This window comes from Oryzias latipes, chromosome 23 (assembly GCF_002234675.1).
Source record: "Oryzias latipes chromosome 23, ASM223467v1".
In the NCBI taxonomy this organism is placed as follows: Eukaryota; Metazoa; Chordata; class Actinopteri; order Beloniformes; family Adrianichthyidae; genus Oryzias; species Oryzias latipes.
Genome location: NC_019881.2, coordinates 18,315,049 through 18,386,833, shown reverse-complemented (window position 1 = coordinate 18,386,833; position 71,785 = coordinate 18,315,049). Strand labels below are relative to the sequence as shown.

Here is a 71,785-nt window from a genome sequence, read left to right as displayed (position 1 = left end):
TGACTAGCCGATCATTTCCTGTTATTAATTTACGTCATAGATTTACAGCAGATACCTTCACATTTCTGTCTGTGTGTGTCTCATTACATTGCATTGAAGACACGGAGGATGTTTAGAGCAGTGTTTTTCAACCTTTTTTGAGCCACGGCACACTTTAACCTTGACAAAAATCCCGCGGCACACCAGCATCCCAAAAAAAGAAAAAAAAAAGCAGAAACTCATAGTCTGTTTTGATCTACAGCCCCCCCCCCCCCCCCCCCCCCCCCCCCCCCCGGCAATCTGACGTGCATTTTTGTGATAATTGTGGCAGAAAAAGCAGGAAGTTGCAGATGTTTTTCTAAAAGATGTAATAAAAGTTAAGTTACATACAAACTGTATGTTCGTTGTGTTTTCAAGACGCTGTCCCTTTAAGCCAATGCATCATGGGAGATGTAGTGTGTAAACTGCGAGAAAACGGCAGAAAGACTCGCGTCTCTGAGCTTCATGGTTTTGTTCACTTGTTCCACGGTCTGATACCGGATTCTGTGGAAAGCTACACCGCTAAAGACGAGCTTTAGCTGGTGTTTTTGTCGGAACTGACTGAGTTATGAGCTAAATTGGAACAAGGAAGTGAAGACTTTAACCACTTCTGATTGGTCAGATAGATGACATGTGATTAAGCCTTCAAGAATGATTGGTGGAGTCGTGGAGACAGTAAAAGCTGCGGGACTTTTCCTTACACAGTTATAGCTGCAGCTATTTCGCGTTACCGTCATTCTTATCAAAATGTCTTTAATAGAATCAAATAAACACAAAGAAAAAATTATTTTATTATCGTTTATAGTCCTAACTACTCAGTGTTTTATCAGGACCTGTTTGGATGAACAAAGAGCTGATTTCCTGGAGATGGGAAATGCTTTTAGATCAGTTAATGAGGGCAATTTTCCACGGCACACTTGACCATCTCCCACGGCACACTAGTGTGCCGCGGCACACTGGTTGAAAAACACTGGTTTAGAGAACAGATTTATTTATTTCAAAAAGCACAAAAGCATCCATCGTATTCACGTTCATTCACATGATGATGATCTGGTACGCCCTCAGTCATCTTAATGCAAAAGCCGCTTCCTGCCGCTACTTCCGTGTCTCTGTGAGCATTCAATAGGGGTAAAAATAAAAGCAAGAATGGTCGATCTGTTATTTTCTCGATGAAAATCTGAAAAATATCATATTAAGCTGGCCTCTTTCGCCTAAAGCACTTACCTTTAGCTTGTAGCATAACAACAACATCACCGTGTCCCTGTGACCAAGGTCTAACAACAAGACCAATGATTGGCCAGTGATTGGCAGCAAAGCATGCTGGGAAACGTGACGTACTGCTATTGTTGTTATGCTACAAGGTAAAGGTAAGTGCTTTAGGCGAAGCAGCCAGCTTAATATGATATTTTTCAGATTTTCATCGAGAAAATAACAGATCGACCATTCTTGCTTTTATTTTTACCCCTATTGAATGCTCACAGAGACACGGAAGTAGCGGCAGGAAGCGGCTTTTGCAGCAAGATGACTGAGGGCGTACCAGATCATCATATGAATGAACGTGAATACGATGGATGCTTTTGTGCTTTTTGAAATAAATAAATCTGTTCTCTAAACATCCTCAGTGTCTTCAATGCAATGTAATGAGACACACACAGACAGAAATGTGAAGGTATCTGCTGTAAATCTATGACGTAAATTAATAACAGGAAATGATCGGCTAGTCAGTTAGCATGTAGCCTAATAGCCTTCGAATGTAAAGATACTGACTGCTAAAGTTAATAAAAGACAAGTCCTGAATATTATTATTTCCTATTCGACCCTAAACTACAATATCAGCTGTCTGACAACAGACCAGCCAGTTGCCCAAATGCCGGCATACATCAGAGAGCTCTGCGGCGGCGCTAGTAGTAGCCTAGCAGGAGCTATCGTATGACCAAGCAGCCTAGTTATCATAAATCTTTTTATATTTTTGTTATATTCATTGAGACGGTAATAAAGTGATCATTTTTGTCTTTCATGTTCCTTTTTTGAACGAATATGGGTCACAGAGACACGGAAGTTACCGCTGAAAGCTATGAGGTTCCATTTGTGCCAAAAATCTGTTTTTGTGTCCACTGTCTATGTCTTTGGTCGTCTTACTTTGTCGTAAGGACTAAGCAAGCTTAGCAAGCGTTGCTACTGTCGATAGCTCCGGTCGTTAGCTACTGTCGATAGCTACTGTCGATAGCTACGGTGTTTGCTACTGTCGTTAGCTACTGTCGATAGCTCCGGTCGTTAGCTGCTGTCGATAGCTACTGTCGTTAGCTACGGTGTTTGCTACTGTCATTAGCTACGACGTTTCCCCGTGTTTTGTCGTTAGATGTTCTCGTTTTTCAAATTTTGCCAAAGTCGTCAGAAAAGTCCTTTGTACGGCCGGTAAATTTTTTCCGGTACTATTGCCATATTGCCAGAAAGGGTGGTGGTGGGGGGTGGGGGGGGGGGGCATGCATACAACGCTTGACACGAAAACAAAGTGGCGCATTACCGCCACCTTCTGATCTGGAGGCGAACTACTTCTATTTAACGCGGAGAATGACACATAATAAATATGAACATTTTACGAAGACTATTTATAAATGTGCTGTGTTCTGATCATGAAAAACGTGGCTGATTTATTAATAATAAAATTACAAACACATTGGTGTTGATTTAAAGTATTTGTTCAGAAATAAACCCTCAAGTCATTAGTCCATGGCAATATTTATTTTTTCGCCGCTGAACGATTTACGGGGGCCTTGCAAGGAGGCCTTTAAAATATCTTCGATGAGTTACCTTCTCAAATTTTAGTGGGTCGAGTCACTAATTATGAATATAACAGTCGAAAACTGACTGTTTTTTGAGCTTTTCTTTTTAATCTATTTATGTAACCATGAGATGGCGCACTCGGGACCAGTATAAGGCTATTATTAGCCCGTCTGATCCTCGTTTATCCATCAGATTTGTAACAACATATTTTATAAAGATCAGTCATTTTTCAAAATAATTTGAAATAATAGTTTCATCACAAGATTAAATTAAAGCCATACTCTAAATAACTTTAAACGGGAACGTGAAACCGTTGTACGCATGCACCCCCCCCCCCCCTCTTTCTGGGAGTGCGCGTTTGAAGGATTGTCAATAAAGGTTTTTTTTTTAAAGTGTTTTGTTCCGTGATAATACGGGAAACAATTTATCGACGGTACAAAAGACTTCTCTGACGAACATTGCAAAATTTGAAATACAACAAGATCTAAGGACACGACATGGTGAGAGAACGTAGCATACGACACTAGCAACGGTTGCTAAGGATCTTCCTGACGACACGGTGAGACGACGTAGCAAACGACACTAGCAACGGTTGCTAAGGATCTTCCTGACGACATGGTGAGACGACGAGGCAAACGACACTAGCAACGGTTGCTAAGGATCTTCCTGACGCCGTAGTTAGACGACATGGGATAAGGACAATGACAAATATAAAGTTTAAGGATAAAGCAAGCATATACATCACAAAGTTAATACAAAGTAATAATCAAAGAATCATGGGCATGCAGAAGATATTGCTTAGTAATACATAGACATGAACCAATGTAAAATGAACTCGTTCAATAGACATAGACAATGAGCCCAAAGCATAGACAGTGGACGCAAAAACACGATCAGTAGACATAGACAATGGACCAAAGACATAACAGTAGATGCAAAAACACATTTTGATATTTTTGGCACAAATGGAACCTCATAGAAAGCGGCTTAGTTTTGCCGGCGTACAGAGAGCATATCCGCGTGAATGACTTATGACGTGAATAATTATTGCGTTCGAACGGATTAATTATTGCGTTCGGACGACATGATTATTACGTTCGCACGAGTTAATCATTTCGAGGGAACAGAATAGTATTTTGAGGGAACGCAATAGTATCTTGTGGGAACGGAATAGTATCTTGTGGGAACGGAATAGTATTTCGTGCGAACGACATAATAACCTGTGGGAACAAGATATTAATCTGTGGGAACAAGATATATTTTTATATCTTAATGTCAGGACACGGGCTCCGTAGTTTTTGGCTAAAAATAGAAAAACCAAAAATGATCATGTTAGCCCCACTATTTAAAAAATTCCAATTCATTTAGATGAAAACATGAAAACTATTTTTAATAATTTTAACTATTTTTTTTTTCATTTCCTAAAGATCAGACAGTTCCATCTGTCTCTGCTAGTCCTGTCTAATTTACCATGATGTTTTGGGGGGGAAACTAGAGAATTATATGTAAAAAGCAAACTGTCATTCTAAATCTGCTTTTGTCAAAATACCTGTTTTCTATTCAAGTTGTTAGTCAGATGTTTCATTGTCTCCCATAAAAAACACTTTCTACGTGAGCAGTCATTAACTGCTGGAAGAATCTCCAGCGACAGCAGAAAATCAGCTAATTTTCTGTTTCACGACTCGGTCAAAAGGTCAGTCTGGGATCGACAGGAGGTCGGTAATAAACCGCGCTGACCCGTGACTGTTAATGAGGGCCCAATCGGACAATGATTATTGCTCACAACCAAAATCCTTTTAAAACCAGGAACACCCACAAAATATATATTAGCATCATTGAACTCGGCAGCAAATATCGAGTGACCCTGTCGCTCTGGGAGAAGAAAAATCTCCTCTCTGCTTGATTGAAATTCCTGCTGAAAGATCCAAATCTTCAGCGCTGATCCTCGGTGGCATTCCAATTGCAAGAAAAAGACAAATGAAAGTGATAGCATGATCAGCGTTCCCCACAAGCAGACTTTTCTCAGTCTATCCTGAGCCAGACCACCTTAAATCATGTAGATTATGACAAATGCTGCAAGGGTGGAATGTGATCGTGTTAACAGTCGGGGTCTTTTATTGCCTTTATGACCAAATGCTATCAAAGTCTGCACCTGCTGTGAAAATCTGCCCAAAGGCTGATTGTAAGTTTTAGAACAAGGTCACACTAACAAGCAAGGAGAGCTAACACTAAACAAAACACACATTTCTTTGTATGTTTCTAAACCTTCTTTAGGCTGGAGATGTTTGCAATGACAGCTCTGCAAAGAGTAATGAAGCTCAATAAAATGCAGCAGATGGCACTGAAAACAAATAGTGATTCATACAGCAGCTTAATGAGCTGACGATAACAATAGTAAATAAACGTTCTTAGTCTTTTGGCTGCTTCTTTTAAAGGTTGTCAGTGCAAATCATCCACCTGCGGCTGCATCTTTTTATTCACTGTTGTGCACTTTATTTCTATGTCAGAGTGGAGCCTTGTTGCTTTTTGTGGATCTTTGTGTGTCTTTTCTGGGTTGATTGTTTTCAGGTGTGCTGCTGGACAGGTGTGCCTGTTGATTGGAGCAGAGCTGATGGATGAAGCCTTGAGATTTACATGTGGTTGGTCAGTCTTTGAGAAGCTTTGCTGGAATGTGGGAAGAGTGGTGCATTTGCAGGTTTTAAACAGTGTTGGTGTACAATGTAGTGTGGTATATTGTGTATGATTTTGGTCATATTTTTTTTTGTTTGAGTTGAAAATGTCAATCTATGTGTGTGAACGTTAATCTCCTTTGATTTTTCTCCTCTTTTTAAGTCTTAAGAATGCAGTTTTTGGTAAATGGTAGTGATGGGCAAATGAAGCATTGAAGCCATTCATCCAGTGCAATGCTTCTTGAAGCTTCATTTGCTCTAGTAAGACATCTATTGGATGCTAAAATAAATTAGGAGTGTATGGCCTTTTGCAGAAAGCCTGTGAATAAAATTGTCAGCCATATAAAGAAAAATTACAAACATGTATGTAGTATACTGTGAGCATATATACATATATACATATTATAGGCCACTGGCTGTATGGAAAATGATCATTTACAATGCTGCGTGGTTGGGGTATGCCTCACTTAGAAATGGCTGGTAAGTATTATTTAAGAGACGCATCGTTGGTTTTCATTTTAAAAATATGAATTTCTCCTAAATATCCAAATTGTCACTGTCCACAACTCTCCATCAAACATCTACATTTTATAGTGGAGCCTGAGGCTTAGGTCGCAGTCAAAATACGCCGCAAAATTGGAACCACTTCCTAAGTCAGTCAAATGGTACCGCCAAGTAGCGAGGCTTCTGATCTTATCGTTTCAGCCCCTCCCCTAAAAACCTTGATATGTGCAACTCAGAAATGCTCCTTCTCCTGCTAGGGACATGCTTCAAACCCTTGAAACAAAACCTCATTCTAAGAGAGTGTATCAAAATACCGATATTTATCAAAAATGAACTAAAACAAACTTGTTGCAGAACGTAGACGTCTCAATAAAGATAAAGTATATGAAAATAACCCCATAGTTGCTATGAGTATTTATTTGTAAAAAGCTTTGAACCAGACTGTCATTGTGTTTACTTCTGTTGTCAGTGATGGGAAGATGAAGCGTCATGAAACATTGAGGCCTTCCGTCCAATTGGTTCACTCCAGCACGAAAAGCTTCTACACTGGTAAATTGACCAATGTAACAAACTATCTAGTAGTTATCTGGTGAATGACCTGGCTCCAGTTGATTCATATTTCTAAACTTTCTTCAAACAGGAAGTCATAAAAACTTTTTTTTCCAACTGTAATACATTCAAAAAACTCTGTTGCTTCAAAAATTCCTGAAAATACTTAGTTCAACCTCGAATTTGGTTGTTGGAAAACTTCATGCTTCTTCTCTCCAGAACTGTTTCTTGCTTTTTTATTGTTTTACACCAGAGACATCATGAAAGTACCTGTCCCAATGTGGAAAACTCTGTGTAATGTGAAAATTTACCAGCTGTACAACAATGATTCTTGGTCTGTAATGCAACCAAAGGAACCTGGCTCCAAGTATAATCAATGGAGACGTCTTTCTCTCCATAGCTGCTGTTAAACATGACATCATGTTTGCATAAAGGATGTGTTTCTGTCTGCAACAGCTGCTGCAAACGTCTCCTTCAGATGAGTGTTTGAGCCAACTTACAGTATAAATCTACTTTTAATTGAGTGCACGGCGTAGCATCGGTGCATCACTTCGGTTTAATGCAGAGCGTTTCTCTCCAGACGCGTTTGAGAAATGGAAGCATCCTTCAAAGTGGCAGGCAGCAATTGATTTCTGTGTCGCAGGCGGGATGGGAGGCTGGAGGAGCTCATTGTTAATCCTGCTCGCTACGTTTCCTCAATAATTTGTGTTGTGCGCTTATCTCTGTAATTAAACCTTCCTGTCCTCTCGGCTGCTTTTCAAAATTGGATTTCGCTTGAACTGCCATCGGTGGATGTCCTGATATTTTTTTTTTTTTTTTTTTTAATGGTGCGGCGTTCTCACTCTCCAGCGACTCCCTCATTCCAGGGAACATTTCCAGGACTCTCCTCCCAGCAGCTGTGGCCCACCAGAGTCCAACTGCTCCTTCCAAACTTTCAATCCCCTCAGTTGTTTTGTTCGTTTCCAGTCCCAAAGACATCCGCCTCACATAGACGTTGGATAAAATATCAAAATATGTGCTGTTTTCCATCTCTGCGCTCTGCTTTAAATCGTTTTCAGAAAGAAAGTTTCCCAGGTGTGTCCCCTTCAAACAAAACTACTGAAATGTTCCAACAAACCTCTGTAGCTCTTGTATCTCAAACTCAACCATAACTCCTTCATTTTTGTGGTTTTTACACAAACTTCATTGATGGATGAGCAATTTCTTTAATAAGATTACATTCCAACTTTTTGGTTCACTTTCTCCTCCTGACTAGCAGAGAAAAAAAATGGCCAGTTAAAATGTTTTTTAAATCCACCAAATCTGGATCTGTCTCATTCAGAGCAATCAGCTGATGGATCATGACCTCAGTCTTGATGGGGATGTTTGTCATCCTGGTGACTTTACTCTCAAACCTTCTCAGATCCAGCAGGAGGCATTGGCTGAGTGAAATAAACAGAACCACATCATCTGCAAAAAGTGGCGTCCTATGATTGGACCTAAAACTTAGTCTACAGATTTCAGGGACAGAATCTTTGAGAAAAAGCTCACCGGAGCACAAGCAGCCCCTGGGAGTGACTCTGGCTTTTTGGTGGCAGCATGAACTGAGCTGACTTTATACATTCTTTGTTTTGTGTGCGCTACGTAAACCTGCTACATATGATATGGAGCTCAGGTTACTGTGTTTGTGGAGTGCTAAACTTTATCCTGATAATTTCCATTGGAAGACGGACAAAGTTGAGTTTGTTTGTTGAATTTTTATGATTTGATCACATTTCCTCTTATTTAAAAATGGCTGGGTGACAACTTTCCATTGAATAGCTTAAGAAGGAACACAGTTCCGAGTCCTTGGAATGAGTTTACTAATGGTTTCCTTTCTTCACCTCTGCTGTCCCCCCTTTACCACACCATCCTATTGCTGCCAGATCCCACGTTTCATGTGCAGAGTGAGATCATGCCGGTGCCCATTTGTCATGGAAAGAAACAAACTCCAGGCCACCTCCACTTTCTTCTTTTTGCAGTGATGCATGGATTTTAACCAGGAAGGAGAGATTTTTCTAAATCTGCTCCGACACCGAGCGTGACTTCAGTAGAATTCTTTCTGTTTTTTCTGGGTGGCAATAAAGCTCACAGTTCCTTGAACAAACTCCTGGGCGTCTCTGTCTGTTTAGCATTTATCAGATTTGCCGTTTTTGTGCCTGACAGCTAATTACTGATCGCATTATTCACAGCTCTACCTTTTGGGTTTTGCTCCCTTTCATGGTCGTGTCATCCGTGGTTCACCAGCGGTGCAGAGGGAGTAAATCCAAACTCAAAGCAGCTGCTTCATATGACGAAAACATTGTTTTACTAAACGTCTAGGTTTTCCAATACCAGTAAATTTGTCAAGCTCAGGTCAAACTTCGACCAGTTAGGAACTCAAATTCTCTTTAAGTCACATATGTGCCAACCATTTGAAAATTGAAGTTTTTATCCATTCGGAATTCAATGACGCCAAGTCTTTCATTTACCAGAATAGCGCTTTGCACCTCTTTGATATTTGACACCAAGCCTCTTCCAATTGTAGGTGTCGGACATGTGCTAGTAAACAGTCCAAAAAGAAGAAGAAGCCCCTCCTTGCTTGTCCAGTGTGAACACCATGGGCTAAAAGTAACTAGGGTTTTAAATGTGCCTAGAAATTTGTTTGATACAAGTTGCTACTCAGTGATATTTGAATAATGTTAAGAAAAAATTCAACTCAAACCAAACAAATATAGCTTAAAAGAAAGGTTTCACATTAAACCCCAAAACATGTCCTGTTAATCCTTAAAGGGGGAACTGAATTCCCTTTGGCTGGGTTGTGCTATGGCAGCCCCATATCCCCATAATGGATAAAATGGGTCCAGAAGATGGATGGATGGATGGATGGATGGATGGATGAATTCCCTGTTTGTTAGATGATCAAGTTTCACAATGGTTTTGCAGTTTTAAGTCTTGCCTGCATGCCTCTGCCTCTCTGATGCATGCGTTTAAGACGGCGGGCAATTCGGGAGACTTCCCCTGACTCACGCTCGCCACGCTTTGGTGTGACAAATGCGTGCCATGTGCAGCGCTAACGAGGCGCAGCACGCTTGAAGGTTGCTGGTACAAACGGCCATGCAGCAGAAACAGCTTTTTCTGCTGCGCAGACACACCTGCAGCATGTGAGGGCGCAAACGAAGGATGAGTGACAAACAAATCTGGAAGTCCATGGTCTCTTAAAGAAAACTGCATGTAATCCTCCACATCAGGCCTTCCACTCTCATTCAGGTGATTTACTGCAGAGGCTCTTTTCATAGCAGGAAATAGTTTTTTTTTTAAATCTTTTTCAACCCTTTTAAAGAGGACTTAATTGAGTGTTCATGGACCAATGACAAACCCAGAAGGGGGGTAAATCTAGCCCCTTTTTGGAGGTCATTATTCTCTCCTTTCCTCCGTCTTGTTTAGATTTTTCTTCTATAAAAAGTGGTTTCTCCTCTCATGGTCAAACAAAAAACCTTTCCTCCTGATTTTGTGCTGAAGCAGCAACACAGGCATTCATAGCAGCACAGGTTTGGCTTGGTTTTGTTAGCCAGCAAAGCATTATAGCTTCCAGTGCTGAGCAAGCTTCCCTCCATGAGCTCATTTGACGCCTTCATGAAATCCCTGCAGTTTTCCTAAACAGCTGAGTGAGATAGTTCCCCCTTAAAAGCCAGATTTGAAACAAAACCGAATGTTGACCGCAGCAACTGGAGAACATGTTTTTATTTATGCGTATCTGTCCTGATCTAGAAAGGTCTGTTTTTTTCATTCAGGGGAAGGATGTAATAAATGGAGGAATGCTTCATTCACAGAGGTTCTGAAAGCAAAACATTTGTTTAGTTTCAAAAGTTTAAAACTCTTAAGACACCAACTTCTGACAGCAAACAGCTTGAAGATTTTTTATTAACTGCTCCAGGCACCAGGGTTGCCGCTAACAACTCAGAGGTGAATTTCTAATGAACTCCTGCCGCTCTGCAGAAACTATGTACTAGAAAACGACACAGGTTTTCTTCTTTTTGGCTAAAAATGGCCTAATCATAATTAAAAACCCACTAGGATCAAGAGATGATTAAAGTGGGACTTTACACCTTGATGTTGATGTGTCATGAGTGCAAATAAGGAAAATCAGGACATATTGTTGAGATTTTTAAGTGGTTGACTTGCTTAATTTCAGCAATACAAGCAGAGGTAAAGACAATAAAATCAAACTTCATGAATGTATGAAATCTATTTAAATTATTAATTCATAAATTGATTAAATGTTAAGGAAATATTGCTCCTAATCAGAAATACACAAAATAAAAAAATAAAAAGGTGAAGTGATTTTTGCCCCAACAGCACTTTGAGACAGTAATCTATGACTCATACCCCCCCTCCCCCCCCTGGATTACTGTAACTCACTTTTGTCAGCCAGTCGTCCCTTTCACGCCTGCAGCTGGTCCAGAACACAAACCAAATCACACCAGTTCTGGCTTCTGCCTGTTCATTTTGGAGTTCACTTTAAGAATCCTTTCTCCGTTGTTTTTCTTATTTTTTGAGTGGTCTCACCCCGACTTACCTAGCTGAGCTTCTCTCTCCCTACTCACTAGGTCAGCTGACCTGCCTCTCTTTGAGGCACAGAGGTCTGAAAGGAAGCCTAAGGGGAAACAAGCATTTTCTATCTGTGCTCCGAAGCTTTGGTACGCTTTGCTGCTAAATATTCGACAAGCGTCTTCATTTTTAAAACTCGACTGAACACTCATTTTTACAGCCAAGCATTTGGTAACTTAAGAGATTTTACTCTTTTTTTTTTTTTTTTTTTTTTACATTTTGAATTTTCATTGTTATTTTTCACTTTCAAGTTTTTATTCACTTATTTACCACTTATGGCGCAGTGGTTAGCGCTCTTGCCTCAGCAAGAAGGGCCTTGGTTCAAGTCCCGGCTGCGTGGAGTTTGCATGTTCTCCCCGTGCATGCGTGGGTTTTCTCCGGGGACTCCGGCTTCCTCCCACCGTCCAAAAACATCCTTCATAGGTTAATTGGTTAAACTAAATTATCCCTAGGTGTGAATGTGAGAGTGCGTGGGTGTGTGATTGTGGACACTCTCCCCTGCGACAGACTGGCGAGCTGTCCAGGGTGTCCCCTGCCTTCGCCCACAAGTGTCCGGGATAGGCTCCAGCAGCCCCGTGACCCCGAAAGGGAAAAACCGGAAGAAGATGAATGAATGTTTTGAAGTTTTTTATTTATCTAGTATTTTTTTCAATTTTAATTATTTTGCGCTTTATAAAAAAGATGATGATAATGATAATACTTGTGTTTTAAATAAAAAATGTTAGCTTAGTGCAAACTACAAAAATACATACAATTATTGTTGTTGTCATTGTTTTTGTTATCATTTAATAATAATAATAACAATAGTGTAAAAATGTTTGGTTCATTTAAATTAATTTGGTGCAAAACCTGTTGAGAACTGGTTCAAAATTTCATCAAAACCTTTTTTACTCTTTTTTCTTTTCAACAACAAAACCTTAAAATCTCTACTTTTTACCTCTTCTCAGGGTTGAAAAATGTTTAATTTGTACCTATTTATTCATTTTTCTGAACTAAAATTGTCAAAAATTCAGTAAAATCTGCAGTAGAGACTCTTTATCATAGTTTGATTCGAAGCCTGAGGCCCAGATGGAGTATTTTTAGAGCGGCCATTCGATCGGCCGCAGATTAAAAGCAGCAGAAGTGATGAATGCGTCTGACCTTTCTGCCGTCACCCCTCTCCCTGCGTGAGGCAGGAGTCCTCTCTGATGCTTGGAGCTGTTAAAGTGATCTGTTTGCTGTCTAGTTAACGGAGGGAGGGAGGGAGGACGGTGGTGGGGAGGAGGAGCAGGACGAGTGGAAGAAGGTGGAGGGGGCTCGGTGGAGAGCGTGTAATAGGACACCAGCCGTTCTCCTCCCTCTTTCCTCTTCTCTCTCCTCTCTCCTCTGCTCCGTCTCAGTCCTGCCTGTGAGCACCTCCATGGAATAGCTGCATTTTTTTTTCTCTGCCGAGGCTGCAGGAGTCCGGAGACCCCCGTGGGGGGGCTTGGAGAGGAACAAGTTTGGCGGATCTGTCTCCTTCAACTGGGATCATCTCTGGAGGAAGCTCGTGGAAGGTGAGTGCTGCCATGACCTCCTCTCTGAGGGCGGCGTCCTTTCAACGGATGCACGCAGAGGTCTGTGGGCCGAGTGCTAACAGGTGCAAAGCCCCCCCCCTCCTCACAAGTTAAAGTGAATCAGAAGAGCTAAAGCTTGGAGAGATTTCAAGTGTGACCAAAAAGTTTTAGAAGCTGACGTGACGAGATCCCTGCTTTTTTCTTGTTTCTATATCAGAGCTCCTGACTTACAGGGTGGGGTAAGAACACACGCCGTCCCACCTCGGCCACTTGTTTACTGATTTCAGTCCTCGGGTTGGGGATGAGTCTGAGGCTGATTTGTATTCACTGACTTCAACCATCCTCAACAAAACACTAATAACGGAAATGGGATTTCCTCAAACTGCAAGGGTTTGTTTTCTTTCTAAATTCGCTTTAGCAGAACCTCTGACATGACAAGATGGAAAAATTCATTGGTTCCTGGATCCACACCATCATCATCATGTCTGGAAACACGACTCAGTTCAGCCGCTGCTCTGACCTCCTTTATGGAACAACGTTTAATTGCTGCTGCAGAGAATCCTGCCAGACTGCAGGAGCCCAGGAATTTCTGGGCCAACGTGCCCGGCAGAGTTAATTGGAGAATTTATTATTTCTGTTCGTGCACCTCAAAGCCCCGTACAGGCAGAGGCAGTAAGAGCAGTGGGTTAGCTCATCCATTTTTATTGGGGATGAAGTGTCCAAACCTCATGAGACGAGAGCTCTGGAGATCTTCTGTCGATGGGTTTTGCAGCTGTGAGGCCAGTTCTGCTCCCTCTGAGACCCCGCAGCCTCCGAAGGAGCAGGGAAGGAAAGGTGTAGATGACAGTTGAGCAGTTCAAGAGGTCGCCAGGCCTTCAACGTGTTCAGATGTTCCTGACATTTTTGGAGGCTAGTTTAAAAAGCCTAAAATTGGTGACTTTTGCGTCAAACTGTCCAGAGCTGAAAGAGGAAGGGAGGCTGTTTGTGTCTGCGCATGGAGGATGCAGCAGCAGAGGGGCTGCAGCGTCTGCGCATGCCCCGTGCAGCGTCTCGCTCCTTCACAGTCGTCGTCCTTTCTTCAGACCTGGCCCAGCAAACAACAGCATGCAAGTTTGAACCTAAATCTGAAAATTTCATTGCATCGCGCTGCTTTCCTTTCTCTCCGACCATCAATTTTTCATCGCACATCAATAAGCAATAAGATTGTCTTTTTTGCATGTGAGTGGCTCACGCTGTCTGCAGCCGTTTTCTGCCTAACAGGTGGGGGCGCCTCTATGAGCGCTTAAGACAACTCTGTCCCCAGCAGGGGAGCTCCCCCAGGCAGAGCGGTACCTGTAGGAATCAATAATTCAGCTGTTCTTGTTCTGTTATTGAAAGATAACATGCAGGGGCTGAGAGGGAGGGACGGGGCTTCTATCAGAGTTATGTTGTGCAGATTTACTCCATCCATATTTAAATAAGAGGCATGTAAGGGTCTGCGCAAGGCAGGACTAGGACTTTCCTCTGACAGATGATTCAGGAGACAACCTGTATGTATACAAAAACACTCAGATGGTTATTATAACCAAGACCAAAGAACTCTTGATAAAACCTTCAATGATCCCAGCTCTTAGTGATCCTTCTCCATAAGTACTGAATGTTGACGTCACGCATAGAAAACGGCTAACTTCTGGCTCCCATCTATTCAAATTAATTCCGTCACCACTTTTTCCCGATACGGACGCCGCCATGTTGGAGCCAGACGTCGTAAGTCAGCAATGATTAGTCCAGAGTTGGTCTAAGTCAATGTTTCTATGGCAACCACTCATCAGTAGTGAGTTTGTTGGAAGTCCATACTCCCACCACTTGAAAGCAGGATACACGAAATTTTAAATGTTGGACTTGAGACAACATACTTTTGAGGCATCTGATTAGTCCATTTATAACTTGCACTACAGACAAAAATACCATTTAAAACAATTAGGTTTGGCAAAATAAAATAAAAATGGTAGAGCAAGAATGGTTATTCTGGCAAATACAAAGTTAATTTCTTAAAATGCGTCTATGGGATTTTGGCTTCTTGGAGTCAGCAGGTACTTGCTGTTTGAAACACAATTGGGTAGGCGTCACTCAGTCCAGTTTTTTATATACAGTCAATGGCTACTAGGTATGTCACTACCAACAATGCTACTTTCACAAGTGCAAAAAATGCCCCAAAACCCATTTTAACCCTACTTTCCTAGTCAATTCTGTCTTCATCTTTGTATTTTTCAAACGTATCCTGTCCTGCATTTAATCAAACAGATACGAGCTGATGGCCTCCAGTATTGGACAGGTTTTACTGTTACAGTAGGGGGTTGGACACATGAGGGGTATATTTGTATAAATGCCTTTTGTATAAGCTTTATTTATGTGAAATACATTTTCATACATTTCTGTTTTGGACCAGACGGAAAAGAGAAAAGACAGTGACACTTGTTATTTTCCTACTATTTATTAGTCTTTACCATTTAGTACTTTTCTATCTGTGTTTTTACAAGCTACTACTACCGTTGCATGCTAAAAGTACCTCTTGATTACCTTAAAAAGCACGAATGCTCTTCTCATCCCAAGTATTTCGTGGCATTTTGACTTTGTGTTACTAAACAAACAAACATATACCAGGACAAAGCAGATGATGTGCTTGATGCGTCCTGTTGGCTTCCAAGGTTCCAAGAAGTTTGTGCAGCTTTTTCTTCAAGAAATTCTCAAAAAAGGATCTTAATTACTAAATGCTCATTTAGCACCATATCAATGGTTGCTGCCACATTGATAGTGAATTATGATAAATTTATTTTGTTTCTTTAACTTAACTGAACAGAAATATGCTATTTGAATCTGATTCTTGTGCTTAGCATGCAGTTTTTTTCACTTGTTGTTATTGCTGAAAATTGCTCGAAAAAAAAACAAATCAATCAAATTAGTTTTGTTTGTTCAGAATGAAAATAGATGCTGACAGACTTAAAAATCTGAGCATCTTCCTGCTGCCAGATGTTTCCCAGATTCTGTTCAAAAAAAGTGAAAGCTTCTCGCTTTAGAGAGATCCTCTCTAATATGTGATGTTTGAATTAGAATTGCCTTGAAATGACTGCTAAACATCACTTCAGGGAAGTCTTTCCAACACGTGTTGTGAAAAATTATTTAAAAATCCTTTCCTTTTTTTCTTTATATTTAATGGCACCATTTTTCTTAATCCACTAGCTTTTAGTTTTTAGCAAAGGTAACCAGAGAAACTAAAATAATTTCTGAGATGATAATTGTACTTTTTTAAATAAAGAAAAAGATAGAATCCCCAGTTTTTTAAGGTTTTATTTTCCCACTGAACACCACAAACATAACGCTCTCTATGAATTAATGGTTATGCGAAACGGGTCCACAGCATGCGATAGACCTTTCCTGGTCTGCGGATTCCTTGACGGTGGTGAAAACCCAGCAACAGCTCCACTTCCTTTGGAAACAGATTTAGAGGAGAAGTTGGTTGTGATGCTCTGATTGTAAAGCTTCCAGAGTTGTTACTCCACACAAGGTTCACTAGATGAGTATTTTGAGAGACAGTTTCTTTCCAACAGCAATTATCACAGTAAACAAATTTAAAATGATCTGTAAATCGACCAGAGTTGTCCATATATGTGCAAAAAACAGTTTTATGCTATAAAAAAAAATCTTCTGTTTACATGATCCCTTCTGCACTAATGCTAATATTTACGTAACTCATTGAAAATGTCATTGTTTTTTAGGTAAGTGTGTTTATATTTGCACTACGGATATCTGTGGCTGTGTGTGCTTGGGGGGGGTGGGGGGGGTGGAGCTTGAGTGATGCTGGGGGTTATGCTGTGTGGTAGAGTTTTCCATGCCAGGATAGCTCCTTTTGAATGGACCATTTTGAATAGTCTTTCTTTAGTCCCTCCACCCCTAGAGGCACTACAAGAAGCCATTGCTGTGTCATGTCAGTCGTTGCCTCAACGCCCCAATTTATGGAAATGGACTCCAGTTTTTATTTTTAAAGAACTTTATTTGTTTATCACTGAGCCCCCTCGATCAGTCGTCCCATCATCAGTCAGTGACTGTACATGTAAACTGGACTAAGTGACCCATTCCAAACAGGAAGTACCCTCTGGCTCCAAGAAGCCAAAATCCCATAAGCTTCGATTGAGAAATAAACAGCTTTTAGTCAGTCATTATATTTTTCAGAATGACCTGCGACCTGTTTTTTTAACATGTTCTTGGTGGTGCCTGCTGGCCCACATGTCCAAACGTTTGACGTTTCATGTAGATTTTGTGGACTTCCAGCAAGCCCACCGCTGATTGGCCAGAGTTGTTGCCAGAACTCAGACCGACCATATCAATCTGTGGCTTTCTGATCTCATTTGGCTCCAACATGGCAGCGCCCATATTGCGAAAAAATGGTGACTTGGTATGACTTCTTTGGTTGGATTTTAAGGCGGCTCACAAAATAACATTGAAGTTTGCATGCAGCATATGCTAAGCTAACTATGGCAATTAGCTTACTGGTAGTATTGCAGACAAAACGGGAACTCGTCCTGCAAAATTAAAATACTGTTGGTCAACGTTGTAAAGTTTTAAACAACTCTTGAGTTTTTTTTTCAAAAAGGGAAGTTTGGGGTTTAGTGCTGACATTAAAAAGAGGACAGATTATTTGTCATCATTTACTTTGTCAAACTAAATGAAAATGTCAACTCTGAATTTGTGATTTTTCTCTGGCAGTGCTGACCGGCTGAGGGACCTACGTGGGGCGGTTATGGGCAGACCAGAGGGGTTGGCCAGACCACCTCTGGTATCAGCCATGACACTTTGCCTCCTTGCTCTGCTGGTGCTGCTGTGCTGCAGCGTCTCCAGCCTCCCTCCACCTCTGCCAAGAGTCTTCCTTTCCTTTGAAGGTAAGAAAAAGAAAAAAGCTCATAGATCAGCAGCTTCACGACTGTGTTTTCGCTCACTAAACATGCCGCTGCCACGACTAAACAAATGGCCAGTGATAAATCCCAGCCCCGGGGGGATATAATAATACTTTTAAATGGCGCATTAATGAGTAATCTCTTTTCTATCAAAGCCATGTTGTTCATTTCAGAATAAATACCCTGTGTTCGAGCTCTAGACTTCCTTTCCAGGAGATCCTTCTCCATCTTTGGTCCTGCTGAGTGTCGGCCAAAAGTCAGGCCTCTGCAGGAGGTGGCACTGCCTGTCAGAAAACCCTCAATCTGTTCCTTGTTAAACTTTAATTACAAAAAGCTCTGCACAGCTCCAGGCCCGTGGGCACAGCGGTTTCGTCTGCTTTTAAATATCTTCAAAAGTTCCTGACAAGATAATTTCACCATTTTTCGACAGAATTTTGGCCCTTTATCGGTGTGGGTTTAACTCTGGGTGGTGTGTGTGGTGGAGTAACCTCGTCCATGCAGCAGGACGGTGAGAAGGAGCTGGCCTCAGTGCAGCATGGAGCAGCTGAAGGTGTCAATCAGTCAGTTTTTAGTGCAGCAAAAACAACCGAATGCTTTTCTTTTTTACAGAGCGTTAAATTTAGCTGAGTTCAGTCTGTCACTTTCATTTTTGGTCTTTTTTTTTCTCCATTTCTGCAGCATTTCTGTATTTTATTGTCACAAGATGGAAACAAAAAAACATATGGCTAAGAAAATGTTTTGATTTACAAAATCAAACCTGTCATAGTATCTAAACTCAGACTCAAACATTTCAGAAAGAATTCCATTCTTGGTGGGGGGAAAAAGTGAGTAAAGCTTAACAGCAGATGTGGACGGACTCTTAAGGACAAAGGTGGAGGTTCATTTCTTATGCAAACACTGAAATCATGCCAAGAGAAGAAAATGGAGATGGTCAAAGGGTGGCGGAGAGAGTGAAGGAAGCCTCATGAAACGTGACTGGAAGAGGGGTGGACTAAGGTGCAGGTGGTTTGGCCGCCATAGTCTGCCTTCCGAGCTGGATTCTTTCCCTCCCAGAGGCAACCTGTTGAGTATAGTGGACTGACGCCAACACATCCAAGAAAATAAACCTGCACCGTAGATCACAGGAGACCAGAGTGCTCTTGTGTCGAAGCTGAAACCCAACCCGGGGGTGAAGCAGGTTCACGGGACTCCCGTTGTAGCCCCTCGTCCTGCGGAGAAGCCTCCGACATTCCTCTCCCTTCCCTTGTGCCTCCGTTCCTGCCGTGAACGCAGCCAAGCCACAATTAAAACTGCATTGTAAACAGCGTGAAATGCAGCTAACCTAAATAATAAACTCTCAAGTGGTGCTTTTCTCGTTCGACCCTAGCATAATAAACTCGAACCTTCCCTATTTATGTAGAATCGTGTGATAAAAGATAATTACCCCCCCTTCCAGTTGCTTTAAATGTCTCTCCAGCATTCCTGCTGACCTGGTTTGTGGTCGTTTGTGTTTTTACTGATGCTCAAACACTGCAATTTCATGAAGAAATGAACCAGCAAAGCTTTAAAACACCTAAAAAAGATCAAATTTCACTTATAAAAGCTTATTTTCAAACTTTTTTGGAAGTGGCTTAGTAGACCTTTGAGTCTATATTCCCACACAATGCTTCTTAAACTGTTTAATCCAAATTTAGACCCATTGCATATCCATTAAAATTCAATTATTTGCACGATTGATGGCAAATTGATGACTGGAGACTGACAAACATTTGAGGTTTTAGACCAGAAGCCATTGACGGATAATTGATGACTGGAAGTCGCCAACATGTGAACTGTGAGGTAATTTAACTCTTCATTAATTCTAGCCTTAGACAAAAATTTCACATATTTCTCTTTCAGTTGGGGTTGTGCTGTTTGTCTTGTGGATACAAAAACACATTTTATCAGGACAAAAATGGTTTTAATCATTCTAGAAATAGACTGTGATCCACTGTTAGTAAAATATTGATTATAAGCTTATAGATCAGGATCCAGGCATGAGATATGTTAGTTATTGCTGGTGAGCATTAAATCATGATTATTAGCAGCTGATGTCCTTCTTTGCAAGAATTGAACGTGTCGCAGTGATCATTTAAATAAATGTTTTGTATTTCTGTCTTAGCGGACAAATCTGATGTGTTGTTAGTTAGTTTTTATTTGTTTTTATCAAACTTATTTTAATACTTGTGATTTATCAATTTGTTTTCTATTTAACTTCTATATTTTTAGGTTACATTAGCTGGAGGCTTCAAATAAGCTTTTTAGATTTTTTAGCCTCTTCCTGCACATAATTCCTTTTTAATGCTGTTTTAAATCTGCAAAAACAATTTAACTTTTTTTAAAACCTATTACAAAAAAAGTGTTTTGGGTGTTTTTACCATGTTTTTACCATGTTCTTACCATGTTCTTGTGGTATTTTTCTGATGATGGAGGGGCTGGAAGCAAACGGTAGAGCGTATAAAAAAAATTGGTGTTGGGAAGTGGGGGCGGGGTTGGTCAACACCAATGGTCCTGCTCACAACTCAGAGGCAAATTTTTAAACAAACACTGCTGCTCTGCAGAAGCTGTCCTATAGAACAACAAGTTTTTGGATTATGGCGAAAACGGCATAAATAAAAGAGCACTGGGAACGCTTTGAAAATGGATCAAAAGATGATCGGAGCGGGACTTTTAGTGGCGGGGTGTCACTAAAATTATTGAATTAGACAGAAAAGCCACAAAAACCAGAAACTGTGGCATCCTGGACTCTTACGGCCCGTACACACCGGGACGAATATTCGCCAGGTGTTATTCGCCAGCGTTTTTCGCCACGTTTTTTGTGTTCACACCCAGGCGATTTTCCCTGACAATGAGCCGAGCGAACATGCAATATCATTCCCTGACATTAGATGGCGCTTAATGTAAACAGAAATACTCCTGTACACAAGGTGGCGCTGCGCAACTTTACGCTTCTTAAAGTCGCTTTTCACGCTTTTCACAAGAAGAGAGCAAGTATTTACGCGCTTGTCAGAATCATACAAAGAAAACATGAATATTTCAAGCACCAGTAGCTCCAACTGGTGCTTGGTTCGGGGATATTTTAGAATGTCCGTCATTATTTCTTTGCGGCAGTGTAGACCAGAGGTAGGCACTGAGGGCCGCATTCCTGCATGTTTTTCAGCATACCCTGCTCTGGCATGTTCTAATTGGCTGGATACACCTGAACCAGGTAATCAGCCATGAGTAGGGCAAGACTATCTGGAAATCCTGCAGACACACCGGCCCTCGAGGCCTGGAATTGCCCACCCCTGGTGTAGACGCTACTTGGCATCTATCTTCTTCGCTGGTATGTGTGCTCAGAAAGGCAGTTTTGTGTTTGAGCGTCCCCAAGTTGTGTTTTACTGTAACTTCAGAAGCTCCAGATACGTGTGCAAAAGCGCCATTCTCATTGGTTGAATAGATTTCGATGCGGCGCGTCAAAAAAAAAACGAACCCGAGGCATTTTTTAAAAAGTGACACTTTGACGCGTGGCGTTTTTTCGCGTCGGTGTGCACACTCACATTGGTGCCATTTGTTTAGTCACGAGGCGTTAAACGTCGGCGAAAATCGTGGGCGAAATTCGTCCCGATGTGAACAGGCCTTTAGACTCATAAAGAAGAAAAAAAATACAGAACATTTTTGGTTACAATCCCATTGAATCCATTTTGTCTAAACGTTGCACAGACTTCTGGGTAAATATAAATTACAACTGACCTGGGATTCACAAACGTCTGGTAAATTTGCACAGAAGTAAGTCTCCATGTGTAGTTTTTGTGTCCCGTAATAATTTTTCACTCTTCGTTGCTCATAAAAACTGTTTTTACATTCTTGCAGACATTCTTTGTCAACAGTTTTGTTGACAAACCCCAAATTTTAGCGACTCAAAAGTTTGGCTTCCTGACTCAGGAGAATCAGTAAAAAAATGAGAAAAAAACTTTATTTTATTGTTGGAAAAAGAAATTCCTCAGTGTACTAAAACACTAGAATTTTTAAAACTCACACAAACATAATAATTAATCCATAAAAATGGGAAAACTTAAATAACTTATCCTTTGTTTTTTAAAGAAGAAAAACCTCAAGTATAGTTTGTTTTCCATCTACTTGAGTAAAAGTTGCTCAAACTGCTGCTGCTTTTGTCACTTGATGAAAGTAATTTTTTTTACCCGTCGGTGTAAAAGAAAAAGCCTGAATTGGTCTCCTGGACTGATAAATGCCGGAGTGCTCTGCGTCTCAGATCCGGATCATTTAACCTCATCAACAGTCTCACTCTCTTCTGGCAAACCTCCACTTTCAATCCAAATTAAGCTTATAAATATATACAGTTGGGATGTCGCGACATGACGGATGTTGGAGTAGGAAAAGGCCCACGGAGGGCTTTTGTGTGGTTTGTGTAGATTTTTACGCTCTGGGCTTGTCAGAGAGATTGATTGAAAGGATTTCTGCCCCTTCCCTTCAGCACCAGGAGAACCCAGGGTGGAAATCAGGAACCGGACGTCAAAGACACTCCTTCCCTTTCATGACTCATTGCTACTGCTAATCATTCCCTATAATTCTCCACGGAGCGACGCTTCATTCATTCAGACTTGAAGGGATGTTTAGGCTTTTGTGGGAATGTGTGTTTTTTGGTCGTGATTGGGTTTGAGTGGTAAAAATTTTCATTGCTTGTTAGTAAACGAGATAGTTTTTTCCTTTCTTTTTAACCCGCCTGAGGCACACAAAGCTCTTGGCTTTATCTTTTCTACCAGATTTAACTTCCATTTCGGGGATTATGGGAGAAAAAGTCATAGTTACATGTAGCCAGAGGCATTTTTTACTAAAGCCTTGGTCACAACTGCCCTTATGGATGGATACGGACGGTCTGTGGGTGAAGAATTGGCAAACCTGTACAGAGCAGCAGGTGGGCCACAAAAAACATCAAGGCCATTGACCACATAGACGGAAAATGTGCACATTTTTTTATTCTATCTACTAGCGTGTGGCATTAGGACAATGTAGACAGCATCAGCCGTACGTCATAAGTGCCTTCAACTGACATTATCCTTACAAATACTTCACAATACACTTACTACACAACAATTGTACGCTCCATTTCAGTGACATCCTTCAAAGTTGCCATTTCTAGCCTCAAGGAAACTAAGAGACATACCTGCGATCCCCTTAAAACTTTAACATCCCCCCATACAGCAATTAATTTGCTGGGTTTTGGGTCGTCCAGATCTGTGGAGGGTCACAGACAGGGACTGTCACATCTTAAAGGTCAGTAAGTGCAGGTGCATCTCATATTTCCCTAGAGGCTCATACGGCGCCCTTAAGGGACGTCATGAAAATGGAACGTGCCACTGTCATGCATGCGGGAAAAGAATTGTATTGTATGGGTGTACTGGTCCCTTATTGACCACAAATGTTTCACTGTAAAAACGCCTATAGGATGCCCACAAACTATGCTCTGACAGTCTAGTTTCTTCATTTCTAACAGTCAGTCTGCTGGTATGAAGCAGGCACTGATCATGTGAACAGCACGAACAGGCTCCTTGCGCAGTACGTAAAAAGGAATAATCCATACAATGTGCCTGCATCTCACATACTTCACCCTTTCTTACCCTTACGTGTTGTATAACCTGTCGTCTGAAAAAAGATAAGATAGAATATTCTTTATTCATCCCGCGTTGGGGAAATTCAGTTGCTACAGCAGATCAGTGCAAAAAAAGAAGAACAACAGCAATGTGCAAAAAAGAATGAAAGGGTATTTAAAATTTGCAAAAATACAAAAAGTAATTACATTTAACAAAAAGAAGAATCTACACCTATATACACCTAACATATGTTCTACCATGGTCCAGGTGAATACTTGATTCTGATTGGATGCTGGGTGTGCATTAAAAAGTGATATACCACAGGATAACTGCACGGTGAAAAGTTCCGGTTACCTAGCTTAAATGCTTTGTATCACTGCGCCGGCTCCTTTAAAACAACCTTTTACTTCATCATTTGGACAAAAACAAGCGGTAAGAGGTGAACTTTCTCTCTGAACTGATGCTTTATTCAACCCATCGGAAAGATCAGCATATATATCTCTTTATATCACCGAATCTTGACTGCAGCGGTGGTGCGGTGCGGCGCGACATAACAAATAGTCGATCCAAATTGGAAAAAAACAAGAATTAAGGACTAAATACGGGTTGACCATGTATAAGCGGGTTAATGGCCGACGAAGAATGCATTATCACTTTTTCACGCACGCCGTGGAAGCCTGAACCGTCTGACCGCGTCCTCTATAAGCAGGATCTGGAAGCTCCACCTGGATGTGCTTTTCTCTCTCTGTCTCTGGTTGTAAAATCCTCTCCTGGAAGCCTCGCCTCGCAGTGACAGTGTTCAAGAGCCTCCCTGACAGTAAAATCCTGAAGATTTACTGTCTGCTGGCAGAGCGTGGAGCCAGAGGCTCCTGATGCGTTCAGGTGAGAGGTCAACCCTTCAACTGTCGGTGGCGTGTAAAAGGAAAGCCAGGTGCTAATTGGGGCTCTTGAAAACGAGCCGGCTGCGCGATGCCGTTTGTCAGCTTGAGTTTCAAATCTTCCTGGGAATATTAACCATCATCTTAGCATGTCAGCCATGCTGTGAAACCTGCTGCCGGTGCCGGACTGCAACACAGTGCACGCACAGATGACCAAGCAGGGGAAAGTCAGCCCGTCTCATGTGTCTTGTTTGGATTCGGCGCCTGATCTCGGAAACTCGGACAGCAGAAGCAGAGCGCCTCGTGCAGCTGTGTGACAACGATGAAAGATGTCTAATTGGCAGCAGATGAAAACTGGAAAAATTAACTGCATTCAGGAGATTAAGAAATTCTTCCCTTGTGTGAGCCAACGCTGGCTCCTGTCCACGAGTAGTAGCTGCGGTGCATTAATGCACGCTGTTTGCAGTTTAAGTGCTGGGAGCAGCTTCTCTGGGAATGTCGAATATGTTGGTTGGACAGACAATCGGACGACTCTGTCAACCAAAACCGCTTTGGGTGGTCCTCTTCTTCCTTTAGATTGGCACCTTAACTGCCTACTGCCACAGATTCCTGCTGCTTGCACTTCTGAAGTCCTATCATTGCTTTCTGTGGTCGTATGGTTATCTAATCCCAGGATCTCCAGTCTTGATGTTTCACAGAGGATGGACAGCGTTTTGAGCTGTGAGCTTTGAAATCATAAGTCATCAGTTAGTGACGGGGAAAATCTCTTTTAATTGCCTCTAACCACTACAAAATAGGTTCTTCTTAAGCAAAAAGAGGAAATGGCCTCATTGTCTTAGAGGTAATTGAGACTGCGTCCCATCCTGAGCCTAGAGAACCTGGAAATTTGTAAATTGTCAAATTAACATAAGAAGCCCAGAAAAAAAATTTGTTCTTGGGTTCTCCTTGATTAATTGAGTTTAACTCCAGTGTTGACATTCTTTTGACAACCTTAACTCTGCAACTGTTTATGCAACGAACATAAGTCCAGTGGATTCTGAAGAAGGTGAAAAGCAGCTTTGTGCTAATATGCAACTCTTTAAGCTTTGCCTTAGTCACATGCAGCCACACGGGGGTTGGCTTTTACAAGTGCTGCAGGTTTTGGGGTTTTTCAGGCTTGTGGAGAGTTCTAGAGAGGAGCGACTGGTGTCTTGCAGCCCTTCATTCTCGTATGACCACCTTAGTGGCCGTCATGAAAACGAAACATAGGATTTGGTGTGTGTGTGTGAGGTAAGCTAATCGTGAAGTATTTGTCAGAATAAAGTAATTGACACACACTTATGATGTATGGATGACGCTGTCATATGGTGCGCTTACTTCACTTTCTAGTCAGTAATAATAATAATAATGGATTAGATTTATCTGCGCTTTTCCAGATGCTCAAAGCGCTTACATTGTGTCCATTATTCATTCACTCCTCATTCATACTTGGTGACGGTAAGCTATGGTTGTAGCCACAGCTGCCCTGGAGCAGACTGACAGAGGCGTGGCTGCCATTTCGCGCCTACAGCCCCTCTGACCATCACCGGGATCATTCATGCACATTCACACACCAGTGGAGCCACACTGGAGGCAAGGAGGGTGAAGTGTCTTGCCCAAGGACACAACAAAAGTTGGCTGAGGTGAGCGGGGATCGAACCGCCGACCCTTCGATCATTGGACAACCTGCTCAACCGCCTGAGCCACTGCCGCCCATTGGGAAGGTCTGAGGACTCGCTCCCTTACTGACCACGCACAAATGCTGCACGAATGGGTGTGCAGGTGATCCGTAAGTGCCTGAACACCTCTGATTGTACAATTTCCTAATTTCCACACTCCAAAAAACATATTTTGTAGATTTACTTAAAAGCCTTGTGTCAAGCGGTTGCACGCAAACACACTAATTGTTGTAATTGTTCTAAAGCATTCTTATGTAGTATAAGCTACGGAACCCCACCAGGGTAAATATTCTAGTATTCTATTCAAGAGTGTTGTGTAATCCTTTGCCTAAATTGTTGAGTAATGCAAAATATTAAATGTATTTAGTAATATTTACTCAAGATAAAATAAAAATTGAAAACATGAACTCTAGTAAAAGTAAAAGCAGCTACAGTTCATGTGTAAGAGGCTGGATGCGAGGAGCAAGCCTTTATACATTGAACAGCACTAAAAGACTTTGGGGATGTTGAAAAAATTCAACAATCTGAATCTCACCTTTACTTTACTTAACCTTTACTTTCCCCTCTGTGTTTTTTGAGTGTCCACTGCAACGTGTGGCCTGCAGCATGCCTATAGAAAAAAAATATGCATAAACATTGCTGTACAGGCTCACCAAGAGGTCTGAGATCTTCAAATTTTTGCCTAATCCTAACCCTAACCCTAACCCGCAGACAGCCTTTAAATAAGGGCAGTTGTGACAATGTGTAATGTGTTGCATGTTACTACAAAGCCAGTATGCTTTCCTCTGTTTCAGAATCAACGGAATCTCGTTAATCGCATAAATGATTACGGTATGTTAAAGGGCGTGTATTATTTTGATGTCCCCAGAGACATGTTTGGTGTTAAAGGGTTAAATCAATCAATCCAGACATTCAGTTAATTTTCAAAGACAAAGCCTGTGTTCTAACAAAAGAACCAAATATGAGGATTTCATCAGACAAAACATGCAAAGGTCCATCTTAAAATGTTGATAAACTTGCTCAAAGTTTAAATTGTACAGTAAATATTAGTGTTTGTGTTTTATATTGTAAAGAAGAAAGTTCACTCTGAAGTTGATGTGTGAAGCTAAAATAAATAGGGAAATATTTCAGCACTGTTTTCCATTTATCACCAAAACCTGAATTGTAATTTGAAAAAGTCGCTGTTTTGGGCAGCTTAAAGATCCCACATGTTTTCCAGACACTATGAATCTGATTTTTTCTTCTTTTCCTCACTGCGGTATGACAACAATCCTCTCACTGTTCTGACATTCCAAGCCAGAACCATGGCAGCGTTGTTTACTGCAGGAGCCATCACCATAAAACTGGGTTATTCGATTATGCAAGCATTTTTTTTTTTTTTTTTTTTTTGGAGGGGGGCAGCTTTGTCAGAGATTGAAACCTCGAGAAGAGCCACAAATGTGGCTGTTTGCATTTCCTTCTGAGCATGTCCTGCATAATCAGAAAAGAAAAAACAGATGTGGGCTCATCTGGGTCTTGATTGGTGCCATTATAAACATTGGCGCACATTGACAAGTCTCTTCCTGTTACTCACAGTTTGTGGGGAGGCTTTTGTTCTGTTTTTGTGGTTCCTGCTGGATTTCACCACAGTCACGACACAGACATGTTTTTTAACTCGTTACGCCTTCTTAATTACCACTCTGAGTTTATTGGTTACATTGAATTTGCATTATTATGCAAGATGCATCAGAAGCTTCATGTGCCTTAAGCTATGTATGCAATGGGCATTAATTAGCCCTACGGTCCTGGTGTTCACACTGGACAAGCAAGGATGGGCTTCCTCTTTCTGTCCACCACCTACAGTTGGAAGAGGCTTGGTGCGAAATGTCAAAGCAGTGCAAATATCACAAATGTCCTCCAGGCCTTTTATTTCACGCTTCTGATCTGAGATAAGAAAGAGTGTGTCATGTAATTCCGTCCGTGAAACAAGCCACAATGATTAATTTGTTCTTAATGTTCAATTTTCAAACCTTTGGCATTTCTGGGAAAGGACGCCATCCATAAGTCACTACCAAATCTGAGTCTCTGATTGGTCGCAGTTCAACTGGTCTAACTTTCAATGTGCGTTGAACAGCCACATGTTTTGTACATTGAGCTTGTAAAACAGTTGTTAAAAATTACGTAGCTATGCTTGAACGACTGAGCCCCAAACGTGCATTTACATTGACCTTCGACTGAAAGTGGCCGCTTGAACGTGCGTTGCTGATGGTTGTGTGAATGTAGCTATAAATTTCCATTATGTAATAACAAACACCCTCAAATTTACTTTAAGATATTTAGAAGCCCAAGCATTCAACATGCTTATGCAGGATTTAGCTAACAGTGAAGCCAATGTCTTGGCAAAAATTTGTTTCAGTTACCACCAAACTGTAAATATTGCATAAAATAAAGAAAACTCATCAAAGATTTGGATAAAAATGTCATTAAAAACGAAAAAAGATTTGAAAACCAAAACGAATTTCCAGAAAACAAAATGAAATGTTAAAAAAATGAAACAACCAGAACTATGGGACATCGCTGATTGGATGATGACGTTTGTCCATCATGTCTGCCGTACGTTTTTTTGGTGTTGTTGGACCTTTATTTATCCAAGTAGATCAATTGACAACACGTTCTTATTTATAACGACAACCTGAGTTTGCAGCAGCAAAACAAAAACAAAACGAAAGTGGAATATAGTTTACATACACAGAAAATATAACATTTTCAACATCGATATTTACAATAGAAAGTCTACAAGAGGCACTAAGTTAAAAAACAGAAAGAAGCCCATAAAACCATTTATGCGGCATGAAGCCATACTGGAAATGCTCCGTACTTATCATAAACTTTCATTAGTATGCAGATATTAAAGACATATTAAAGTGATGTCCCATACTACCTACCTTTTATGGTATCTTAATGTTTTTCGTTTTTAAACATTTCATTTAGATTTCTTGAAATTACTTTTGTGTCCATTTTTATTTCGTTTCATTTTTTTTGTGTGTTTTGGTTTCTGAAATGTAAAGTTTTTTTTTATTATACGTTTTGCTTTTTTAATTGATCTGTAAAATGTTTTTTTTTTTTTTTTAATAATTTGTTGGTGTGATTTGGACTTCAGGGCCACCGTAACCAGGGGTTAAGAGGCGTTCAAAGAGCAGATCCCATTGTAAAACAACAACAGAATACTGTGTATAATGCAAGAGTAGAAAAAAAATCCACCATACTATAATTAAATACAATTTACTACAAAAAATGACTCCATGTGGCGCTTTAAACTCCTAGTTTGATCAAAGGGCTGACAGCACGCTCTCCAGACAAGAACACATGGCTCAGGGGTTTATGAATGCACGTCTGTGCGTGCTCCTGTTTTTGGAGGCCCATATATTAAAACCTAATAGGTTCCTCCTTTGCAGATGCCTGACTGACAATCTGACGGCTCGCTTGCGCAGCCATCTTATTTTGAAAAAGTCAAGAACCATCTGTGGCAGAAGTTCATCCTCAGAACTTTCCTTGCACGAGACACGAGTCGGGCGCCATCTGGATTCGCAAAAGTTAAATTTAATCAACAAACGCTCAGCGTTTCCATCTGGATCCCTGTAAAGATTTCCTGCTTAATCCTATTAATCTCTGTTTTTGAAATCAAAAATAAAAGATTGAGCTGAGCAGAGGAGGAATAAACACTTAAATGAAGCAAAGTTTTTGTGGCTGCTGCCTTTTGTATTTATAGATTGCAGAATAAAACAGACGGACATTAATCCATTTATGTCTAGGAAAGCTGGAAATATAGTAAAAGTCTGGCTTGATCCAAAAGAATCCTGTGGAGTAAATTTGGAGAACTTCTCCCTATTTGCTCTTTTTATCAGCGTACTAAAACCGACGAAAAACACAGAATATCTAGATCAGTGAGATGTTATTGTTGTCTTTTTATAATTTTCTTTATCTTATTTTATGTTGACCAGATAACATATTTATAGTGAAAGAGAAGCTGTAGCTGTTGCTAGCAATTAGGTATTTGCCATCCAAGATTAAAAATCCTTAAATTCCACAAGTTTTTCCCCCGTCACTTACTCAAAAAATCATCAACATTTGCATGCACTTCGTACTCGGTGAAAATAAATATTGGGCACAGTAAATGCTCCCCCCAAAAATAAATAAAAATAATGATAAAGTTGAGTCGCTGGTTCAAGCAACCTTCACAAAAATTTGGCCAAATTTTAAGTCTACCACCATCACAGAAATGTTGTTGATCTTTGACCTCAGATAGAGGCAGTCATCTTGATCTTTAGTACCTTCTATAATTTCAACTCCTAATCTCCTATTTCCTCGATCCTTAGCTACTTTTGGGGGGGGGCTTTGGCTCTAAAGTTTCTAGATTTCAAACGGAGGTTGTGTGGCGAGCTCGCAAATGTGTCTTTTTCCTTTTCCTCTGGTGTTTTTTACCGGAATATTGGGAAAATGTAACACGCGAATCCTTACACGAACAAAACAATATGACATACAATGTAAACAACTAAGGAATGTGGGTGTCGTTAACAAAAAACCTCAGTTGCTAAGGAAATCCCAAAAATTTACTTTTTTTTTTTTTTTTTTTTTTTTTTTTTTTTTTTTTTTTTTAACTTGTCCTGTCCAACAGCTAGGCAAACAGATGAGAGCTGAGGGCCTCTTGTGTTGGACATATTTTATTCTAACAAGAGGGGTTATTCATCTTCAGACAAACCAAAGGTATGTCTGAATAAACCCCTTTTGTAATTGAGGCCAAACTTTATTAATTTCAATCATGTTTGAAAATCTTTGGTGTTGGACCGGACGGAAAAGGAAAGAGGGGAACAAGAGAGAGGGGGGGGTAGGAGGGTGATAATAGGAGGGGAAGGGGGGTAAGACCATGAAGCAGCATAGAGCAGACAGGTTTACTGGTTGTTTATCGTTACGGTACGGTTCAAATGTAGTACAAAAAGGGCGGGGCCTGTTCACACACACTCAAATATTATCAACACACCTGCTAGCCGCAGAAATGTCCACATGTCAACATGCACACAAAACAGATAGTGTTCACGAACGCATACCTATGCCTTTAAACCAACTAGTGTGAAATCTTTCATTCATTCAATCATGCAAACTATTAGTGCAAAGGTGAGCTAACACCTGTGCTCAGGTGAGTGTTTATGTTCTTCTAAAATGGATGGTGGAATGTGAAAAGAAGGAGGAGGAGCGCCCAGCCACCCCCACACCCATACCCCCGCCGCAGCAGCAGCGGCAGCCGGAATTCCCCCAGCGCCACCGGGAACAGGCAGGGAACAACCGCCCCCCGGGCGACCAAGACCGCCACCCAGGCCAGGGCCAGCAGGACCGCCGCGAGGCCCCCAGAGCCAGAGAGCAGGGAGGCGCAGAGGGAAAGAGAGCGCCGCCCCAGCCCAGCCAGGAAAGCAGCCCCCCGCCGCGCCGGAAGAGCCCAACGCAGGGCCCCACCGGAGAGGGACGCCCACAGCCCCAGACGAGCACCCCACCACCACCCAGGAGTTCCGGGCATCCCCCCGCCCCGACCCCAGGTACGAGCCAGGACCCCCCAAGGGAGACCCGCTCCGCACTCCAGGCAGCCACCCACCCGGCCCACGGTTGGTCCAGGTAGGAGCAAGGCAGGGGCCCGCCGCCCCCGCCCAGGAGGGGGGAACCCCGGGGAAAAAAGGGCGGCAAAAATTTACTTTTGCAGATTCTTCTAAAAATTACATCGATCTGTTCGTCAGGTCCAGGCGACCAAAAGATAAAATGGTTGCTATGGAGATAAATCGAACAGAAAAGCCACCATCTTGAAAAGTGTTTACTTCATAAATTTGTCACGTGTAGCTCTGATCAGGGTGGCGGGGATAGGGGGTGCAGCCGTTCTACTAGTGGGGGGTGGGTTAAATTTTAATTTAATTTACGTTGTTTTTGATAAATAAATGTCATTTTTACATTTTTTCTTTTTATCTGCAAGTTAGGTTCTGCTTCTTCCCCCACATGAGTTTGATGTGAGGCCCGTCCAGCAGTTTAATATTGAATGACCTCTGCGCTTCCTTTTGCTCAACAAAAAGCCGTTTTTGTTCTTCCGTCAGGTCACTTCACTTCAAAGAGAGAGACTCTTGAGGCTCCTCTCGCCGCTTTCCTACTAATTCCAGCACCCATTGAATCCATTGGGAGGGGGGTCATTTCACAAGCAAACTGCCATCCATGTGAAAGGGGGGGTACCGGGGTTCAAAGGCACGGCACAGGAGACTGCGGTGATCTCCACAGGGACGTACAAGGGCCACCTGCCCACATCAATTATAGAAGGCCCTCCAGATGTCAGGTTCTTGCCCTGTCCTCTCAACTCGAAGCGTCATTGGACAATCATGAGAAGAATTTTCCCTTAAAAGTCAAAACAACATGTTTTTCCTTTTTATTGGCCCCCATGTCTTTCGGTACAGACGGCATTCAACCTCTGTTCCATAAAAACCACAACGGCGCCTCTTCCATGATGCTCAGCTCGACACTTCCAGCTCAAAGTGCTGCGTGATCTTAGCAGTGAGGAACGCACATAAACACTACTAACTACATACACACAGTGAACTGAGTCTATTTTGGGTTATCCAGGCCGTATATCCAAACAAAAAGCTTGTCTCTGCCTTTTATTTGTTTTGATACGACGGCAGGCGTCATAGTTTGGCGTTTAGCGAGGCGCTGCCAACGGAAACGGGCTGGGTTTGGCTTTGGCGTGTGGACAGATTAGCGTCCTTCTTCCTGGGTTTATGAGTTGGCTCAGACGCTGTAAACATTTGGTCTCACGGTGCGCGCTAAACGACAGACAAAAGACAGAGCCCCACACTTTGCTGTTAGTTAGCAGGTGCACCATCTGGCTCCTCCATGTTGGTGTTTGTTGGAGATCCCATGTTGTTTCATCGCCCAGAAGATACCGGATCCGGTGGAATGTGGACTCCAGGGGGTTTCGGTTTGTGTCTCGCTGAATGAGCTGGATCCATGGGACGCCAGCTCAGCACCGGGCTGAACCGGGCCTCCACCCTCACATAAAGTCTTCCATCCCCCACCCCCCACCCCCACCCCTGCAATAATATTTCAAAGTTCACCAGAATATCATGCCGATTTTCCCTCCACCACACCCTTCAGAGCAATTTGTTTCTCTGCTTTTGTAAAACGTCACATTGCAGAATCAAGAGGAGTTTTTTCCAGTTTGGAAATGAAATTGAACACCGCAAAGAATGACTTCAATAAATAAACAGTTTAACAAGGTCTGAAAAAGAATTTGTTCTACTTTTTTTTATTCTAAACTTGTATTTTATTGCTAAAATAATAGATTTTGTTCTCTTTTTGTTTTGAGTTTTGCATGTTGATGAATGAAACCTTCTGTTTAACAATTTACCATTTCGTACTTTAGCATCACATCAACGAATCTTTTTTTTTATTTTTATTTGGGAATAAATTCCGCCATGAAGGGGTTAACATGTCCGGCATAGTAGTGAAGGAACAATCTGATGTTCGTGGAGTTCCTCAGGGCCAGAAAACTGCAGTTTCCTTCAAGGTGAGGGCGGAGCCTAAACCGCGGCGTGAGGAGTCGTGGGAACCCGCCTGAAGTGGTTACCTTGTCTTAATTCAATCAACCACTCCAGACCATAGCAGCAGCTGAGGATAAGAGTGTGTGTTGGGGGGTCAGAACCACTTCTCTCTGCCATTGAAGGCTTCAAAAGCGAAAACGCCACTCAGTCGTCCAAACGTGACTTTAGGCACTGCAGCAAAGTGCAGCTACCTGTTTGTTAATCAGAAGAGGGGGATACAAAGACAGCTCTTCATGCACACCCCCGCCCCCCACCCACCCCCCACAGCTTCCACGTCCCCCCTGCTGACTGAATATGTGATAAATATGCATGAACTAGAACAGAGGCGACCTCTGACACAAAGTGAACCCCCACCCCCATTCCCAGCGTCCCAAACAGGAAGTACCTGCTGGCTCTACAGAGAAATAAATAGCTATTAGTCATTCATTTTTCATAATACCCATTGTTGCTCTGATATCTACGTTCTTAGTAATTCAAATTTTTTGTCATTATACTTCTTTTTGTAAGTCATTTAAGTTATAAACTGAGCACTAAGATGCCTCAAATTAAATAAGTGGTTTCAATCAAACATTTGAAAGCTTTTGATTGAAAGGTTCTCTCAAGTTTAAGTGGTAGGGGTGTGGACTTCCAACAAGATCACACCTGATTGGAGCTCGGACCAATCGCTGCTTACTGATGCCATCTCCCTCCAACATTGCAGCATTTTTGTATTAGTGCTGTGACATTTTTCTTATGATTGTTCAATGGTGCTCCGAGTATATAGGAAAGGGTAAAATGATGGAGGATTTTCACAATTTTAAGAATTGACCTCACCAATTAATTTTTCTTTTCATTTATGTTTTATAAAAAGAACATTAAGCTCAAAATTGCATTTCTGTGTATTTTTCTTCAAATTGCTGTGAATTAGGAGCAATTCCTTCTTCTCCTCTGCAGAGCTCAGGTGTCATTTTCTCACCCGCTGTTTGAACTCGTAGAAACGTTTTGACACACGCCTCCTTTTTTCTTATGAGAAAGTCCCACAGGTTCTGTTTTATTTTATTTTTTTTGTCCGAAGTTCAGCGTGAACTTTTCACCCTTTAAATTAAATCAAGCGGTATCTTCTAACAAAATATTTGAGCTGAAGATAAAAGGCTTTTAATTTCCCTGCAACACTTGAAGTGGACTAAAGCTTGCAGACCTAAGGGACGGCGGTGTTGACTCTCACCACAAGAACCTCCGGGATCCTTGAATTTTCGCCTCCCCTTCTGGCTGCTCCCCTGATGAATCGGCTTTGAGTCTGTTTGCTCTCAGCCTCCAGCTAATCTGCAAACTCCATCTCTTAGTCTAGAAATTGCCATAAGTGGTCATGACTGCAGCTCAGAGAATCCTCTTTGGTGGACAGAAAAGATTGCAGCTCAGATTTGACTGAAGGTGATGAGTTGGTGTTGTTAGTGAGCCTTCAGTCCGCTTATTGCAGAGAGATTCTGTGCAAACGGCTGCAGCTGAGCCTTCAAATCCTCATAGTCACAACGTTTTCAGATCTGGAGATTTGAGCCTCCATTGTTAATCTATGTGTTTGGGGTTTGATTGACTTGAAATGAATAAAATGTAAATTTGTAAAGTTGATAGACATATTGTTAATTTGAAAAAATATATATTTAAAATTTAAAGAAATACTGAAAACTTGTATTTCACACAAAAACATTTTAACAAATGAAAAAAAAATCGTCTTTTTTATTACAGCTGCTATTCTGTTTTTTTCACTTGTTTATTTTTCGTTCTCTCCCTCTTTGCTTTCAGTCCCCATTTTACAGTTTCAGAGTTTGGCCCATTTTGACGTGAGGGCGAGGCTTTGAATGCGATTGGCTACAGGCATATGATTGACATCTTGTTACAGAAGTTACGATGATGTAATTTCCGCTCCAGAACAGCTTCTGTTGTTGGCGCTGCCTGTGTCATCCCTCCTCAGACTGTACACGAGAACTGGACTGAGTGCCTCCTCCCCCTTTGCGTTCCAAACAGGAAGTGTCCACCGACTCCAAGAAGCCAAAATCCTATAGACTTCTATTGAAAAATAAACAGCTGTTACGCTATTGGTCAGAATAGACATTCTTGGTTTGAAGACTTAATGACGTGTTCTCGATCATTCCTTTTTTCTCTAGTGCAAATTATAAACTGACCAATCAGATGCCTCAATATGAGTAGGCACTGCCTGCTGGCCCCCACATCAGATGTTTTAACCTTTGACAGATTTACTGTCCCCCGCTTTCGAGTGGAAGGGACTTCCAACAAGCTCACTCACAATAGGCGAGAGTGGTCGCCATAGAAACTCAGGCGGACTTGGACCAATCACTGCTTACGGACAATTTCTGGGTCCAACATGGCGCGAAAAAATGTCTACTGAATTTACTTCCATATGTTGGAGTAAACCATCTTCTATGGGTGACGTCACACTCACGCCGTCCAGTTCTCTCATATGAGAGGTTTGGTACATCGGGGACACGCGCCAACAACAGACTGTTTTGGAGTGGAAACGACATCATCGTAACCTCTGGCACCCAACGTCATTACCAATCAATCGCTTTATTTATACAGCACTTTTCGTCAACATGGAGTCGAAAACAAGGTGCTTAACAAAAAAGACATAACATTGGGCAACAACAATAAAAAAGTCATAAGACGCCAGAATAAAAGCAACCACAAAAAAAAAATAGATGGAAAAAGCAAGGAAACACTGTGATGAAAACTATGTCCCAGTAGCCAATGGGCTCAAAGCCCCACCCCCACATAAAATTAGCATCAACCGCCAAAGCTAAAGGATGAGAGAAATGAAAAAACTAAAGATGAAAATACAAAACAGCAGCTGTTACAAAAAACATTTTTGTATATTTGGTAAAAATTTCCGGTTTATAGGTTTATTTTAGTCACTTTTTGGGCATTTTTTTAAATGTAAAACATTTTTTATCAAATTTTTTGTATTTCTTTCATGTGTCCTTTTTAGTCAAAAACTGTTTTTCAAATTTACAATTTGGTTTTCATTCACGTTAATCTGATCCTGATTTGACCCCGTACAGGTGGGTCAAACGGAACGGACGTCTTTCACCATTCAGTGTGAACTTAATCTAACTTCTGTGGGGGCTTTTTTCTATCCTCGTAGAGCTTCAGGCCTCTCAGGCCTTTGAACACTATCGAATATCTGACAAGCCCATGGACTACAGGATCCTGCACATGGACGAGGACCAGGATAGGATGTATGTGGGCTGCAAGGACCACGTCCTCTCCATGGACATCAATAACATCACCCATGGCTCGCTGAAGGTCAGCAGATGCTTCTGGTTAAGGTTTCTTTCTCCTTATGAAAGTTCATGCATCGTCGTAGACTTTTTAGTTTTGTAATTCATGATATGTAAACGACCCAACATTTAGCAGCATTTAGCCTGATTCAAAAAGCTCTCCACCAGTTCTGAATGCTCCATTTCAATGAAAGGCTTGAAAGGGTACAAACAGATGGGAAAGCATTCAGGCTTTTTACCCCCAGAGAGCTGCACTGCAGCTATTTATTTCCCCATAAATGGCATAATATATTCACAGACCTTTAAACTGACCCCTCCCAGTTTTAAAAACACGTTTTGCTCCCCACCACTGAGCTGTTTTTGTTCATTTTCCACAATTGTTGGTATGCAAATGAATTTTATTGCCTTTTTTTCACGTTGTGCTGCTCACCTGTGCGTTTAAATTCTGCCACCAGGTGTTCTGGCCGGCGTCTGCCAGCAAAATAGAAGAGTGTCAAATGGCAGGAAAGGACCCAACAGTAAGTACAACATATTCATCATTCTTTTGAATAAAATGCAACATGAAAACACACATTTTAGGTCAAAATCATTAAATATTACTAATAACTTGTAAAAAATGAAACCCACCAATAATGTCCAAACTTCGAAACTAAACAAAAAAAAAGCTTTTCTCTTTCAGTGTCAACTTATCTTAGTAAATTCTCTCCACCATCCTGCTTAAATCTTTTATATATATTTATCTTAACCAGATTAAAATATATATTATGTATAGGATGAAAAAAAACTGTCTCAAACACGATGGTAGCTGGGGTTTTCTGCAACAAGACATAAGACAAACTAAAAGCAAAATAATGCTTTTTTAATTGGAAATTTTGATTATGTTTCTGTTTTTCAACTTAAAATCATTTAATTTTGCACAAATTCTTCTGATTTAGTTGAAAATTCTTGACAAAACATAGCAAATAAACCCATGCCAGGTTTTTTTTGATTGGGTCAAACATTTTTGACTCAAGACTTTAGCAGTTGAATGGATTGAGTGGAAACTTTGCTATTTTGTGAAGAAGAAAAAAAAGTCCAGTCCACTGTTCCAACTCCCAGGGTCACAGCTGGATGGGTCATAAGTCAAAGGCGGCAGAACCCGAACATGACAGGCAGAGGAAGCTATCATGTGTCCGCCACCAGATTCTCGAGGACGCAGGTAGACAAAAATCCTCAAGTGACTCCAAAAAGACCGACCCCGCCTGCAGGAACTGAGGTCTCAGTTTGCACAGACAGAAATCTTAACGTTTTCACTTACAGGCTCAAAAACATGTAGAAAAGGCACAGGAGCATCGTTTCCACATCGCCATGGTTTCAAAAAAGGTTTAAATTGCTGCATGATCGAAACCCCTAAAAAAATAAAGAAGCAAACATAAGAAGTTTTTGAAAGTTTTGAGTTTCTTTTCTTTAAAAGATTACAAGTGGGGGTCTGTCAGAAGCTTTAATCTTCATTTTCTGCACATTTGTTAAAAATATAACAGCTTAACATCACTTATTTGGGGTTTGTACTATAAAAAAAGGAGCATTTAGGTCAAAGTTAAAGATATTTAAAAAGCGTTTTAATGTTGAACGGCTCACAATTTTTGTTAGTCATATCATTTTTGTTTTAAATCAAAATTTAACAGTAGTCATACAATTACAAGAAAAAAGTTATAGCTCTATATTTTATTTAATTATAATAAAAAAAGTCAACTTGTCCTCAATTTAACAAGGAAAAAGTTGTACAGTAAAAGAAAACAATTTGATATTTTTACTAGAATTAAATCGTTCAATTGTACTGTCATGATTTAAAAATGTAAAATTTTACAAATTGTACCATTATGAGAAAAACTTCATGCAAATATAGTTGTGCAATTATGTGGAAAAAGTCAAAGCTTTTACGATAACAAAATTTATCGTAACATTTTCTAACCGCTTTACTTTTTTACTTCATGAAATAGCAATTTTAATTTCAATAAAGTCTGAGTTTTTTTCCCTGCGAAATTACAATTGTGTATTTATTCTTGTAAAATTTGATATTTTTTCTCATAATTTTATGACTTTCATCTCATAAAAGCAATGGTTGTTTATTTTCTGTTATGGTTGCCCTTAAACTTTTTCATAGATTTCCTAAAAAATAGTCATTTGAACTATAAAAGCCTAGAATAACATTCTGAGCTTCACTTAATGAATCCTGCTAGATCTGATGAAGCTGAACAACAAAAGTGATCCTGCATCTGCTTTTTTAATTTTAATCGACGCGTCCTGACACTAACTTTCTGGTTTTAAGGGGGAAGCTTAAACACGTCACTAATTTTTAACGTGCCACACGATACAGGATTCCACTTAATTTAACATCAACTTAAACAGCAAAAACATTAATATGTTTCACGGGGTTAAAGGCCTAAACCTCCTCTCTGCTGCGTGCCCTCCACCTATCCATCCTCTGACTCATGCAGAGAACCAGGGTTTAGTTCCAGAAATAGAGACGCTGCTTCCAGTAAACGGAGTGACTGCTGCTGCTGCTCTAAGGTATCCTGCGCCTGCTGCAGACACGCTTCCTCAAATATTTGGGCGAGCCGGAGCTGCTGTGGGGCCTCTCCTACCCATCATCCACTTTGAGGAGCCAGCTTTCTCAGCTGTTGTTATTTAACTTTTTTGTTGTTATCATTTCTGCTCACATTCTTGACTCTGATGAAATGTGTGCTTCAGTGGAGCACCAGAGGGGGGCGCCAGTGCAAAAACATGTAGGTCAGTGATAAAGGGAGCTCTGCTTAAGCCTCAGAGAAACAAAAGGAGGATGATGCTCTCAGACATCAGGAGGGAGTGTTCACAAAGGGAACGGCGCAGAAATAAGATAAAGGTGTGATAGCAGAGATGAGACGCTCACACACTCTGCTGATAAACCCTCAGAGGGGCAGCAGCTGGCAGGCGGCTGACCGCTCTCCTCCTGTCCTGTCAGTTTTCAGAGCTTGTGTGATTCCTCAAGGCCACATCAATGTCATAAGATATAGTGAGGACGAAGACGGCGAGGATTTGGCTTCATCCTGGGATCAAATTGAAGTTTATTTATAAAGCACTTGTCGTACAAATGTAACACAAAGTGCTTTACAAATCAGTGATGACTGACGTCATCCGGTTCCAACATGTCAGCAGTTGTATTGAGATAAAGTGGCGACTGGCTTAACTTTACACTTCACGTCGTTGAAGCAGGAAGTAAACCATTGTCATTTATTGTTTGTTTGTTTGTTATTGAGCCTGTTTACAGTCACTGCAACAACCAAATTACATAGCTGGGATCAATAAAGTGTCTTTATCTTATCTTATTTTCTATGGATGACGTCATACACTCACTCGGTCCAGTTCTCATACCAGGCCTCATGCTGTGAAATCCTTTGAGATGGCAGCCCAAGACCATAAAAACATTAATAAACAAACAAAACTAAAAAAAACAACCTTCAAATCAATACTGAATCACACAGAGAGCCAAGCAGAGATTTTAAAAGTTTTTCCCGCCCCCTCATCATCGTCGGCATCTGGCTGAGCTCTGTAGTAGTTGAAGGTTTGAAGATTTGTATCAAAGTTTAAGATATAAGAGAACATGATTGTTTTTTTTTATGTGATACAAAATGCCGTTAACATTTTCCCAAAGTCGTGATCACAGGAACCTTCCTCCCTTTTGTGTCTCCAGCACGGCTGTGGGAACTTCATCCGGGTGGTGCAGCCGTACAACAGAACCCATATGTTCATGTGCGGCAGCGGCGCCTACAGTCCCGTCTGCGTGTTCATCAACCGCGGACGCAGACCTGAGGTGTGTTTGGCAGGATGGATTCAGCTTGTTAGAGCTGAAGGTTCACCAAAGAAATGAATCTTTTGTGTCTCTGATTTCACCCACGCTGCTGCCTCCACAGCAGGATAGGAGCTCTATCTGCCAGTAGAAAGGCCGGGAAATGGCGCATCCTTTCCTACATGAAACATGAAGGAGGCACTTACTGTCTGGGGGGTTTCATTTATACTACAGAGCTTTGGAGAACCAACACAGATGCAGTTTTGAGGCGGTTTCACACTAGAACCATAAGCATCACTGGAGTTTGTTTCTTTTATGCGACTTTGTCTCTAATATTCTTTTCCTCCTTTTTACTTCTCAATTTTTCTCTTTTAATTTAATTCTCCAGATGGCAAAACATTGAATAAATTGTTATTATCACAACACGGCTCGTTTCGATTATCACACTGTTAAGTGTCAACATATGGTGTTAAAAGTATGAAACCTGATCGGCGTCGAGTGTCAAGGAAGGCAGTTTGATTAGAATATAAGGGTGAAACAAAGAGTGGAGAGCTGCTTCTGCGCTACAGAAGAAGAAGAAGAGAAGAATCTTCACCTGCAGAAGGCTGCTAACCACTCCAAAGTGCAGAAAAGCAGGCGCTCTCCTTACTGGAGAGCTTTTTGTCATTCGGGGTTTTTGTTTGAAAGGCAGCCGGCTCTATTTGCAGCTTTAACCATGTCGGAGGAGATCTGTGAAGTGTAAAAAGATGTTCTGGAGAGGAGACAGCAGGCTTAGAGAGGACCTTTGCTCTTAGTAAGTGATATGGATATGTTTGAGAAGAGAAAAACACTGGAGCTTTTAGATATATTTTTGAATTTTGTCTCAGTAAATGAGTTTAACATTTTAGATCAACAATAATGTCACCAGAGAATTTCAGACACCTCCTCTGATCTTCCTGGCAGCTCCATCAGAGCTGAAGAAATGTAGATTCATCCCCAGCTTTGCCACATGGAGAGGTTGAAACTTGGCAGCTTCTCCACCTGAAGCTGACAGATGGTGCATCTATGGAACACATCAGCAGAAAAAATCCTCTTTCTGCAGACTGGAATGTTTCATTAAGAGCCCATATGATCCATGGAGGCTCGTTGTATCCAAAGGAAAGGCTACTTCTACATTTTGGGGGGTTTTGTTCAAGCAGTTAGTTATGATGTTCTGTATTTCACTGAATGGATTTATTTATTGTATTTGTCCTTCTGTCTGTGACAGGAACAAGTGTTCTTCATTGACTCCCGGAGTGAACCGGGAAAAGGGAGATGTTCCTTCAATCCTCAAGTGAATACAGTCTCTGTCATGATCAGTAAGTCCCTTCGTCTAACTCCACAGCTCTTTTTTTGGTGTGAATTCACTACATCTTTATTTCAGATCTGATGGTAATCGCATGTTTCAGCTTTCATTTTCCTTTAACTTTGGTAGAAGGCAGAGAAAAAGTCCAACTTCACAGGATTTAGCTGTCCTTTCTGTACTTTCACGATAATTTAAGTTTTTTATCAAGTAAAGGACTAAAAGGCAAAGAGAAAGGTGGATGATTAAACGATTTTTTTAAAACAAGTAGCCAACAGGGTGCTGCTGAATAAATCAATATGTTAGCTATATATTTCTTCTAAATAAAACTGTATCAATACTTTTAGGGGATTCTGTGTGGTAAATAAAAGCATTACTTAAAACTAGAGCTGTGGTACAAATTCATACACACTGTTGACCTATTGTAAATCTTCGACTGCCTACGCAATTAGTGTAGTTCCAATATTTGTTTGTTTTTTTACTTGTCCCACCAAGCAGGTGAACAAACAGATAAGAGATGAAGACTCTTGTGTTGAACAGATTTAACTGTTTAAAAAGGGGCTTAAAAATCTTCTGACACACGAGGTGTATATTTGTATAAACCCCTTTTGGATTTTAGGTTAAACTATTTATATTAAATATGTTCCATTGGATTCTGACGCAGCTTTTTCTCAGAGTGAGATTGCTTTAGCTGCAGTAACACTTCGCTACTGTAAAGTATTGCATAATGCCTCAAAGCTACTTTTCTCCAAATCAGAATCTCTTGGAATTGCATTATTTGGAGTTATTTTTACTGATTCCGAATTCTAGGACTTTTTTTAATTTAGCCCTGCGTCGTTCAAAATGGCAAAAAAATTAATATCCTCTAAGAACCTTTTTTCTTTTTTTTATTAATGTATTAAACATGTTATTCCTGAACTCTGAATGAATATGTTTTGTTTTTTATGTTGCATTAATAAAATGTATTATTAGTCACTTCAGTTAGCACCACATTCAGACAAATAAACCTCACTTTGCAGCAGTTCAGAAAAGTCATCTGCTGTGAAGAGATGGTGTGGTTTTTTTTTCTTTGCACATTGTAAACACAGGAGGCGGCGTCTCCTTCAGGCCAAACCTCTGATCCCTTCTCAGATAACAGGTGTAGAGTTACTCCGCTCCCCGACACCTGAGCATCGCCGCATCAGCAGCAGCTCATCAGAGGAAGAGCGAGGGCTCTGCCGGATCCAGGGAAGATCAAGTTCTGCCGGCGTGGTGATGCAGCACTCTGAGTCTCTGAGGACGCTCCCTGGGAGTTTAGGGACTCAATTAAAACTTTGTTTCTGCTTTTCGTTCACTTGATTTGGCCCCTCTGAGACTGTCTGGGACCTGTCAACACTTTGTGGGAATACAAAATGACTACACAACTCCCAAAGCACACAGTTGGTAGCAAATAGATGATGAACTGATAGGGCAGAGGAAATGACATGAGGCAGTTAACAGCAGCAGGAGATAAACGACTATTTCAATCAGCTCTGATCGTCTGACCGCGGTTAGTGTTTAGGATGAGAACCTGTCAAACCAACTTGTTTGTGTGCACACAGACCAGGAGCTGTTCTCAGGCGTGTACATCGACTTCATGGGGACGGATGCTGCCATCTTCAGGAGCCTGACCAAGAGGAACCCAGTGCGAACAGATCAGCACAACTCCAAATGGCTCAGCGGTGAGCACCCTTCACCGGCCTAATAAACTGGTGAATTAACTCAAAGCAAGCCTGTCTCCTCTTTTCTGTTTCTGTCAGAGCCTTTCTTTATCGATGCCCACCTCCTTCCGGACGGAACAGACCCGAACGATGCAAAACTCTACTTCTTTTTCCGGGAAAGGCTGACAGACAACAGCGGGAACACTAAAAATATCCACACCATGGTTGCCAGAGTGTGTCCAGTAGGTGCCCTTGCTTCAGCGGGATCGATCAATCCTCCCGTGTGTTCGGTATTGAGTTCCTACCTACAGCTTATGTCTGCAGAACGACATCGGTGGACAGCGCAGCCTCGTGAACAAGTGGACCACCTTCCTCAAAGCAAGGATGGTGTGCTCCGTGCTGGAGGAGGACGGCACAGAGACCCACTTTGATGAACTTGGTGTGTCAAAACGGACTCCCTACAGTTGTTTTTCTTTCTGGTCACTTGCCCCATGGAAGATGATTGAGCAAAATTTGTAGTTTCAAACATGTCTGAGAAAAAATCTTCCTCACTTTGAGTGGCTGCTTTCTCCATAAACAGTCCTGTGTTTTGTCTGGATTGGGATTTAAGCCCGTTGACTCATTTCAAAGCAGCTGCCATGTTGCTTTCGGTGACTTTAAGTTCATATCTGACCACATTAGTCCAGTACTTTTCCGAACATAGTATCCACAAGCACCATCTATTGATTTAACAAGCTCAATCTATCAGTTGGAGACATGTAATAAGTCATGCACACATGGCCTTTCGGCAATCTCTGCCAGCAAGAAAAAGTGGGAAATTTGTTGCCTATTTTTTACAAGAAAAGGCACTTGCAATTATCCATGTAAGCACATGTGTGTTTCCTCCCACAGAGAGTGTGTTTTTGCTGGAAACCGAGCAACCCAAGGGCCTGTTGGTGTTCGGGGTCTTCACATCTACAAGGTAAGACGGATGCAGCCGACTGTGACATTCCTCGCAGGCCTCAGTGGTCATGTGAATCCCTCAATGTCTGCAGAGGAAGATGCATCTGCAAACATGGAGACGTCACATGTCATGTGGGACAACAGCTGTGATGAGCAATTATACATCCTCTTGGTTGCTTTACCACATGGCATCCATTTTGATGTTCTTTCCTTTGGATCGCCTGTTGTCCACAGGGATAGTGTGACAGGAGATCTGTTCCTGAATGTCTTCCAGAAGCGTAGTATGAGTGTTCTGATGTCGCTGAGGTTTAAGCGCTTCCAGCACGAGGATAATTTTAACGTGACACTTTTATGTAGAGGCAAATTCCAATCCCTTTTGTGCACTGAACCAAATGTCATATGAATCATTTTTACATATGTGTGCATGTATATATTTATGTTCACTAATATAACAATTTGAGCTGCTGAAGACATGGGAATATTTAAGAGAAAAGCACAGCCCAAAAGCCAAAGGATACTTAGCATTAGTAAGAGAAGCTAAACTATAAATTGAATACATACTTACTATGATTTTTTTTTCTTCAAGTATTCAATTTTGAAAAGACTATCTGAACATCAGATAAACATGAAACCTCATACATTTAGTGCGATTTGTTGAAAAAAAAGTGGAGAACCAAACCAAGTTGCTAGCTAGTTTCTTTTCAAGAAAAAACTTTCCAAGGAGCTTGTATGTGCTGGCTGAACAGTAGATCTGAGGTTTTGTGCCAAAACACTTTGCCAAAGCTCATCTTCCAAACTGTCAAACAGCTTTTTTCTGCTGTTGCTCATACATTTTCTTTTCAGCTTTTGTGTTGCCACAAACCGCTTTCCAAAGGAGGAATTAAAAGGAAATAAAGATGTAATTTTCTGAAAAACAAATTGTAATGCTGAGAAGGATCGCCACAGCAAAGAAATAATTTACCCAACATGCATTTCATTAGTTTTTATATTAGGTTTAGTTATAAAAAAAAAAATCATTTTCCGGTCAGTTTGGAAGAATTCCTGTGCTAAGTACGACTTGCATTTCAAAAGATTTATGAGAAAAAAAAGTATTTGTTCAATCCTGCCTTGACCTTTGACCTCCCATTGAATTTCCAGACAAATTAGTTCATTTAATTGAATTATTTTCACCTTGGAACAGATGTGACTGTGTAAATGTTAGTTAAAGACAAGAGCATACATGACTAACTTTTTTAAAAATCATCTACCAGAGCTTAATGGCAGCATATTTTGAGTTTAACGTGTGATTTAAATAATCTGTTTGCGTGCCACATTACTTCCTCTCCCAACAAAGACCCTTTTATATGCTAAGCATTGTCGTTTGAACTGTCAGAGCCAAACTACATCACAAATCGGCGAGAAAAAGGTGAGCGGCTCCCACTGGTGCATGACAGTATCCTCCCAGACTCCAGAACTCCATCTTTAGCAACAGCAGCAGATTGGCATCGTTTCATCATTTCATTCACCGCCTGCCTCTTCTGTCCTCAGCTCTGTTTTTAAAGGCTCAGCCGTGTGCGTCTACAACATGGCGGACATCCTCACCGTCTTTAACGGGCCCTTCGCTCACAGAGAGGGCCCCAATTTTCAGTGGGTGGCATTCCAGGGCCGGATCCCCTACCCAAGGCCTGGAACGGTAAGCCCATTTCCGGCCTTTAGTTGCTGCTCTCAACTCAAATATGAGGGGGGGAAGAGGGCAAATTTGAAGTTTTTTATATGATCTGATTCTGCACTGCAAAAAGTAAATCTTAGACTTAAATAGACTCTTTTCCCCCATATATATATATATATATATATATATATATATATATATATATATATATATATATATATATATATATATAGGTTGTCCCACATGACACATGACAAGGTTGTCCCACATGACATATATATATATATATATATATATATATATATATATATATATATATATATATATATATATATATATATATATATATATATATATATATAAATAACTAGAACACTAATCTAAATATTTTAATACATACAAGACACTTTTGTAGATGTTTTATGCAAAAAAAGAATTAAAATTATACTTAAAGATAACCAACAGCTAGATTTTACACTAAAAATGTGCAACAATTAATTAAAATTCACTTTTTTTTTAATGTAAATACTCAACCATTTAAAGTTAATATTGTTTATTATACTGGCCTTATTGCTGATTGAAGATCCTGTCTTTCTTCAGTGTCCTGGTGGAGCTTTCACTCCTGACTTGCACACAACAAAGGAGTTCCCAGACGACGTGGTGAACTTTGTCCGCAACCACCCGGTCATGTTCAACCCCATCTACCCAGTGGGAAGGAGGCCTCTGGTGGTTCGCACCAACGCCGGCTACAGATACACCTCTGTGGCCGTGGACCAGGTCCTGGCTGCTGACGGCAGCTACCAAGTGCTTTTCCTGGGCACAGGTACACAACCACGTCCACACAACCTGCTGTGCGTGGAAAACAGGAGAAGTTTCACAATCAAATGTCATCTTAAGCTCCTGAAAATGATTAAAACAAGCACAAATCAAGTTTGCAAACCTAGTATCTTATTTTAAATAAATACATGTTATAATGATATACTCTCTAAAGTGTGGCAATAACATTTACTGTGCTCCAAATTCACCCTAAAAAGTCATTGAATTTGACTTGTCATGCTGCTTTAGCAGGAATATGTGAAAAAAATGTTATTTTTTAATATCTATTTGCATGATTTATATGGTGTATTTGCAGCACTTGGCTTTCCTTATGACAAAAGTGCAATAAATATAAAATGTAATAAAGTAGAGTTTAATGATTGGGCTCTGGTACACACTTGCAGGCTTGTGACAAAGCCGGTTGGGTTCCTTTTCGTCTGACTTTCTGCTGATGTCAGTAAATGATTTTTGGACTCTTTTTGATGCAACTGGTTATCTGATAAACGGATAACAACGTCGGGTCATGAATAATGGAAATGTCACAGCAGAGATAGGAGAGGGGACTTTGGGCTTTTATTTTGTTGAACAAGCCAAAAGAGACTGCCATGGTTTTAAAGACAAAAAATAAAAGCTTCTCCAGAAAATGTGGATTTTAAATGCAACAAAAAGATGTTACAGAAGTCACTGTGAAGCCTTTGAGAGTTAACTGCATCAATATATGAAGTTACACCTTAAAATCAGTCAGTAGGTAAAGGCTGAAGGTTTAGATTGAAGAAACAAGTTTCAATTCTGCAAAAGCTGTGGAGTTTTTTTCCAGCCTGTTTTGATGCTTTTAACAGAGTAATGTGTATTTCTGAGCAGAAAAAAAGGTCTGCTTTTCCTGCCTAAACGCATCCACGTGTGCACATTAATATTCTGCAAACTGCTCAGGGACTCTCTGCAGCCTCTGCTTGTGTATACTGAACAGCCTTCTCCAGTCTGGTCCTTCTGCTCGAATTCTTGAGGAGGCCAGGGCCGTCTCGTCATATCTGCTCCTTCAACGCCGCTTTGTCTCCAGGAAGGGGAAGGGGGACTTGCTTTTAGCAGGAGCCGTTATTAACTTTTATTTTGATAGTACATCTGTTGTACCTCTGGAAAGCCTAATTTATGAGCTTGAACAAAAGAAAAACAGACATTAGACTTAATGATCTGTTTTTTTTCACTGCCTGATGATTGTTGAGATGTTACTGTTGATTGCCCGTGTGCGGTTTCAACTCACAACCTCTCTTTCTGCACCCAGACAAAGGTACAGTTCAGAAGGTGATTGCACTGCCAAGCAATCACTCCCTGCACGAAGATCTGATCCTGGAAGAGCTGGAAGTGTTTAAGGTGTGCTGACCCTGTTCCTCACCTTTTTTGTTGTTTTTTTCTATCTCCCTCGGCTGCAACACAAAGGCCAAGAGCAGACAGATAAAAGCTGGGTGGTGCTCAAGAGTTTGATGGGAAACACGCTAGTGTTCAGGAAAAATCTGCTTCTCGCTCCGGCTGAACCTCCACACGTGTCTGAAATCAGGAAAAGTGGGATCGCCCTGTGATGGGAAAAGCAGATGCTTTGATCTGGAGCTGCAGCTGTAGGCTGACGGATTCTGTAGAAAAAAACATCTGATGCCCCAGAAAAGGCCTGGACAGAGAACCATCAGGCTGATGAAGCACAAGGTGGCAGTGGGAGGGAAAGACTCACATGTAACAGAGGGGCGGAACCTCAAAAGGGTGTGTCCAGGTCGATGTTAGGAGCAGAATAATGAAAGAATTATCTTTGAGGCGCCAAAAACACCAGCGTGCATTTGAGCTAAATTAGGTTAAATAAAGTTATAAACAATCAAAACCTTATCTTTACACATAATTATGTTAGTTTCTAATCTGACAACAGGATATCATCAGCATAAAGAAACATTTACACTCTAATTTTGAACTCGTCTTTTTAAAAACAAAGAAAAAAATGATGAAATGCATGGGGTTCGGCGTAGATCCCTGTGGTACACCATATATAATTCTGGTATTTGACTCCTTGTCGACATAAAAAAAAAAGAATATCACAAAAATAAGACGTAAACCAGCTTAATCTAAATAATAAACTTCAAAAATCATGTTTCAGTTGCATTTAGATGATTACGGTATTTATTTGCGCGGCACTGATTACATTTTTATTAGCTTTCTCCTAAAATGTCTGTTTTCCAAGTCGTGTTTTTAATAATGACAGCTGCTTTTTTTTTTTTTTTTTTTTTTTTGCCAGAACCAAGCTCCTGTTACAAACCTACGGATTTCCTCTAAAAAAGTAAGTGTGTTTAATACCCCCTCCTGTGTATTTAGTGATATTGACTCATTTTAATGAGGAAACTGTTGCCTTTGGCCGCTGTGTAGTGTCAATAAGCCGCCCCAGCGGTGAGGAAATAATAATAATAAGCCATAATTGTTTCTCCTCTCCGCCTCATTTTCCTGTCAGACTTATTAAGACAAACAAAGGGGCTGACATTTGAACTGTTTGCTTTGCAGCAACAGCTGTACGTCAGTTCCGAGTTTGGGGTCTCCCAGGTCTCCCTGCACCGTTGCCATGCCTACGGCTCGGCGTGCGCCGACTGCTGCCTCGCCAGAGACCCCTACTGCGCGTGGGACGGCCTGAGCTGCTCTCGCTTCTATCCCACTGGAAAAAGGTGAACCGATGCGGTCCAAGTCTTTGATTCGCAGCAGTGTTTGTTGTTCCAGGTTGTTCCTGTGTGTTCATGGATGTTGACATTGCCATTGTTGGCTTTTCTGAACCCTTGCAGGCGTTGGAGAAACACAAGTTCAGATGTTTCACCTGTTTGCCGGTGGACTAAAGTTCTCAAATGTGAACAAATATTAGATTCAAGTTGATCCTGAAGTTCAGTCTTGGTTTGTCTCTGCTCCAGCTGGTATTATTTTCCTCCTATGGTTCAGACAAAACCCACAATAGAAAGTGAGAGCAACTCGTTGCCTCTAAACCGATTCCACTGGGCCTCCTGACAGCTGAGTCAGACTCGGGTCAGATTTGGTCCTGGAACCAAAGCAGGCTTTTTTTTCTCCTCTGCCTGAAATGTGTCATCTGTTTACATGCTCACTCCCTCAAGCTGTCAAGCATGAGTGTGCTCCAGTGACTGGAAAAGCATCACAGTGTTTCTCTGACAGCTACTTTAACCATCACTATGTTTTTTTCCCCTTAAATTCCTGCTTTGAGCCCACATTTCTTGTCCCCCTTTTTTGCAGAAGAAGCAGGAGGCAGGATGTCATGCACGGGAATCCTCTCACCCAGTGCAGGGGATTCAATTTAAAAGGTATTCAGTCATTTTCTGCATAGAAACAGGATTGAAATTCAGTTGTCTGCTAATTATTTGTGAGTGATTATCTGAAATCAGTTTTACCTCCAGGATTTTCATATTAGATGCACAAAATGCATTTTGAAATTACCTAAAAATGAAATGAAATAACCTCCTTAAACTCTACTTTATTACATTTTATCTCCAAACCAACCAGTTACTTTTTCATTGAGTGAAATTGAAACAAATAATAATGGTAAGCTCTTTTGATAATATAATCCTTCTACTTTTCTCTAAAAAGGAAAAATGAGAAAAATATAGGAATTATGTCTAAAACTGCACCAGTTTTGTTCAACTCCGTAACAGCTTACAAACCCCCCCCCCCCTTTTTATTTTTTAATGGTTCAGTCCTACTTCTTTTAGCACCCAGGAACTGACATGACAGAACCTCTTCTGTGATGTACAGATGTCGACGGCGACACCTAAACAGCACACACTCTTTTAACCACAGTAACTCCTTGACTGCGTATGCTATCAACGTAATTCCGAGGCGGAGACTAGCAGCCTTTCGATGATTTGTGACACGAATAAAGTGTCATCGTATTTAACGTGAACAAACTAAAATGCAAAGCTGCTTTCTTCCCGCGTTGAATTTGTTGGAATAACATTGAGCCTTTAACACCTGAGACATCTCAGGTGTTAAAGGCTCAATCCCTGTTGACAAAGACCGACTCCACATATCCTGACAAACGGGTTGTTCCGGCGTGTTAATTATGTTCCTGTTCTGCAGGGTTTATCCTCATCCCAGACTCGAGAACCTGCACAAACGCCTCAAATGTAAAGATCTGTTTAATGAAATCAGGAAATTTGAGCCTTGGAGTTGAAGTGTGTAAATGAAGTGAAGCCGCCATATGGCCGCTGCAGCTAATGAGGCCTAACCCTGTCATCCATCCAGCTGATGGGTGAGCTGACAGCTAAATGACTTAGATGGACAACAGTGATGTATAAAAATGGGCTTGTAGGCGTGGCTTAATTTGCCAAAAAAGGCTTTCTGTCAGCGTTTCACGGTGACCCTTGAGACACGAGGCCAGACTCCAGTCCATCTGTGAGCTCCGTGTCTGTCAGCGAGTGACGTCCGACGTGACTCCCACCGCGTGTCTGTGCACCAGCCTACAGGAACGCCGTGGAGATGATGCAGTATGGCGTGAAAAACAACACCACCTTCTTGGAGTGTCAGCCCAAGTCTCCGCAGGCGTCTATTCGCTGGCTCATCCAGAGAGACAACGACAGAAGGAAGGAGGTCAGTCTGATTCGGAGGAGGTCAAACGTCTGTTATAGATAACAGACGTTTGACCTGTGTTTTTATGACCAGCTCATGTACAGCCAAGGACGGCGTGGATATCTCCTGAGAGGCAGATCCAGTGATTGTTTCGATATGAGCTCATGTGTGCTTGTAATATTTTGACAGATTATTGGCAGAGGAGCTTCATTAGACGCTCTGACACAAATCAAACACGATACGGGCCCTGGCTAATGACTGGATTCTCAGTGGGTGTGACATTGTTTAAATATCTGGCAAACTTTAAATCCTGAGATCCCTGTGGAGACTGTGAAATTAAATCAAGCTTAAGACAACTACATCTAGATAGAAATAATTGTAGTTTATGGATTAGTTTACAAAACAAGGAGTAGAAAAAGGAATAATTTGCATTTTTTTAATAAAAAGGAATTTAGAGAATCTGTTGCTGTGACTCATTTTGATCTAAAACAGGGGTCGGGAACCTATGGCTCGCGAGCCATATCTGGCTCTTTTGATGGTCACATGTGGCTCGCAGACAAATCTTTAATTATACTTTTTTTTTCATTAGACCAGTCCTTCTCGGGCGCGATGCGATGCCAGAAGCGCGCAGTAGTAGCAGTGCTTAGAGAGAAAAATCTGCGCCAGCGATATCAGTTTACAATTATCTATTATTTCACAGAGTTTGTACCAGCTGGAAACCTGTGAATTGCCGTGCCTAAAACTGCGCTCCCGTCTCTGAGAAAGAGCGCGCAGATGCGGGGACGGGATGTGTGAGGAAGAAAGCAGGGGGTGGGGCTGAGGTGTTGTGGGGACAGGCAGCAGGTGAATCGCGCAGGGATTGTAAATACGTAAAACCTGCTGCCCGTGAGTGTGTGTTTGGCTCCGCGTCTGCATGTGAGCAGTCTGTCTCACATCTACAGAACATTCAGACCTATGATCACGTTTAAAGTCTCAACGCCTGCATGAAGCAGAAACTCACCACGTATCAACCAGACTAGACCATCAGCAAAACTACCACGAGAAATACTCATCATTTATAAGCAACAGCATAACAATGTTATTAAAAATAATCCACAGACTTATTGTACTTTAAAAATGTTGAAATTAAATCAAATGCACACATTCATTTGTATTTTTAGTTTTAAACAAATTGTCGCGGACTGAGCGGCTGTTGGGCCGCGTTGAAAGTTCTGGAGTTCATTAAACGCATCAAGCATAGATCTGATTGGCTCTCAGTTCTGTCGCTCAGCCTGTTATTAGGTAGTTTGGACCAATGGTGTTCAGCCATGGGCCAAATAAGGGAAATGGGAGGGCTGGAGCGGGAGCCGGGGAATATAAAGTTGGGAGAAGTGCTCTCGTCTCAGCGGGAGAGATTGAGGAGCTGCTGAATTAATTGTGCGGCGTTTGTCGCGGTCTGCAGTAACCAGAATAAAGAACCTTAAAAGAGCTTAAGTCTCCGTGCCTCCGTGTGGGAAAGGGGCACCACATTATTGTATGGCTCTTTCGAAATTACATTTCAAAATATGTGGCGTTTATGGCTCTCTTGGCCAAAAAGGTTCCCGACCCCTGATCTAAAACATTCATTTAGACTCAAATTTAATTTTACGTTCACTTTTATCAACACTTTGTACTTTAAGGCAAATGGTAGTCAATAATCGTGGGATATTTTTTTATGTTTCAGATTTATTTAAGCCACTTCTAATCCAGTTTAAAGTCTCTAAAGGAACATAAATGCAGTAAGAAGGTAATATGTTCAAAAAAAAGAACTTTTTAAAGAGAAAATGGAGATGATTTATCCAGTACTCTGTAATCTATCTCCAGTATTAACCACTGCTTATGCGGCAAAACATTTACACAGCAGATTGCGCAGAACCAGCTGTATGCAGTGTTGTGTTGATGATTTAAAACAGAAAAAGTCTATATAGTTTCGATTTTAGGGATATGTGATCTTGGGATTGCTGACATTTGCTGGCTCCAACATGGCTGGGTCCGTATTGCAATAAAAGAAGACTGAATTGATGTAAATTCGTTGGAGGCAGAAATAAGATATTTTCTATGAGTGATGTCTGTCTGACTCAGTCCAGTTCTCATATACAGTCAACTTCCAATTTTTTTTTTAATAGTGATACATTTTTACTGCAACACTTCTGCAAAACACTTAAAAGAAAACCAACACCTGCTCAAAGATAACATTTATAATATCAAGGCGTGACTAGTTTACAATAGAGGACTGCAATTCACTGAGCTGTCTGTCTGCTCAACGGCTGGTCAGGAGTTTGACCTTTGGCAAATCATTAAAGGTCTTTGAGATCCACCATCCCTGCACTTCTCGCTGCTGATCGCCTGGATCAGCACACGGAACGTTTCTGTTGTCGGCGACTGTCCGATTCAGCAAGGGAAAATGACAGGAGCTTTTTATTATGTCGTAATCTCACGTGTTTCTTCTGAATGTATCCATTTAATTCAAAATAATTGTTTGATACACTTTAAAATCAGCTTTTTTATAAGAAAGTGTGGTCTACAGCCAATCAGAAAGCAGAACACAATGCTGTTAAAAAAAGGATAGTGTAGGGAGTATAGTGAGGAAATACTGTATATGGGGGAAAAAAAAGAAATAACACAATTTTTAATTAAAATACAGAATTACTAACAAATCTGTGTGAGAATCAGACAGTTTTGGAGCACTAAGATATTCTGACATCCTTCCACTTGTTATGTATGGTATGATGAGGAGGTTAAATCTGCTAGAGTTTGCATGGCATCGAACATTTGACCATTTCACCCGCTATGATGTAAAGAGACATGAACTCATGCCGATTTCCCTGCAGGTGAAGCTGAGTGATCGCGTTTTCTCCACCGAGCACGGCCTGCTCATCCGCTCCGCCCTGCCGTCCGATCAGGGTCTTTACTACTGCCTGACCACCGAGAACGGCTTCAAACGCACCGTGGCTAAAATCCGCCTGCGCGTGCTGAGCGACGCCATGGTGAGCGTGCTGACAGACAAGCGGCAGTCGCCCTGGGGGTGGGCCAGCTCGGTGCACCCTAAGGTCCTGCTGGCGGCCTTTAGTCCTGCGGAGACTCTGGCCGTGCAGCAGTACTGCAAAGAGAGGAACCTGCAGAAGAAGCAGCAGCAGCAGCAGGCACAGCCGCCCGGACCCCTCAGGGGGGATTTGGCCAAACTAAAGCCCTTATTGGACCGAAGAAAGAGCCGCAATAGACGCAACCATCTCCCAGAGGTCTGAGAGCTGCAGAGACGGGGAGACTTTTGTACAATGGAAGCAGTTTGGGAAAAGGATTTCTTTGTTTTTGCATGAGGTTGTGTGAAAAAGTTTCACTTAGACACAAAACAACCGGGAGCCAAGGATGCTCTGAGACCAGAATAACACAAGCAGGAGTGGAAATACAAAAAGAAGAAACGAGATGATGATGAAGAAACTCATCAGCTCCTCAGTGGATCAGCTGAATATTGACATCCAAAGGAGGTGGTTTGCTTTAAAGAACGTTGCAAAGAGGCGCAGAGAAGATGTGACGGTGATGCTCATAAGAGCGGAGATGTTTCTAAATGCATGGCAGTCAAATTCAGAGAAACTGTGTAAAAGTTGAGGCCAAAGGATATTTTCTGTTTAAATGAGACAGGCAGTGTATGGCAGCCCAGAGGAAACAACTAGCACCAAAATTCTCCCAAAAAAAATCTGAAAATAGACGGATTTGAACAAAAGAATTCAGTAAAAAATCATCTTATCTATCCTCTTCTGATATATTATAATAATTCCTCTTTTTTTCTTACTTTTTTTTATCTAATTCATTTTCAGATTTTTTTTTTACTTCCTGTCTTCTGGGGCTTGTGTGTCCATCTTCTCTACAGTTTCCTGGGATATTGTTTCTTTCTTACAGTCAAATTTGATTAAAAAAAACATAAAATGAATCCTGATTCGTTAAAGTTCCACTCCAGTCTTCTTTTAAAAAAATTTTTTTAGTTAAGATTGTGCAGTTTCAAGCTAAAATCTGTATTGTTTTCTAGGACATAACATAAAGTGGCAGTTTTTAATTAGAAATTCACATCTTAGTTGTGGGACCGTTGGCCCAGAAGAAGCCCGCCCCCCTTATCTACTCTCCTTTGCTGAGAGCTCTCTGTTTACATTCTCTCCCGCTAGCTTACAGGTCCTCACAACCCCAACCCAGCATTACCAGAGCAACAAAAACAAGTGGATGCATCAGAATGGAGCAGAGCAGGGAGCTTGTGGCCATCCCAGCCTATTTTCTACGTCACACATAAGCTCCTTTTCAGACTGTATTTTTTTGTCTGCTCCTGATTCACAATGAGTCTCATTATAAGATACTCAGACATGCAATATTAAGCTTAATTCTCTCTCTCTCTCTCGCTCTCTCTCTATCTATATATATGTATATGTTTTCCATCATCAGAAAAATGCCACAAGGTCATGTTAAAAACACCTAAAAAACAGTTTTCATCCAAATGGGACTACTGTATAAAGCTATAACGTGGTTGTTTTTGCATGAAAAAAGAGCTACTTTGGAATTAAATTTATCTTTAAAATGAAAAATATATAAAATTGAACAAATAAAACAAAAGGAAGCAATTATAGTTTTTACAGTGAGGCAATTTGAAATATTTCTGACCAAATTAAGAAAAAAGGTCAATCTATATAGATGTTATTGGATGCTATCAAGTGAATAAAACGTCAATAGAGTTCAAGTAGAGAGCACAAGTGATACAAAATAGTGCCATGATGGTAAATGCTGAAGAAACAAACAATCCCAAAAGTTTAGGTGGTAAACTTTCTTTATTAGGTTTTTTTTTTTTTTTTTTTGGCCTCTCTGGGCTGCCATACGCCTCAGCAGAAGCTTAAATTCAGCAGGTGTGGCTGCAGACTTGCTGATCTGTGTACTGTATGAGAGGATGCCTGACTCTACTCAACCTGCATGTTTCACCAGCACTGAAGCATGTCCATCATTAATGTAAAGAGGTAGTGAATCTTACCCACAATGCATTTCCAAACCCTTTTTTTCACTGCAGAAACTGACAAACGTCAGACATTTCTAAACTAAGCTACAGTCTTTATTAACTCTTCAAATAGTGATTATCTGGGAATTAGACACTTAGACTATGTGAATAGACCATTTTTTTATTGCTTAGATAATGTAGATAGAAATCTTTGCTTGTGTACAGATGTCTTTTGTTTTGTTTCAGTCTTTTAAATTAACTTCGCTTAAACAAAAAAATGTTTCAACGTGTACATAAATGAACTCATCAAATGTCTCTGACCGTATCTGCAAATTGCAGAGATTAAAGCTTTTATTTTGAAAACCTTTTCTCATACCGATTCAGGATGACCTGTGCCATGAAACATGCATTTGTATTTATTAATAGCCTGAATAAATCTGTTCCAATGAATTTCTCATTAAGGCCATGACTTGTTTTTAATTTTTTTTTATCAGTAGATTCTTTTTTTTCATTATAAGTTGATTAATCTTTTTTTAAATATACAGCAGTGGATTTCCTGTCGAGTGGAGGCACTACACGCTAAACAGAAAGGCTTCTACTTTTTTAAAAGTTTAATATACTTGATTTTAGGTATAAAGCAGTAAAAGTGAAAGAAAAGAAAAGACGAAAGGTCAAAGAAGAAAATAAAATTGTTTGCAAAAGTATTGGCTAAAGTATTTAATGATTTGTTAGAAGTGGGTTGTTAAAGTTAATCTACAGAGCCCTCCACGTGCCGGTCGTTAAAAAAAAAAAAAAAAGAAATTTTATTAATCAACCAAATGTATTTTTTGTTTGTTCATTTGAGGAATCAGCAATTAACAGCAGCCAAAAAAAATTAATTAAAAACATGAAAATAGAAAAAGGTTACATAAAAAAAGCTTATTAAACAACAAAAGAGGGACAAATTTGACCCTGTGGGTTCTTCAGAGTTAAATGTACATAGGGCTGATTTTTTAAACAAATTAATAAGAAAGAACTTGCTTTTTCAGCTTTTATTAACTCTGAACAAAGTCATTCAGCAAAAGACGAGTTCATGTTACAGTGTCAGCTGTTTAAATGAATTCTGGGAAATCAATTCTCAGTTGAGCTGTACAAAAATCACAGTATAACCCCCCCCTTTTTTTTAAACCTAAAAACAAAGCATCATAAATAATGATGGAATAAAAACAAAAAACAGTGCAGGTCCATATTAAGACGGCTGATAGCAGCTTGAGTGCACTGTGCCTTTGCACGGGCCGAACGGCAGGGAACCCTCTACACAGTCTTGCTCCGTTTGTGGCTCCTCCTTGCAAAGCAGTAGAAGATGAGGCAGAGGACAAAGATGGCGGCGCCTGCTCCCAGCAGGACCTTCTGTATGATGTCCAACATGTTGATCCGGCCAAGAAGTTCATTTTTAAACATGTCTGCGGTTTCGTCGTCTAAAGTCGCCGTCTGGGGAGGAAATGACGAGAAAAAGTTACAGCTTTCTGTCTGAAAAGTTCCGGTTTTCTTGACTTTTTTGTCTTTTTACCTCATTCATCCAAACTACAGGAAGTATCATGTAGTCTGAGATATTTTTAAAGAGTCTGTAAAACAAAACAGATTATTACAAGAGGTTTGACAACTAATAATTTAACAATTACATATAACCATTTGAATCACATTTGATACAGGCATTTCTGAGAGCTCCTAGCTCATTAGCATGATTCAAACCTTACTTGTGTAGAACTTGTGTAAAACCCATTGTGTAGAACTTGGTCCATGTTTTTGTTATCATTCCTTCCACTAGGAGCAGTAGAAGGGCTTTTCCTGCTCATTTCAAAATGGCTGCTTCCATGAAATCTCTAAAACACTTTTGACGGGAAATGTTTAGCTAATTTTCCAATGGTTAGGATATCTCATTTAGCGTTATTCATTTTTTTGCTAAATTTGTTGGTATTTAGAAATGTTAAAAATGTGTGGATTAAATTTGAGACAACTACCATTATAGAAAGCTAACTACAAAACTGACGTAAGCAAAAATCGTACCAAATCACCCGACAGATCAGAATCGATACCTTTAAAAAAAAATTGTTTCGCAAATATTGTTTGTGGATTTCACGGATCCACAAACAATTTCACCGCAGTGAAAGTGCAGTGGTTAGCGCTCTTGCCTCACAGCAAGAAGGCCCCCGGTTCAAGTCCCGGCTGAGGGACATGAAAAACAACATTTATGGGGGACCTTTCTGTGTGGAGTTTGCATGTTCTCCCCGTGCATGCGTGGGTTCTCTCCAGGATCTCCAGCTTCCTCCCACTGTCCAAAAACATGCTTCATAGGGTAATTGGCAACTCTAAATTGTCCATAGGGTGTGAGTGTGAGAGTGAACGGGTGTGTGACTGTGGACATTCTACCCTGCGACAGACTGGCGATCTGTCCAGGGCATCCCCTGCCTTCGCCCACAAGTAGCTGGGATAGGCTCCAGCAGCCCCGTGACCCCAAAAGGGAATAAACGGAATAGAAAATGAATGAATGAATGAATGTTTGTGGATTTCATCAAAGGGTTTAAAAAGATCATCCTTACCCCCCCTTAAACCTCTCCATTGCTGAGAGGTGGGAGCTTGGGGCCCGCCCAGCGTGTTTTTGTCATAGAACAGACGGACGGCTGGTCAGCACAGCTAAAAGTCCTCAAAGCTAAATCAGGGTCAATAACCAGCATGAGAGCATCAGAGAAGAGACTAGAGGGTAGTCGGGATCCAGACAAAAGTCGGGGCAGGCAAACGGACAGAAACAGAAGATCAGGTCTGGATACAATACTCTGCAATGCAGGCAGAGTGGCACACATCACACTGAGTTAGGCTCAGTACAATGCTTAACCCTCATGCTATCTTAGGCACTTTAATATTGGGAGTTGGGTCATCTAGACCCACTAGACAGTGCGCTGAACCTTTTTTCTTCAATGATTTGTGATCTTCATTGGTGTCCATGGATTACATGAAATCTTTCCACTTTTATCCACCTTTGTCATGGTAGGGAGAACACGTCAATGTAAGGGTGGGGTCATAGGATAGCACAAGGGCTATGTGTACTATGAGTGATTGCAAACGAGTCTGGTGTGGGGCATCCAGAAACTGTTTGCTCCTCATTCACAACGATATGAATAAAGAAATACTCAGAAATGCCATTTTAAACTTAATTTTCTTTACATCATCAGAAAGAAACCACAAGAACATGTTAAAAACTCCAACATAGGGATTTATTTTGGAAGAGATTTGAACACTTTTTTTTTAAAGAAATGTTATCTCTTTATCTTTGATGGTCTCTGCAGCACCTTTCTTTTATGAATATTTCAAATTTTTATCAAATAATTTCATGTGATTATGGATCCCCTCAACCAATATGGTACTGGTGTTTACAAATATTCAGAAAAGCCGAGCGACAAAAAACTTTTTATGAATATAATTGAGAAATGGTACAATTTTTTTTCATTACATGTGATAGTCTATTAAATATTAGATTTTCTGACTCAAAATACAAATAATTCATGTATTTCTCTTATCAAACAACGTTTTTTTGAAGATTACCTCCTGTTTTAAGGTGGAGACATCGTAACTACTAAACGTATATTTACAAATACTATTTTAAGGAGGTATGACTTACTTGACGACGTCTGATGGTCCATACATCATATTCACTTGAATTCTTTTGGCAAAGTTTAGAGTGAACCCGGTGATCTGGTGGAAATCAGGGGAGAGGTTTTGGTCAAGTTTGGCTGATGTTTGACTTCATTGCTGCAGAAGAACCTGTCCTACATACCGGTTCCACATCCAGGAAGGTTTTATGGTTTTCCGGATGCGGGTTGAGGCCCACCACACTCTCCCTCAGTATATCACTGCCAAGGAGGAAGTGAGGGAGAGAGATGTAGACGGGTGCGCCTATTTCCAAAGGAGAAAGCACATGAGCAGTTCAGACGGAGGAGCAGGTCACAGCGAAACTCTATCGCAACAAAAAGATAAATATACTTGACCTTGCTGACAGACGCTAAGTTCCAGAACTCCAGCCAAAGTGCAGTTTTTTGTGGTCTGCATGTTTTTGCAGAAGCATCTGTTGTCTGGGTTGACCACAGGGGAGGCCAGTGTGGACGGGAGGAGGGAGTAGCGGTACACATCTATCCCCTTCAGGTCCACCGTCTGCTCATAGCTGGCCGAGACGGACCTGAAGGCAACAAACGTGACATGTTACTCCAGATTAAACAATTCAGGGGATCTAATCTTCATCAACGTTGCTGTGCAGAAGATAAGTCTGTTATGCAAGCTTTGTACTTGAAAAAAAAAGTCCAAAGATCACGTCTCATGCGAGAAGAAAAGGAATTCACCTGCAAATGTCTGAAGAGAAGAAATAGAGCGGCGTCTCCTTGTCCAGAAAAGGAGCGAAGGACGACGCATCTGATGGAGAAAAGCAGTGAGATTTCTGCAGGTGAAGCTTCTGCAGCGTGAGGGTGGAGTAAACGTTCACACGTACCTGTCCCGTTGATCATGTCACAATAAGAGTCATTCCAAAAGCCCAGGTTGCTGAAGCACAAAAAACAACATTTCTGAGCACACAGATTTGATCTAGAACATTTAACCCCGGAGAACCCATGTAGTCAAAGATGGGCCTTTCCATTTTTATTTGTATGATTTTATTTCATTTAATTTTATCTTGTTTTTCTGGGGGCCTTTCTGTGTGGAGTTTGCATGTCCTCCACATGCGGGCATGGGTTTTTTCTGGTGACTCCGGCTTCCTCCCACCGTCCCAAATCATGTTACATAGGTTCATGGGTTACTCTAAATTGTCCAAAGGTGTGACTGTGAGTGTGTGATTGTGGCCCTGTGACGGACTAGCGACCTGTCCAAGGTGTACCCCGCCTTCCCCCACGAGTGGCCAGGATAGGCTCCAGCAGCCCGTGACCCCCAAAGGGACAAAACTGGTTTAGAATGAATTCATTTTATTTTCTTATTTTTTATTCCTTGGAAGAATGAATGGATGAATGAATGGAACTCAAGGAACAGTTCTGGTTAAACAATGGCAAATACATTAAACCATATATTCTATGTTTTTAAAATTATTTTTGTTTTTATTTTTAACCTTTGGCATCAGTTTTTTATTTAATTCAATTTGTTTTACTATTTCTTTATTTTTATTTTGGTTTTTTTATTTCAACTTTTTTGGCCTGCTATTTATTAATCTTATTTATTTATTTATCTTTGGCTGCTGTTTTTTTTTCTTTCTCTTTTTCCTATTTTTACTATTTCTTTTGAACCTTTTTTGGTATTTTTTATTATGGTGTTTTTACTTTTTTTCCACTGATTTTATTATGTTAAATTTTTGAAACAATCATTATTTTTGTATTTTATTTTTAAGGCCATTGTTGTTGGCGTTTTTTTTTTTCTTTATCTTTACTCTTTCTACTTACTACTCTTTTTTTATCTAATTATTTCTGTATTCAATTTTGTAGTTTTTATGTTTTGGTGTTTTTACTTTTTTGGCCACAGATTTTTTTTTTAATCATTATTTTTACCATTTATATTTCATAATTTTTTTGGCTGCTGTTAATTGCTGTTACCCAAAATACACAAACACAAAAATGTTAAATTAACTTTAAAAGCCCAGAAGAAAATTGTTCTTGGGTTCTCCAGAGTTAAAATGTGTTACAAAATGGAAAAATTAAGTAACTTAGAATTTTGAGCCAACCTGTTTCCCCTATACATGTCAATCTTTGACACTTTTGTGATGTCATCCTTGCCAGTGAAGACATTGTAGTAGCCATCATAAGTTCCATTGTACTACAAGAGAAAAAAAACGTGATTTTAACTATTTGAAGACCTTTTTGAATTGATTTCTTTCTCTCAGATGTCCTGATGTGACATTTACTCACAGGTGAGAAAAGACCCATCTGCATCCCGAACAGCAGAGGGTCTTTGTAGCCCCACAGCAGCTCCCGAACTGTCCGATTCTGGAACAAGGACGCCTTGTTCGCAGAGATCAGCAGTTCCAGCACATTGTGAGGAAGAAGAGAATACGCTCCCTGAAAAGATTTTTGGAAAAAAATTAGATTTATCTGAAAAACATTTCATTTTGTTTCATATTTACAACTTTTTTATCAATAAAACTGAATTTATTATTTTATATTCTTGTTACTTTACTTCTCACTCATACTTCTTTGGCAAAAAAAAAGCTTACCTGCTTTTTAAATATCTTAAATATCAAATCCTTCACAGTTTTTGAGATTTTGTCCAACACAATAACAAAAAAGCTTTTTTTTCTATTGATAATATTTGTTCAGACGTTTTTTTTTCTACTTGTCTGAAAGGATTTAAAGACAGACAGTTTAATCTTTGGAGATCACCTTTTCCACTGGTGAAAAGACACACAAACATGTAGCAAATCGTTTCCGTGTCTTCTTGTCAAGTGGGTTGCAGCTCACAAATAGGCCAAAGAGCAGCAGGGAGACTCAAACCCTGTCTGCTAGATTTACAGCTTCAAGGTAACGTCAGTCTTTTCAAGAAACCTTTCTAGTTTCAATTATTCCTTAAATATATTCAGTTCAATTTTATTTCTATAGCCCAATGTCACAACACTGTTTTCTTCACACCGGTAACAATATAGTGATTAAAGTAGCACGCATACTTTTAACACTCAAAAATAATAAAAGCATATTTTAAAAATACATAAATAATAGCTTGAAAAGGGGACATTAAACCACTCTTTTATGGTTTGCAAAAATAGTTTTACATGCATTGATTTTTTATTCACAAAGAAACTGTTTAGGAAACTAAGGTTTCACAGCACACAAAGTTAATTTGATGCAGGAGGAAAGAGAAGGGATTTACTAATGTGAAATGTCAAGAAACATAGATTTTCATCTAAATTATATGTTGTTAACCATAGGAGTGAAAGGGAAATCGACTATATATGCCGATATTTGGCGATACTTGCACCACGTTAACATTTGCAGTGGGGTCATCTGGACCCCACAAGATAGCACAAAGGTTAAATGCTAAACGTTCAGTCGGCCTTGCTGTGTTTGTTGTTATGAGACATGCACTACTTCGTTTTTGCTTAGCATGGGTACCGAACCGAAACTCTGCGCCACGTTGCATGTAAAAAAGCGGATTGGGGTGATTCGTAGAGGGCTGTAGATGAGATGAGAACGAGTGACACTTGAGATGTGTCGCGATACATCTCATATTGCCAGGCTCTTGCCAATACACACCCCTAACTGTTAACTGTCCTTTTTCTTTACATCTTTTTCCAAATTTGATAATTGCAGTGTGACAGAGTGGGAATCCCTTCTCACTGTGCATAATTTGCAATGTAAGCGCTGCAACAAATGATAAATGGGGATTCTAGGTTTAGATTATTAGACTATAATTCTTGTCCAATTTTTTTTTTAGGACTACAAGTAAAGAAGCGTCTAAAACTTGCATTACTCGAACATCCTAGTTTGCTCTAAGAGAAAAAAGTTATGCCATCAGGGTTTCTGTGGAATTTCTTTTAATAATAATGAGAACTTGCGATGATTTTGAGATTATTTATGGTAAGCTATTAAAAAACTGTTATTGTTTGTCTGGGGCATCTTCATGTACTTTATTGACGGTCCCTGCCTGCCTCTGCAGCTTCACATAACAGCAAACTCCTTTTCTGCACAGGTCTTGACTAGGCCTGCACAATATACCGCAAATTTATCGCAAATCCAGCTCTGCAATATGCATATCGCAAAAGACGGCAAATATCGCAATAAATCGTAAACCTTAAATATGCTAAAACAATCTTATGTCAGCTTGAACCATTTAATGAATCAAATAAATCCCTTTATGCATTTGACCAATCGGATGGAGTTCTATTACGTTAGATGTTTGTCACCTATGTCGAGGAATGACATTTGGAGTATAATTTTTAAACTGTTGCAATGTAATGGGAATGGTTATTTGGTTATTTTGATATTTGTTTATTTGTTTATATACCGCAAATTATATCGTTATCGCAATTTTAATCTCTAATATCGCACATCGCGAGTTTTCCTCATATCGTGCAGCCCTAGTCTTGACCATTAACTGTAATGGACTGAATGACCCCTCCTCTCGCGTTCCAAAAAGTAAGTATGCAAAATTGTTAATCCTGATTTTTTTTCTCCTTCATTTTATTTCTTCCTTTATTGCAAGTAATATAAATTATAAAGGGACAAATCAGATGCCTCTTTCAAAGCATGTGGTGCCCGCTGGCGGAATTTCAACTTCTAATTGCAGGTCATCTTATAGTTTTCATGAGAAGATGAGGTTAGTTAGTTTGTAGTTCTTTGCTTTTGTAGTTCTATAGACAAAAATCACTGAAATTTGATTTAAACAATCACTTGTTTTCTTTTTTTTTTTGGTTTTTATTGAAGCAATACGCTTCCGTAGTTGGCGTAGCTTTTCTTTAGGTAAAACATTTTAACATTATTATAATAATATGAATCCAGCCTCTCACAAGATAGTTTTGCTCTGCCTTCTTCACACTTTTAAAGACAGAATCTCCCTTTCAGACATCAAAAACAGACTATATTTAAATATCTTGGGGAAACTTTATTTAACTACTCTCGGTCAATATGGGAGGAAACCGCTGCAGTGTGAGCCAGGAAGCACTTGCAAGCTAATAATTACAAGCCTTATCTGAGTGAGGATAGATATTAGCCTGCCAGCGGCTTTTGTTGGGCCAAAAGGAGTGGAAAGAAATGTGACGCACTGTAAAACAGCAATAAGGAGGACTTTTCCACCAACGATATCACTCATCTGCACTGATTGTGCCGTTTGGTATTCAGGGATTGAAAGAAAGCACATCCTTTGGTTCCATTTTTGAAATGATTCATAACCTAAGGACTCCGAGACAAATCTGGATTCTAACCTAAAGAACTTTCTTTACACAGCTTGTTTCAGATGAGATACGCAGAAAGAACAACACAAGAGAGAGAAAGGATCACGGCCGATGAAGGATAGCCGTAAACTTGGGTTGAAACTTACAGCCACTCCAAGGTTGAGGCAGGAGATGTTGTCTGCCTCTGGTCCTACAGACATGGAGGGCTCAAAGATGGCACCTTGAGGCAGCAGGAACGAGACGGTGTCATTGAGGAGGAATGTGACGTTCTCCTTGGCAAGAAACCTTGTCCTGAAAATAGGAATTGCTCAGTCATCGTCCGACCCAAAGGAAGGGTTCAGTATTGTTGACGAAGAGGAGCTGGCTTACCCGTACGTGTAGGGTCCTTTTTCGACCAGCACCGGCTTGGCGCCCTGCTCCACCTCGCTTGGGTTCTGCACATCAAAGAACCAGAACTGCCGGTACACCTTTACTCCCGCAGCCGCCCAGTTGTCATAGGCTATGGTTCCGGGCTCGATGACGGCTTCCTATACCCCACAGACACAGACAATCTATTTTTAACACACCTCCAGACTGCCTGCAGGCCAGCAGCTCTCCCAATACTTCAAAAAAGGTGACTTGTCCTGCCTTTAAATGAAAAGAAACACTAAAAATGACTGATGGCGATGATTGATGAATCAAAGATAGGCGATCTCAGCTCTGAACCCTGCCCACACTTTGAAGCATCCTTCCAAACTGTGCGCCTCCTCGGTCACATTTCTCCTGATTCACCTTGATCTCACTCACACACTCCCATTCTGTCACTCTCTCTGCGCTCCGTGCCGGGCGGAAACCCAGCCCCCCCTTACCTTCTTCACCGTCTCCTCAATGATCATGTCCCCCACTGGGATGAGGATGCCTCCCAGGATGGTTACCACCGCTCCAAACACGGCTCCGGCGATCAGCCCGCACCTTCTGTTACAGCATCCCATGGCGGTGTGCGTTTTTATTCCCCCCCTCCTTCCAAGCGTGCGCCTCTCAGCCTGCCTGCTTCTATGTGCTGCTCGTCTGCGTCTCAGCTGCAAAGTCGGGCTGGACCATCAGGGGAGCTGACAGAGCTGCTGAGGCCGGAGGAAGGGGCACACGCCTCTCGCAGGGGCCCAAGAACACCTTTTAAATAGGTGAGGTTACATAATGACACGGCAGGTTAAAGGTCCAGGTGGGAGGAGTCACTCTGGCCAGGTGATAACAGCTGCTGTGGGCTGAGAAAAAGGGGTGATCACAGACTTATTGGGTTATTCGTCTTTAGATGATATTTAAGAAATCCTTCTACCAAAGGAATTTAAGTCAAAAATGTTCCTAATGTTGCCTTCATGAAGGGAACCCATTATTCAACTCACTGTGCACCAAGTTGCAAAACAGTATTTGTAATCTTGATTATACTTTTATGAGAGGCTTTAAAATTTGTTGTTCCTTGTCCCTGAAAGTTGTTTGTCTGTTATCTTGATTATTTTTGTGATAAACGGACGCACGTGGATTGTTTCGAGCTCGATGCTGCGGATTCACGTCCTTGTGGATCTCGTGAGATCCCTCCTCTGTCTCTGAGTGGTTTCGTTTGTTTCAAGGTTTTAACGCGGCCCTCCATAAATCCAAAAGTTGTGCTCGGTTGTTGATTTTCCCGCGCACGAAAGAGAACAAACAAATGAATAAAAGTGTGTTCATTAAACCTGTAATCAGTGAAGAGTGTATGAATCATTTGTATCTATAAATAAATGTGAAAAATACATTTTAATTGATTTAAAAATGCATGAAAACATAAATTTAAACCAGGCAGTTTAGTGGGCGGAGTTACGATTTTTGCAAACAGCCAAGAGAGTTTCTTAGAGAGCTATTGGGTTTTTAATTTTTTTTTTAACATATTCTAGTGGGCATTTTTTTTTCATATTAAGAATTTTTAGCTTCAAATTGCATGTCCAAGTATTTCTTTATTCAAATTGTTGTGAGTCGTGAGCAGACGACAAAAATGCTGTTGGAAAAAGAGCTTATTTGTGGTACGCTCGGCGGGCCAGAGACTCTCTGCTCCATGTAAACAGAGAGCTCTCAGCAATAGTACGCCAATGGTCCCGCCCACAAATCAGAGGCAAATTTCTAATGAACTGTTCCCGATCGGAAGAAACCATGACAGAAAGATCATCGGAGTGGTAATTTAATTCTCTCATCACTGAGGTTTCAGGATAAAAACAAATGTTTTAAGTGTATAAATAATTTATATAGATAAATAAATTTATATATCAGTATACACATTTGAATTTGTTTAAAATAGCATGGAAAAGTACATTTAAACTAAAAACTTCACCCATTCAGTTAAGTGGGCAGAGCTACAACTTTTGCAGACAGTAAAGTGAATTAATTAACCACTTTTACTTTACTTTGATGTAATGTTTTTGAACACCTGCAGGTCTGTGTTTTTCTGTACCAAAACCACCCAATAAAAACAAGACAAATGTAATTTTATTTTGAAGGACAAAACAGGAAGTACGTTTTATTATTTTATTTTTTAAGGTGAAGCTGGTCATCTGTTAGCAAAAACCCTTAAATAGTTTAATTTCCTATAGAAAAAAAGTATTTTCAGTTTTTAAACTGTTTAAATTTTAAATCTGTTTTGTGACAATAAAGAGTAGATAACAATTCAGGTTTTTTTTGCATTCATTGATAAAGTTTCAAACGTTTTCAGTGTGTATATATTTGTTATATGCTCTTGTGTTTTGGGCCAATTCCTTTTGGATTTATTCAATGAAGTTAATGTTCAGCACTAATGGCTGCTAAAGAGTTAGATCAAACTGAGGTCAAGTCAACCAGAAGTTTGTTTTGGAAAATTTGCAGTCCTTTTTTGTTTTTGTCTTTTCTAAAATGAGGCAAAAAGGCTTCTGTTGAACTAAAGATTGCTCTCTGAACAAACCATCTAAAAATACAATGCAGGGGTTAATTACATCATTCAATCATTCATTCATCTTCTTCCGTTTTTTCCCTTTCGGGGTCACGGGCTAACGGAGCCTATCCTGGCCACTTGTGGGCGAAGGCAGGGGACGCCCTGAACAGGTCGCCAGTCTGTCCCAGGGCCACATATCACACATCCATTCACACTCACACCTATGGACAATTTAGAGTTGCTAAATTGACCTCTGAAGCATGTTTCTGGACAGGGGGAGGAAGCCGGAGAAAACTCACGCATGCACGGGGAGAACATGCAAACTCCACACAATAAGGTCCCCCATTGATGTTCTTGTTCAGGTCCCCCAGCCAGGACTTAAACCGGGGGCTTTCTTGCTGTGAGGCAAGAGTGCTAACCACTGTTTCACCGTGCAGCCCGGGGGGTTAATTACATCATGAAATAATGGGTTTCATAGAATATTCTACCATTACAGTCATCAGTCTGGTTTCAAATCTAAGCTCAGAGTTTAGAGTAACTTTTAATAGCATGACTGTTGGCTTGGTCCTTTTTTAAGCTTGCTTGTTCTATTTTTGGCTGAATAAAGGAATCTCTGCTGGTGTAACAACGCCCCCTAGTAGTTAGTTGGTAAACTAGTCTGGCTTCGCTTAATTTTATTTTTAAAGTCGCTTCAATCTGGAAGTGAAGTCCTTAATTCCGGGCCTCTAGCGCTTATTAATCGCATAAATAAAAAAGATTTTATTCAGAGAAAATCATTTTCTTGAATGAATGTAGTAAAATCAATTGTTTCAGGTAAAAAGGTCTTAATAACTGAATGACTTTTCTTCTACCACAGCTACTACTTGCAGAAAAGGGAAGATTAACACCATGATGAGATGAGGAACATAATTTGCCATTTTGAAAACAGAATCTCCTTTGTGGTCCTTAGCTGTGTAATCCCGAACCAACCAAAGTGGGTCTTTCAGTTGCTGACTTTTTGTTTTGTGTGTGCTGTCATACCCTTTCTTATCAAGTCCAAGTAAGTTTTTTTTTAGAATTAAATATAATAAGACATTATGACTCTGTAAAATTTTTTAAACAAAATTTCCACTATTTGAGAGATTTTTGGCCTAAATCTGATCTGCTGTGAAGTTGGTTTGAAAACGTTTTTGTGACGTTACACGTCATTGCCGCTAGAGGGCGGCACCACCACCCTTCATGGACTCAGTCCTACAGAATGCGGCCTGCAAAACACGACGGGAATCAAACGATTACAAATTAGAAAGAATCAGAGAAAAGAAAAAGAAAAAATAGAATTTAAATACAACCAACTTGTCTATAATGTGAAACTCTATAACGCTCCAATTTTTCTTTTTTTTCTTTTAACAATAAATATTCAGTTCATAATTTCGCATTAAATCTTGTTTATGATCTAATAAAATAGACTTAAAAGGTCTTATTATCCCCGATAAAGTAAAAATGGCCCCTTCCTTCTGCTAGTTTGACATTAGCCTTTAGCTCAGGGGATGTTTCCTTTTATTGCAAACCTGGATAACAAAAGCAATCTTCCAGCACAGCATTAAAATGAAAAGGTCATCATGTCATGTTCACCTGCACTCCCCACGGGGGCCACTTCTGATATGAGAAAGGTGCAGAGAAATTGAAGCATGTTGTGTTTACATCACAAGGATTTGGGTGGAAAATTCCCAGATTACTGCAAGTGACAGGATTATTAGCTCCTGACTCAGTCTGCAGGTTAAATTATTTAAACCCCAAACAATGGATGTGTACACCTGGTTGAATGGAGGATCAGGTGTTGTTCCCACGGCAGCAAATCAAGGGAAACACAGACATTTATTAGTAAAGAATTCCTGCTGCAAAAGAAGTTTGTCCGTATTTTTTTAACTTAATCTTTTTATGTGCATTTTTTTAAGAAACTATGATAACTAATTAAAAAGTGTAAAAGTTGTGGGTGTGCTGGTTAATTGTGTGCGCTTCCAAAACGAGCTTCCGGTTGGCCTTCCATTTCACATTATGAGTCAAACTAATGTTGACTTGTCTGAATTTGAGGTTAACTTCTCAAATCAATAGAATGTGTTAAAAAAATCAGCCTTATGTATGGTTTTGAAGCATTTCAATTTAAAAATAATGATACATTAAATAATTTTGTCAAAAAATACGTTTTTTAAATGATGTTAAAGCAAAAGAAAAGCCTTGTTGTACTTAATTTAAAAATAAACATATTATTTGTGTCGGTTTTTAAGGACTAATAACGTAAGTGCAACAAAAAAAAGCACAAATAACAATAGCAACGATAATAATAATGATAGAAATCGTTGAGAAAGGCATGGACCTTTATTGTGAAGGAGTGAAGCGGAAGTGCTTGTGCGCAGCCGCGGTACAGCCTCAGCGGTTCGTACAGTACAGGCAGTCGCCGCCGCAACGGATGGACGCCAACGGGTGGGACAGACGTTACCGAGGAATTATTTAGTTGTCGAGCTCTTTTTGGTCTCAAACTGAGGACGGATTTGAAGTCAGAACCTTTTTTTTTCCAGCGGAGTTAAACAGCGTCAGAGGTTTTTGTTGTTGTTTTTTGGTTTTCTTCAGCCCAAAACCGCTTCCCCTTTTTTTTTCACCCTCCACGGCAGCCCGTTCGAAAAAAGGGCGTGTGTGTTCGGGGCGGTTTTGATCAATTTCCGTGGTTATTTATGGTTTTTAGATAGACATAAATCTATTTTTTGACACAATCTGGGTCTGAAGGACACCGTTTGAGGATGGGGTGCACGTTAAGTACCGAGGATAAGGCGGCGGTGGAGCGCAGCAAAATGATCGACAGGAATCTGCGGGACGACGGGGAGAAGGCGGCCAGGGAGGTCAAGCTGCTGCTGCTCGGTAAGACGGGGGGGCTTTCCCACCAACTTCTCCGCCTTTCAGTCCCAAAAGAGTTCTAAAAAGTGTTCAAAAAGGGGGCGAACTGTTGTTAAAAACCCCTCTAGAGTTGGTTTCCGTATTTTTTTCTTTTCTTCTTTTTTTTAGGAGCTAGCTTGATGTGATCATGTCACTAGAGAAGTTTCCGTTTTTGTTAGCTTCACAGTCAAATTCACCCAAAGCAAAAAACCCAGAAACGTCACCAAACACCCTCCAGTTTTATAACCATGTGTACCCCCCACCCCCACCCATTTTAAGTAGCTTTTGTTCTAATTTGTTGGGTTTTTAGCCATCTTCTTTCCTCCTCCTGACTGTAGACGCGTTTTACTCCAGACTGTTGAGCAAACTCTTTCAACAAAGTCATTTCCTCTCATTTAGCTCTTTGCTGAGTGTGAAAATGGACCCCATGGCTCATTAGGGACTCAGGCCTAACCTCCAGTGACAGAAAACCAGTCCCTCCAACCATCATCATTAACTCTAGACCTCAATTCAACATGTTTTTTGCCCTAAAACTCCCTATTCCCACTCTCAACCTCGTGTTTGTTGGCTTAAATCTCAAACATATAGACGCTAGCAGACATGTTGTAAGAGGAAAACACATTCAGGAAGTGTCCTA

General features: G+C 40.6%; 3 protein-coding genes across 3 annotated transcripts in view; 2 read left to right on the top strand and 1 right to left on the bottom strand.

Moving 5' to 3' along the window:
• The first annotated feature begins 12,470 nt into the window (after positions 1-12,470).
• Positions 12,471-57,243, top strand: sema3c (semaphorin 3C). The gene is made up of 18 exons (XM_023952565.1): positions 12,471-12,667; positions 17,411-17,583; positions 36,523-36,683; positions 37,114-37,176; positions 40,368-40,487; positions 41,710-41,800; positions 43,365-43,484; positions 43,563-43,705; positions 43,788-43,902; positions 44,355-44,424; positions 45,933-46,077; positions 46,654-46,876; positions 48,149-48,237; positions 49,142-49,183; positions 49,402-49,559; positions 50,131-50,198; positions 51,350-51,480; positions 54,309-57,243. The coding sequence occupies exons 2-18, from the start codon at positions 17,445-17,447 to the stop codon at positions 54,720-54,722; spliced, it is 2,292 nt and encodes a 763-aa protein (XP_023808333.1). The 5' UTR covers positions 12,471-12,667; positions 17,411-17,444; the 3' UTR covers positions 54,723-57,243.
• Positions 57,244-57,462: 219 nt separating this feature from the next.
• cd36 (CD36 molecule) lies at positions 57,463-66,471 on the bottom strand. Its single transcript, XM_004083094.4, has 12 exons — positions 66,182-66,471; positions 65,703-65,860; positions 65,480-65,624; positions 62,359-62,508; positions 62,175-62,266; positions 60,963-61,012; positions 60,817-60,886; positions 60,469-60,656; positions 60,258-60,376; positions 60,102-60,175; positions 57,996-58,050; positions 57,463-57,916 (listed from the first exon to the last, which is right to left on the bottom strand). Exons 1-12 carry the CDS (start codon positions 66,302-66,304, stop codon positions 57,740-57,742), a joined length of 1,401 nt encoding a protein of 466 aa, XP_004083142.1. The 5' UTR covers positions 66,305-66,471; the 3' UTR covers positions 57,463-57,739.
• Positions 66,472-70,649: 4,178 nt separating this feature from the next.
• LOC101157265 (guanine nucleotide-binding protein G(i) subunit alpha-1) overlaps positions 70,650-71,785 on the top strand; it is a 22,744-nt gene continuing 21,608 nt past the window's right edge. The window contains exon 1 of the mRNA XM_004083093.4: positions 70,650-71,133. Coding sequence (XP_004083141.1) covers positions 71,016-71,133 — 118 coding nt within the window. The 5' untranslated portion in view covers positions 70,650-71,015. The remainder of the gene's footprint in view (positions 71,134-71,785) is intronic.

Coding starts and splice junctions, on each gene's coding strand:
- sema3c (XM_023952565.1), top strand. CDS start 17,445: ATGGGCAGACCAGAGGGGTTGGCCAGACCACCTCTGGTATCAGCCATG. Junction 44,425..45,932: donor GGGGTCTTCACATCTACAAG/GTAAGACGGATG, acceptor TTCTGTCCTCAG/CTCTGTTTTTAAAGGCTCAG. Junction 49,560..50,130: donor TTCTATCCCACTGGAAAAAG/GTGAACCGATGC, acceptor CCTTTTTTGCAG/AAGAAGCAGGAGGCAGGATG.
- cd36 (XM_004083094.4), bottom strand. CDS start 66,304: ATGGGATGCTGTAACAGAAGGTGCGGGCTGATCGCCGGAGCCGTGTTT. Junction 60,377..60,468: donor ACTTAGCGTCTGTCAGCAAG/GTCAAGTATATT, acceptor CTTTGGAAATAG/GCGCACCCGTCTACATCTCT. Junction 58,051..60,101: donor GGACCATCAGACGTCGTCAA/GTAAGTCATACC, acceptor TTTGTTTTACAG/ACTCTTTAAAAATATCTCAG.